This window comes from Microcaecilia unicolor, chromosome 14 (assembly GCF_901765095.1).
Source record: "Microcaecilia unicolor chromosome 14, aMicUni1.1, whole genome shotgun sequence".
Lineage (NCBI taxonomy): Eukaryota > Metazoa > Chordata > Amphibia > Gymnophiona > Siphonopidae > Microcaecilia > Microcaecilia unicolor.
In genome coordinates this window covers 24,635,181-24,707,072 of record NC_044044.1, presented here as the reverse complement: position 1 = coordinate 24,707,072, position 71,892 = coordinate 24,635,181, and the positions used below count along the sequence as shown (strand labels likewise).

Below are 71,892 nucleotides of genomic sequence, written 5' to 3'. Positions count from 1 at the left end.
ATCCCTTTCCCTAATGGGAGAACATGCTTTATCAACATGGAAAGTTTTGCTAAAATCACAGAGCACTGGGTAGTTTCTAAACAGAGAAATAAAGCTAAACCTATGTTGTGTTAATTTGATTGTCTGAGAAGTGCTTTCCATATAAAGTAAACAATGGTATCTGGACATGACTTAATGAGATGATTTCACGTGAGTCTGTAAAACAGGCATGTGTGTTGACATTTAAAACATGGTATAGGGAAAACTGGAAAGGGTGCTATGATCAATCGGTGAAATATAACGGTGATAAGACACACTGTCAGAATGAACGAGGTAAACAATCACCAAGATCTGCAGCCCTGTGTTTAGATATCGATAGAGACATTAAATTTGAACTACACCCCTTCCCGTGCACTCCGTTCCATGGACAAATCCTTCTTTTCGGTTCCCTTCTCCAGTACTGCCAACTCCAGACTTTGCTCCTTCTGTCTCGCTGCACCCTATGCCTGGAATAGACTTCCTGAGCCCCTACGCCTTGCCCCATCCTTGACCATCTTTAAATCTAGATTGAAAGCCCACCTCTTTAACATTGCTTTTGACTTGTAACCACTCGCCTCCACCTCCCTCCTCTCCTCTCCTCTTTCCTCTACACATTAATTGATTTGCATGCTTTATTTTTTTGTCTATTAGATTGTAAGCTCTTTGAGCAGGGACTGTCTTTCTTCTATGTTTGTGCAGTGCTGCGTACGCTTTGTAGCGCTATAAAATGCTAAATAGTAGTAGTAGTAGTAACTAAAGGTCACACTATGAAGTCCTTTTACTTAGCTGCAGTCAGTATCGCCAAGAGGGGGAAAGGGCAAGCAAAATTCCCTGCCTCCAAGGCAGGCCCGGCACTGGGGTCTGTCTCTCTCCTGCTCCTGTCTTGACCCTAGTGATTGCATTAATGCGATAATCCAGTCCGGGCACACACAATGAAGAAAAAAAATTACTGTCTCCATCTTAATTGCTTAACAGATGCTTCTCCAGATAGCTAACGTGGAGGGGCATAATCGAACGGGGCGCCCATCTTTAAGGGCACTCATCTCTAAGGACGTCCCGGCGAAGGGCAGGGCATCCCGTATTATCGAAACAAGATGGGTGTCCATCTTTTGTTTCGATAATATGGTCGGGGACGCCCAAATCTTGACATTTAGGTCGACCATCTTGACATTTAGGTCAACCTTAGAGATGGGTGATCTCGGTTTTTGCCAATAATGGAAACCAAGGATGCCCATCTCAACAACAACCAAATCCATGGCATTTGGTCATGGCAGGAGCCAGCATTCGTAGTGCACTGGTCCTCCCGACATGCCAGGACATCAACCGGGCACCATAGGGGGGCACTGCAGTGGACTTCAGAAATTGATCCCAGGTGCATAGCTCCCTTATCTTGGGTGCTGAGCCCCCCAAAACCCACTACCCACAACTCTAAACCACTACCATAGCCCTTAGGGATGAAGGGGGGCACCTTTTTGAGGCTAGGTCTTGAAAAAAAAGGGACGAAGTAAAGTTGGCCAAATGCTCATCAGGGACGCCCTTCTTTTTTCCATTATTGGCCGAAGCCAGCCATCTCTTAACCACGCCCCCGTCCTGCCTTCGGTACACTGCCGACACACTCCTTTGAACTTTGGTCATCCCTGCGACAGAAAGCAGTTGAGGATGCCCAAAATCGGCTTTCGATTATGCTGATTTGGGCGACTTTAGGAGAAAGACGCCCATCTCCCAATTTGTGTCTGAAGATGGGCGCCCTTCTCCTTTGAAAATAAGCAGGTTAGTAACATAGTACTGTTACTATGTACAGCTACTATGTAGCTGGCAGTTAAATTAATGGAATTCTTTAGGTTTCGAAGGGGAAGAAGTAGGATTTCTAGTTTATGGTGTTCACAATTGCTCACCTATTTTTTGCCTTGTTTGTAAGGGACACTTCCGCGAAACATGAGTCATATCGGATTTATGGTCCCCAAATTGACAATGAATCTCACACTCACTCATGTATTACTATCAAGCTAAAATAGAGTATTTGAGAGAAGAATCTATACATAAGACTTTGCAAATATATTAAATAGTGCATTAAAAAGAAAAGAAAAAAAGTCTCTTATCCACTGATTGATGAGGAGGTGGATGCGGTAAATCTTGAAGTGCAAAACATTTCACCTCAGCGAGTTACACTGCTGAGATCAGTAGATTTATTACTGTTTGAACTGTAGAAATATTGCATGTTCCAGAGTAAAGATTGCCAATTTTTGTGTGGTTTACCATTAGAGCATGGACATTAATGGGAGAAATAGAAGACTGGCTATTTTACTGCTGCCATAAAAATGGCCGTAGTGGGTGGGTAACACCCACGTAAGGGCATGCTAACTTAATGTTATATCACAGATTAGTAAAATGACCCCATGGCATTTTATGGATGTCGTAATAGAAAGGAGAAAGACTCCATCAAGGTGGGTGAACAACCATTTTAATACATATGTTTTTTACATTATACATTATTTTTCATATTATTTTATATGATTGTATATGTTTTCAGTTGATTTTATTGCATATATATTATTTCTCCTTTTATGTATACACATTTTATATACGTTTGTTTTCAGACTCCTGAGGTATGCCTGTGGCTGAAACACAGATCTGGGTGAAGTTTGCAATAAACCATTGTGAATAATAGTCTGTTGTCTTGGTTTCTTGAGTCATCCATCCACTTCCCACTCTCCTGTCACTGTCTTTATAGAAAAGCACTTAAAGCAATTACATGCAAAATTGCTACATTTATCTGTATTTGAGTGTATAAAGGGGCCAATGCCCATAAGCAGGGCTGCCGAGAGACTAGGTCAGGCTCGGGGCAAGGGCGACCAGGCCCGGGGCAAGGGCGCCCCACCTCCGCCCCCTCGCCGCTGCCGCCCCCGCCGCTGCTGCTGCCCTCTGTCGTTCTCCCCGCCGCTGCAGTCCCCGGTCTCACCTGCCTGCCTCCACGGCTCCTGGCCCCCTGCATTCAAAGCGGCAGTCGCAGATCTCCTCTCTTCTGGCCTTCCCTCCCTGTGCCCCGCTCTTGCCTGATGTAACTTCCAGTTTCCGCGAGGGTGGGACACAGGGAGGGAAGGCCAGAAGAGAGGAGATCTGCGACTGCCGCTTCGAATGCAGGGGTCCCCCTTCCTTCCTTTCGCACTACCAACTATATTTGTCTCCCTGATATAATAATGTTAACAGATCTATGTAAGCCACATTGAGCCAGCAAATACGTGGGGGAATGTGGGATACAAATGCAATTAATAATAATAATAATAACAATAGTAAAATAACCAAGAATAAACTTACATACAATAAATGAGGTAAACTTAACAGCAAATTGAAACCTAATAACAGAACTACCATGAAACAGTATCAAAAGTATGCACTTTTAACAGCACTGGAATTCAAATACCAGAGATATAATACAGTGGGGGTCTTTTACGTAGGCACACTTGCGTTTTTAGCATGCATTAAAAATAGGCATGCGCTAAATGCTAAAGATGCCAATGCATTCCTATGGGTGTCTTTAGCCTTTAGCGCGCGCCTAGTTTTTAACGTGCACTAAAAACGCCAGCGCGTCTACGAAAAAGACCCCCAATGTTAGCATAATACTAATGATATGCCTAATTAGCATGCATTAGAACATTCAACTAACATAGATTCGAAATGAGCATTACAAGGAACAGGATATCCGTTTGTAGATGTGAAGGGGCTGGTCTTCAGCTTGTGGAAGTCAATGGATTTTAAGCTACTGACTGACACTAGCAGAATAAGATTGGAGAGTCAATGCCGGGCCACCCACACAGTAAAGTGGAAACATATAGGCCTGGTTTTATGTGGTCCTATCTACCCACTTAGCCGTGTGGGAACTGGCACTGATTTGACTGTTACCCACATAATTATTATTATTATTAACATTTGTATAGCGCTACCAGATGCATTCAGCACTGAACACCTGATACAAAGAGACAGTCCATGCTCGATAGAGCTTACAATCTAAAAATACAGACAGACAAGACAATTAAGGGTGAGGAAAGTACTGGGTGAGAAGGAACAAGGATAGGGGAATTGAGTAGTGGTTAGGAGCCAAAAGCATTGGTGAAAAGTTGGGTTTTCAGCATAGATTTGAAAACAGGTAGAGATGGAGCTATTCCATTCCAGGCATAAGGCGCTGTGAGGGAAAAGGAACGAAGCCTGGAATTAGCAGTGGAGGAGAAGGGGGACGACAAGAGAGATTTGTCCAGCGAGCGGAGTTTACGGGGAGGAATGTAGGGCTCTGGCTCTGTTCATTTATTTATTTATTTATTACATTTATACCACACATTTCCCCACCTATTTGCAGGCTCAATGTGGCTTACAAGTAACCGTAAAGGCATTTGTCGTTGCGGTTGATAACCAATACAAGATTGTGTTGTGATCAGATGAGGTAGATGTGATTCAAGCGTCATTGGGTTGAGGGGAATGATGATAATAAGTTGTCCAGTACGATCCTTGATTATGTTGTGTTGCTGGGTGTGGGGAGTTATGTTGGATCGGAGGGCTAGGCTTTTTTTGAAGAGGTGAGTTTTTTCATGATTTCCTGAAGTTTAGATGGTCATGTATTGTTCTCGCAGCATGCGGGAGTCCATTCCATAGTTGTGCGCTCATGATGGAGAAGCTATGTTGCTTTGTATTTTAGCCCTTTGCAGTTGGGGTAATGTAGGTTTAGGTATGATCGCGCTGATCTGGATCTGTTTCTAGTCGGTAGATCTATGAGGTCTGTCATGTAGCCTGGGACTACGCCGTAGGTGATTTTATGGACCAAAGTGCAGATTTTGAAAAAGATACGTTCTTTGATTGGGAGCCAATGCAGCTTTTCTCGGAGGAGTTTAGCGCTTTCGAATCGTGTTTTACCATATATCAATCTGGCTGCTGTGCTCATGGACCACCTAGCACAAACAAGGCAGTGAGAGTCAATATTCAGTTCCACTGCCCAGTTAAGTGTCACTTATTGTCAGTGGCTGAGACACTAATCATAATTTAACCAAACAGTAGCCTCTCCTGTCTGGTTAAATCACACTGAAAGTTGGGCCCAAATTGTTGTCACCTTTTCCCTAGCACAAGAGTGAAGGAAGTGTGGATTTTGAAGAATTAAACCGTGTCATGTTGTGATGAAATAAATGCTGAAAATAAGCAATGCAAGAAGCACTTTGAAATTAGGGAACAATAGTAGTATAAGTTACACAGAATTCATCAAGCCTAATTTCCATATTTTAGACAGAAATTCTTAAAGTGCCATGGTGGTGCATAAGATTTACGGGTCATTTTATTAAGCTGCGTTACGCACTAATGCATGCTTAAAATAGACAACCGTGGGTCGTGCTACAACAGCACACGGTCGTTTTTGAATATACTTGCTCTGTGTGCTAAATTATTTTTTGTAGGTTTTTTTTTTGAGGGGGGAAGCAAGTCAGGAACAAAGACTGGACATTCCTAAGCTAACCAGTTAGTTTATCTACATTACTGCATGGATAACCCACAAAACAGATGTCAGTAAGTGATGCTGTGGTAATTTTTAAACATGACCCTGCACTAACGACAACTTTAGCTCACAACTATAAATGGAGACAATAGAAATAAATACATTCTCTCGGCTGCATGAAAAATGGATTTAGCACTTGGGAAAGACCCACGTAAGGGCACGCTAAAGCCAATTTTTATCACGGCCGCATTAATAGAACTGCCGCCTATTTTGTAGGCTGTAGGGCCTCCTGTTATCTGTACACTAACCAATCAGCTTGCAGAAATGTAAAAGGACCCCTTAGTGAGCTTGTCTACAAGAGTGCCTGGTGAAATTTCACTAATTGGCGAACACCTTTACGGTACTATGTAAGCCACATTGAGCCTGCAAATAGATGGGGAAATGTGGGATACAAATGTAATAAATAAATATAACTTGAATACCAATCTTGTATTAATGACCCGGCACGGGTCGTGTTTCTGCGTTTTTTAAGCAATTCTGGTAAAAAGAGATCTGAAGCACAAAGGAGACAAAACAAACAGTCCACCACCATTGAAAAGAGTCTTGGAATCATTGTGGACAGTACATTGAAATACTCAGATCAGTCTGTGTGTGTGTGTGTGTGTGTGTGTGTGGGGGGGGGGGGGGGTGATAAAAAAAAATAGGAATTACACAGAAAGGCATCCAGAATACAATGGAAAATATTATAATTCTTCTGTGTAGAACAGGGGTTCTCAATCCAGTCCTTGGGAGAATACATGCAAATATGTCTCATACACGTTCATTGTGGATATCTTGAATTTGGGTGTATCGTGAGGACTGGGTTGAGAACCCCTGGTATAGACCTTTTGGTATGATCACTTCTTGATTATTATGTGCGCCTTGAGTGGCCCCCATGTCAAAAAAACAATATATAGCACAACTAGGAAAGTTACAGAAATGAGTATCAAAATATTTAGTATATATATATGGGATGGAACATCTTTTATGAAAAAAAATAATAAATATATTAAGACTTTTCATATTACATATTATCATGTAAAATAATGAGTAAGATGTAACAGTACTATTTTACAAAATAACCATTTATTATGAACCTAAGACTGGGTACACTCCCTAAAACTCACAGTAAATATATTTCACACAAATTACAGAATGTTTTTTGAACTCAACAAAAATTCAAACTGGAAGAAAAGTCCATGTACAGTTACTAGCCAGATAGACTTAGGAAAACGTTGAGAGTGAGGATCAAGAAATCATTCTCCTTTTTGTAGTCAGCTTTGTATTTCGTAGCTATGTGGACTGGCTATTGTCAGATACAAGATGTTGGGCTAGATGAACGTTTGGAGAATCTATATGACTCATCCTATATTCTTATTAATTGAAAATATCAATAGAACTGGTATGGAACTATGTCAAATTCAAGCATGCGAGAAACTTTTTTTAAGAAATACTTTTTTCAAGGCACTTTTCACCTCCTTGTTTTTCAATGTATAGATGATAGGATTCAACATGGGTGTTACAAAACTGTACAGCATGGAAACCAACCTGTCCTTGTTAAGTGAGTAGCTTGAAATTGGACGCACATAGGTAAAGATCGCACTGCCGTAGTATAACAGCACCATAGTCAGGTGAGAACCACAGGTTGAGAATGCTTTATGTCTCCCCTTGGTAGAGCGTATTTTCAAGATGGTCGATATAATATAAATGTAGGACATAATAATACAAAGAAAAGGAGTCCAACCAATAAAGACACCTATCGTTAATAATGTAGCTTCGTTGATGGATGTATCAGCACAAGCAAGAGACAGCAGAGGAGGAATATCGCAAAAGAAATAGTTGAGTTCATTGGCTCCACAGAAAGGTAGTCTGAAGGTGAAATAAGTATGTATTGCTGAATTTGCCATACCAGCGATCCAACAACTTGCTGCTAGGTTTCCACAAACCATCTTGCTCATAATGATCGTATAACGCAATGGGTTACAGATTGCTACATAACGATCATAAGCCATCACTGCAAGCAGGACACACTCTGTCCCCACAAAGGAAACAAAAAAATATAATTGTGTAATACAACCAACATAAGAAATGGTTTTCTTCTCCATTGAGAGGTTCTCCAGCATTTTGGGAACTGTAGTGGATGTATAGCAAATGTCCAAGAAGGATAAATTCATAAGGAAAAAATACATAGGTTTGTGAAGGCAAACGTCAAGTCTAGTTACTACAATGATGCCAATATTTCCCGCCAGAGTCGTCAAATAGATCAACAAAAGGATGCCAAAGAATATTTCTTGAAACTCCATAATGTTGGAGAACCCCAGAATAATGAATTCTGAAGGTATGGTCTGGTTTTTTACGTCCATTTCATTTCTGTGTTTCACCTGTTGAGTAGGCGTAAAGGAGGTTCATGACAGGATAAAGGATAAGAGAACAATGTCATGGGAAATGGTGAAATATAGTGGTGAAAAAATATTTATATAGGTACCAGAATCCAAAGTCATTAACATTTGTCATGGGAATGGCCACAAACAGGGATGATTGTAAAAATAAGTAGAACAAATATTCACCAAATATTTTTCATCCATCTATTCATCTAAAAAAATCCCAGTTAATTTAAATATTTTGACCTGGTTTCATTAACACTTAATTTACACTATTTGTCTTAACTATTTTACAAAGTTTTGTTGTGAGTCTCCCTGGGTAACATACACTTAAAAACTATAACGATAACAGATCTAGGGATATAGATAGATAGATAGATAGATGCCTATATATGTTGATAGATGTTTATACTTCTTGATTTTTGATTTTCCGATCTGACGAAGAAGGGCAACCTTCGAAAGCTAACCAAGAAATGTATTAATTTATGACCAATAAAAAAGGTATCTTATTTTCTTTTCCATGTTTTATTTTGTTTGATTTCTATTGATACCTCTTGATAGATAGATAGATAGATAGATAGAGGTTTTGGTTATATTATAAACAAACTGTGCAATTTGATGTAAAATGGTTTAGTAGCCATATTAATACACTTTTAAAGGTCATAGATAGAAATAAAGCAAAGCAAAGAATATACGATATCTTTTTTTATTGGACTAACAATACATTTTTGATTAGCTCTAGAAGGCAATACCTTCTTCCGATCTAAGTCCAATTTAGTCCAATAAATTGTATCATTTTCTTTTCTTTATTGTATTTCTATTTATTACCATTTGAAGATATGTTTTGAATGGCAAAAATATTGCAAATTAGTTGCATTATTTTCAACTGTAGTAAGGAAACAAAGTTATAGAAAATACAACTTGAAAGATGGAGAGAGAGAGAGAGAAATCATAGAAACATTCCGTGGCATGATTCAGTATTGTTATTGAAAGAAACTTACAATTCAGTTCACATGAAGTTATGGACTGAGCATAATGGAAAGTACACAAGTATTGCCATACTGGGAAAGACCAAAGGTCCATCAAGCCCAGCATCCTGTTTCCAACAATGGCCAATCCAGGTCACAAATACCTGGCAAGATCCCAAAAAACTATAAAACATTCTATACTGCTTATCCCAGAAATAGTGGATTTTCCCAAGTCCATTTAATAACGGTTTATGGACTTTTCCTTTAGGAAGCCGTCCAAACCTTTTTTAAACTCCGCTAAGCTAACCGCCTTTACCACATTCTCTGGCAACGAATTCCAGAGTTTAATTACACGTTGAGTGAAGAAAAATGTTCTCCGATTCGTTTTAAATTTACTACATTGTAGCTTCATCGCATGCCCCTTTTAAATCACCAATCATTAAATTCTCTTACCATACTTGACTGGACACTGTTCAGTTGCTTTTAGGATCTCAAAGTCAGCTATTTTGATGGCAAAAACGATCGTATGGGAGGACTTGCTTCTATCCATGATCATCTGGACAATGTGGCACATAAATCTTGGAAACAATATACATAATGGTACCCGGGGATCTTGGGAAAATGATCAACATATCCCCAACTGCATACTTACTAAACTAATTAACAATAGCAACTGATGCCCTCCCTAGATGGAAAGTTGCACATTGCCAATGAAATGTGTCATAACTCAATGTTCAAAAGCAAAACTATATTTTAGAATATGAAGGAGTTACTATTCATCCAATAGTCAAGGAGTAGCCCAATGGTTAGTGCAATGGGCTGGGTTCAATTCCCACTGCAGCTCCTTGTGATCCTGGACTAGTCATTAAATTCTCCAACGCCTCAGGTCTAAGCGACAGAGAAAGTATCTGTATACAGTGGCGATCCTAGGTTGGCTGCCACCCGGGGCAGATCGCAGCTATGCGCCCCCCCCCCCCCCCGGTGCATTCTTGGCTGCTGGAGGGTGCAGAGAGCAGCTGCGCGCCTGTCGGATCCACTGGCTCCCTGCTCTCTCTGCCCCGGAACAGGAAGTAACATGGCCTTGGGGAAAATCCACTGCTTATTTCTAGGGTAAGCACCATAACATATCTTCTACTGTTTTGGGATTGTGCCAGGTACTTATGACCTGGGTTGGCCACTGTTGGAAACAGGATACTGGGCTTGATGGACTTTCAGTCTGTCCCAGTATGGCAAATACTTATGTTTTTATGTGCTCCAAACCAGTTAGGTGCACCTTCGCAGAATGGAGCTTAGGCTCTTATGCATGTAACTGCCAATTTTCTTGGCAGTAGCACATGTAAGTGGCATGTAACTGTGCATCCTTTATGCATGAAAAACATCACGGAAAGCTTTCAAGTCGCTCTTCCCTATAGCTGGAACAACCATATAGAACTCCCTACCCATCGCTATCAGAATGAACTGCAGCTATATTAGCTTCAGAAAAAAAGTTTAAAACTCTCCTCTTCTGAAATACCGCTCTGTGATCCTTTTCCACCACACGTCAGCAAACCATCCTTTTCTATATTCCTCTCCCTACTAGCTTCTTCTCCTCTGACATGGCAGTCTGCCATCCTGATTGTAAGGTTCTAGTTTAAGCCAATCTAATCTTTGTAAACCGCACTGAACCTTAATAAGGGGATATTAGCGGTATACAAGACCTAACTTGAATTGAATTATAAAATTCCCCACATTATAGGGAACATTCTCTATGGACATAAGTACATAAGCACCGCCATACCGGGAAAAGACCAAGGGTCCATCAAGGCCCAGCATCCTGTCTTCAACAGTGGCCAATCCAGGCTTCAAGAACCCGACAACCCCCCCCCCCCCCCCCCAAAAAAGCCACAAAATGTAATAATGTTCAATGGACTTTTCCCTCAGGAATCTGTCCGACAGTGGCGTAGCAAGGGGGGGGCGGGAGGGGCGGTCCACCCCGGGTGTCAGCTCAGGGGGGGGGTGCTCCCTGCCGGCTCCCCCCCCCCGGGTGCAGCACGATGACACCCCCCCCGACCCAGTGCCTACCCTCCTCCGTCCAACCAGCTCCCTACCTTTAAAACAATATCGGAATCCGAGGCGAGGTGCAGCGCCTCGTGCCTGCACGTAAAAGAAATGTGGACCGTCTCTCGCTCTATCTGTCCCGCCCTCCGCTGACGCAACTTCCTATTTCCGCAAGGGTGGGACAGACAGAGCGAGAGAAGGTCCACATTTCTTGATGTGCAGGCGCGAGGCGCTGCGCCTCGCCTCAGATTCTGATATTTTTTTTAAAGGTAGGGAGCTGGTTGCACGGAGGAGGGTAGGCACTGGGTCGAGAGGGGGGTATCGATGCGCAGAGGGGGGTGTCATTGTGCTGCACCCGGGGGGGGGGTGCAACGGCGAACCGCCCCGCCCTGGGTGGCAGCCCCCCTTGCTACACCACTGTTGTCCAAACCCCCTTTAAATTCCATAAGGCCAGCTGCTGTCACTACATTCTCAGGCAACGAGTTCCACACGTTGAGTAAAGAAAAATTTCTCCTATTTGTTTTAAATCTACCATATTCTAGCTTCATCTTGTGTCCCCTGGTTTTGTTGTTGTTTGAAAGTGTAAACAAACGCTTCACATCTTTCCACTCTATTCTGCTTATTATCTATGTTCATCTATGTTCAGATGGAAATTAAGGCAGTGTGTGCACATTTAAATTTGGAAGTACAAGTTGTAACATAGGGATACTACTACTACTTAGCATTTCTATAGCGCTGCCAGGGTTACCCAGCGCTGTACAAGTTTAACATGGGGAAGGATAGTCCCTACTCGAGAGAGCTTACAATCTAGAGGTTACAAACTCTGTAGTCAGTGTAGGTAACATGAATGGGGAAGGTGGTTAGGCGCCAAAAGCAAGGGAGAAGAGATGGGCCTTGAGTAAGGACTTGAAGATGGGCAGGGAGGGCGCATGGCGTATGGGCTCGGGAAGTCTGTTCCAGGCATAAGGTGATGCGAGGCAGAAGGGGCGGAGTCTGGAGTTAGCGGTGGTAGAGAAGGGTACGGATAGGAGTGATTTGTAACATGGGGATACATATAATTATGCATCTGCACAATTTTACATATAACTAATAAGTGTGCTTGTGTAAACCCTTGATTTGTATAAGGATATGACAGAGGCAAAATGGGGGCCTGTGCTGTCATCAGCATGTGTTTTTCACGTGCGCTGAGGTCCCCTTTTACCAGTGGCGTAGCTACGTGGGGCCAGGGGGGCCTGGTACCCTGTACATTTGGCCCTGGACCCCCCTGTTGACGACCCTCTCGACCCCCCCCCTCCTGCCTCCAACCCACTGTCGCCGTCGCCTTCCTTTGATGGTGGGGGACCCCAACCCCCGCCAGCCGAGGTCCTCTTTTTCTCGCAAAAGGCTTCCTTCTGTTTCTGATGTCCTGTACGTACATCTGAAAAAGTCACTATAGATCTCCGTCTGCTCTTTATAAGCCCTTGGGAATATGACGTCAACAGTGGCATTGGGATTCATTTGAGTGTCTCCGTAGGTCTTATTATAGACATACGATTGCTTCTGAATCTTTCTCATTTGTAACACACTAATGAAAATTATGGTTCCCTTGTCAATGTACATTCTATGGATTTGATGAATAAATAGAAGACCTTTCATAATCTGATACAAATGAGGGAACTGGACTCTTTCCTAGCATCAAGTGGAGATGAAATCAGTTGACTATTCAACTTCATTATTGTCTCCAGGTTATTCTTTTATTCATTGTGCTTCTTATCAAAAATGCACTCTGCAGAGTGCAATGAGAATTGGCCGTGCACGCTGTGATGAATACCTCACATGGATACACTGTCCTTTAATCATAATGTTTACAAATGTAAATGCAAGTGGAGTTATTTTGCAATGTTAATATCATAGCATGAGCATCATTTAAGAATTTGTAGATTCCCTATGAAGAAAGACTAAGGAGGCTAGGGCTTTTCAGCTTGGAGAAGAGACGGCTGAGGGGAGACATGGATAGAGGTATATAAAATAATGAGTGGAGTGGAACAGGTGGATGTGAAGCGTCTGTTCACGCTTTCCAAAAATACTAGGACTAGGGGGCAGGCGATGAAACTACAGTGTAGTAAATTTAAAACAAATCGGAGAAATGTTTTCTTCACCCAACGTGTAATTAAACTCTGGAATTTGTTGCCGGAGAACGTGGTGAAGCTTGGCACAGTTTAAAAAGGGGTTAGACGGTTTCCTAAAGGACAAGTCCATAAACCACTACTAAATGGACTTGGGAAAAATTCCAGGAATAACATGTATAGAATGTTTGTACGTTTGGGGAAGCTTGCCAGGTGCCCTTGACCTGGATTGGCCGCTGTCGTGGACAGGATGCTGGGCTTGATGGACCCTAGGTCTTTTCCCAGTGTGGCATTACTTATGTACTTATGGTTGAGGGTTGTACTTCTCACTGTTGGGAATTAAGACTAGTGCCGAGCAGATTTCTATGGTCTGTGTCTCAATCATGGCTAGACAGATATAGTTGGACTGGAGCAGGCTTCAACGGCAACTCCAGTAGTTAAAAATCAAGCTAGTGCCGGGCAGACTTCTACAGTCTGTGCTCTGAAAATGGAAAGGGCAACTCAAGGTTAAGCATGCACATGTTATCGTATACGAAGAGTTTTTCTTGTTGGGCAGACTGGATGGACCATGCAGGTCTTTGTCTGCCATTATCTACCATTAAGAATTCACAATTTCCAGGAAACACATTCTCTAAACACGAACCATAAACTAAGTAATGCAACTAACTGTCTGCTTCAAAATTATTCACTTTTCAAAGGAAGACTTTTCTGGTGAAGACCATGCTAGTAGAAGAATGTTTTTTTTTTTCTGGATTTCCATTATCTGACTCTAAGCATGTGAATCAATATTTAGATAGTATACAATACGGAAGGTAAGTCCATGAGTTAATTACATCATTCATTTTATGTTCAAAAGTTAATAATACTAGAATGCAGACATCACGGCACTACTATGGAAGCATAGTAGAGACTTTGATGTCCGCGGTATAAGGGGCAGATCCTTGATAAAGCCATGAGGCGAAACACAGCGCATGTTGGATAACACAGCCCCCTTGCTGATTCTGTTCTTCAAGAACATTTTTTAAGCTAAGTCTTTAAAACTGAACTTTTTTTGAAATTATAACTAAAATGATTGAGTAGTATTTAAATTAAAGACCCATCGATGACGAGTGAGCACGTAAAGCTTAGAGCAATGAACCTGTTGCTTAGGTCTATAAGCTAAGAATTACTATCCAGCTTATTTTCGAAAGAGATTGCCGGCCATCTTCTGACACAAATCGGGAGATGGCCGGCGATCTCCTGAACCCGGCCAAATCGGTATAATCAAAAGCCGATTTTGGCCGGCACCAACTGCTTTCCGTCGTGGAGCCGTACAAACTTCAAGGCAGGGTACAGAATGCGGGATGGGGGCGTGGTTACGAGATGGCCGGCTTCGCCCGATAATGGAAAAAAGATGGCTGGCTCTGACGAGCATTTTGTCGGCTTCACTTGGTCCATTTATTTTTTGGACCAAGTCTCAAAAAAGTGCCTCAATTGACCAGATGACCACCGGAGGGAATAGGGGAACATCTCCCCTTACTCGTCCAGTGGTCAGCAACCCTCTCCCACCCCAAAAAAATTAAAATAAAAAACATTTTTTGCCAGCTTCTATGCCAGCCTCAAATGTCATACCCAGCTCCCTGACACCAGTATGCAGGTCCCTGGAGCAGTATTTAGTGGGTGCAGTGCACTTCAAGCAGGTGGACCCAGGCCCACTCCCCCCTACCTGTTACACTTGTGGTAGTATATGTTGAGCCCTCCAAAAACCCCCAAAACCCACTGTACCCACATGTAGATGCCCCCTTCACCCCTTAGGGCTATGGTAGTTGTGTAGAGTTGTGGGGAGTGGGTTTTGGGGTGGATTTGGTGGGGGCTCAGCACCCAAGGAAAGGGAGGTATGCACCTGGGAGCAATTTTTGAAGTCCACTGCAGTGCCCCCTAGGATGCCCGGTTGGTGTCCTTGCATGTCAGGGGGGCCAGTGCACTACAAATGCTGGCTCCTCCCATGACCAAAAGGCTTGTATTTCACCGGGTTTGAGATGGCCGGGCCCGGTTTCCATTATGGCCAAAAACCGAAGCCGGCCATCTCTAAACCCAGCGATCTCAACATTTGACCTAAATGTTGAGATTTAGCCGGCGCCAACCGTATTATCGAAAGAAAAGATGTCCGGCCATCTTTTTAGATAATACAGTTGGCTCCGCCCCTTTACGGCGCCGGCCACATAGATTGCCGGCCATCTATTTGGCTGGTGCCATTCGATTATGCCCCTCTATGTATTCTATAATCTAAGAATTGCTATATATTGTATATATATTTTAAAATCCTAAATAGTGGTAAATTTAGACGCAGTCGTTTGCACCATGTTTTTCCCGGTGGAAATTATGGTAACCTAAATTTACATGGAACTCCTGCATGGAAGTGCTATTCTGTAATCCCTGTCTAACTTTAAGTGTGGCTTACAGAATAGCGCTTTTTTCAATGCCGATTATTTTTAGGTGCTTTTTTCTTTTATTTAATAATGTCCTCATTATTAATTATTGAGTAATACAGAGCTCCAAATATTATACCACAAGTGTAACAGGTAGGGGGGGGGGGGTAGGCCTGGGTCCCCCTGTCTGAAGTGCACTGCACCCACTAAAAACTGCTCCAGGGACCTGCATACTGCTGTGATGGAGCTGGGTATGACATTTGAGGCTGGCATAGAGGCTGGAAAAATGTGTGGGGGGGTTGGGTGGGAGGGGGTTGGTGACCACTGGCAGAGTAAGGGGAGGTCATCCCCGATTCCCTCTGGTGGTCATCTGGTCAGTTCAGGCACCTTTTCGAGGCTTGGCCTTGAAAAAAAGGGACCAAGTAAAGTCAGCCAAATGCTCGTCAGGGACGCCCTTCTTTTTTTCCATGATCTGCCGAGGACGCCCATCTCTGAATCACGCCCCGTCCCGCCTTCGGTACACTGCCGATACGCCCCCTTGAACTTTGGTCGTCCCTGTGACGGAAAGCAGTTGAGGACGCCCAAAATCGGCTTTCGATTGTGCCGATTTGGGTGACCTTAGGAGAAGGACGCCCATCTCCCGATTTGTATCGGGAGATGGGCTCCCTTCTCCTTTGAAAAATGAGCTGGTTAGTAAAAGGAGCCCTAAGTATCAACTCTTACCTATGAGTAGAAATTATTATGCAAAGATTTAGAAAGTATTAAAACTCAAAAGTGTTATTTAAATAAAGAAAATTCAAGGCAACAGGATATAGAAGGAATTTCTAGTTTGTAAAATTGCACTAAAGTGAATATATTGCAAATGAAAATAATATATTCAATTAATTCAATTTTTCTTCTGCCCATATGCACCAGATATAACCCATATAAGGAATTATGAATCAAAGCGTTCAGGTCGAATTTATTCTGTTGGGTTTCTCCAGCATTAGAGATCGGTGGATTATAGTCTTTTTGCTAATATTGGCTATTTACTGCTTCACAGTCATAGGGAATTTAGTTATCATTATGCTAGTGTGGACTGACCTACATCTGCACACTCCCATGTACTTCTTTCTTGGAAACTTTTCTTTCATGGAGATCTGGTACACAACAGTCATCATCCCCAAGACAATGGCCAATATTGTGACAGATATGGAGACAATCCAGTTTGCAGCCTGCATTATTCAATACTATGTTTTCTTTTCTTTGGGCACCACTGAAATTTTCTTGCTATCGTGTATGGCCTTTGATCGCTATCTAGCTATTTGCAACCCTCTAAGGTACTCGACCATCATGCGCAATGGAGTTTGCCTCCGATTGTCATTGAGCTGTTGGTTGGGAGGCTTCCTATGCTTGATGCCACCAGCTGTTCTTATCGCCCATTTGAAGTTTTGTGGACCCTACATAATCAACCATTTCTTTTGCGATGGTCCATCACTGTTGCGACTCTCCTGCATTGACACCTACTTGATTGAACTGTTCCATTTTATTTTGGCATTAATCGTAATTTTGCTACCTTTCCTCCTAATATTGATTTCGTATATTTTTATTATCTCCACCATTTTGAGAATTCCATCTGGTACAGGACGAAACAAGGCCTTCTCCACCTGCTCTTCTCATCTGATTGTGGTCCTCATATTTTATGGTTCTCTGATCTTTATGTATGTACGTCCGAAGCCCATTAATGCATCAGAGATGAACAAGGCTGTAGCTGTGTTTTACACTTTGGTTACACCCATGCTTAACCCTCTTATCTACTGCTTTCGGAACACGGAGGTGAAAAAAGCAATGAAAAATGCAGTGCACAAAGCACGTAGCTCTGAAAGAAGATGGATGCTCTGTGTTTTCAGCAGTTGAATACAATTTCTAAACACATTTCCCCATGTGGAGAAACCAGCAGGGGTTGTATTATCTTGGTCCTAGTTGCATTGTTTTTAATAACTAACTGCCATTATATATGTTACATTTGTATCCCACATTTCCCCACCTATTTGCAGGCTCAATGTGGCTTACATAGTACCGGAGAGGCATTCGCCAATCCGGTAAAAACAAATACAGGTGGTATTATGGTTAGGTAAGGAACATATGTTTCAATTACAATGGGAATCAAGGAGAGGAAAGATTATTTAGTGTCCGGTACAAGCTTTGGTTATGATGTGTTGCAGAGTGCAGGCATTTATGTTGGGTCGGCGGGGTATGCCTTTTTGAACAGGTAGGTCTTTAATGATTTCTTGAAGTTTAGGTGGTTGTAGGTTGTCTTTGCAGCTTTAGGCAGTGCGTTCCCTAATTGTGTGCTTGTATAGGAGAAGCTGGACGCATAGGTTGTTTTGTATTTATGTTTTTTGCTGTTTGGATAGTGGAGGTTTAGGTATGTTCGAGATGATCTGGTTATGTTTCTGAGTGGTAGGTCTATAAGATCTGTCATATATCCTGGGACTTGGTCATAGATAATCCTGTGGACCAGGGTGCAGATTTTGAAAGTAATATGTTCTTTGATTGGCAGCCAATGAAGTTTTCAGTGGCGTTCCCAGCCTGGATGGCACCCGGGGCGGATCGCCGATGCGCCCCCCCCCCCCCGCCTGCAAAATGACACCTTCCCCCCCGGTGCACGCCGCTGGGGGGGGTGCCATGGCGCGTGCTTGTGGGCTCTGACTTCGCTAACTTCGCTCGTTCGCTGCAGCTCCCTCTGCCCCGGAACAGGAAGTAACCTGTTCCAAGGCAGAGGGAGCTGCACCGAACGAGTGAAGTTAGCAAAGTCATAGCCCACAGGTGCGCGCTGCGGCACCCCCCAGTGGCGTGCACCTGGGGTGGACTGCCCCCCCCCCCGGTACACCACTGGCAGTTTTTCACGGAGGGGCTTGGCACTGTCGAATTGCGATTTGCCAAATATTAGTCTGGCTGCTGTATTCTGAGCGGTCTGGAGTTTCTTTGTGTCCAGAGTAAATTCCGTTGCAATAGTCTGCGTGACTTAGCACCATTGATTGTATTAGGTTACAAAATATTTCCCTCGGGAAGAAAGGTTTTAAGCGTTTAAGTTTCCACATCGAGTGGAACATTTTCTTTGTTGTAGTGCTCTCTAGAGTGAGGTTGCGGTCGATTATCACTCCAAGTATTTTCAGGTTGTTTGAAATAGGGAGGGTGTGTTCTGGGGTGATTAAGGTTGTTCGTTTGTATGTTTTGTGTTGAGATGAGAGGAAGAGACAATGTGTTTTTTCAGTATTCAGTTTCAATTGAAAGGAGTTTGCCCATGAATCCATGGTATTCAAGCCAAGTTTAATTTAGTTGTTGATTTCTGTTAGGTCATGTCTGAAGAGGGTATGTAGATCTCTCTCTCTCTCTTTACATGTATGTATATACATGTAGATAGCACCATTTCCATTTCAGAACGCATCTATTTACAAGTGGATATCCAATGCATGCAAAATATACTACAACTTAAATGTTTTAACGTTGAATTCTCTTTCATTTCTGTAAAATAGAGATTGGGCTTGCCTGCCATCTGGCTGGATGAGTTTAGTACCTCCCTCTGTTTTTCTTCCCCGCCCATCTCCTCTCTGGAACCAACCTTCTTCCCACTTCATCCCTCCCATTGTTCTATTATATGCATCTCTGTACTGGCATTACTCAACCACCAGGGCTATTCTTTCTTAGTCCTTTCTGTACATCAAGGGGTTAAAGTTCAAAGAGGTTTAACCAGGCAGGAGAGGCTCCTGTCCCATTAAATTCCACTGAACCGGTCCATCTTCAATATTCAGCAGCACTTAACTGGGCAGTGCCATTGATATTGTCTCCAAGTGGCCATTTCCTAACCGGTTAGTTCAGGGCAGTTTGGGGGGTGGAACTTGGACAGAGCCACTATTTAACCAGTTAGTGGCAATATTCAGTCTTCTCACCGACTAAGTAAGCAGATACAGTTAGGACAGCAAAAAGGTTATCCTAACTTTATCCACCATATTACCTGGGCACCAACCTGAATATCAGGCAGTATCCAGTCAACTTCCAGGTGTCCAAAGATACCCGGATAGTCAAAGCTGGAAGTCGAACATGGCCTGGCATTGACTATCAGGGGCTATTTCGGCTTGTGGCCGTGAGCAGCTTACAAGCTGCTTACCATCCTACAAACCCTACCGCCCTCAAGAGTCCCTTGTTCGGCCTATGAAAATCGCCTCGCCCTCTCTCCGGTTGATTGTTCCCACCTTCAGGTTACACATCATTCTGCCTTTTTTTTTTTTTTTGCACCACCCCTTTTCTTCTGGAAGTCCCTACCTCCTTGCCTTCACTCAGAATGCTCTCTCCCTAAATTCAAAGCTACATTAAAAACCTATTTACCTTAGCTTTTCCGAACTTTGCTGGGCTGAGGGTTCAGTAGTCCGACATCCTAGCCTCGTTTGTTATAGGTATGTAAACAAGGGTTTTTCTCTCTCTCTCTACCTCTCTCTACCTTTTCTGTCCCATATATGGAATTCCTTTCTATTTCCATTTAGACTGTACACTGATTTATTGTGAAAGGCAGTTAAGCATGTACCTAATAAACCAAACTAAAACTAAACATACCACTGCTTGTTAAATATTGACCTTCTAGTTGTCTGTAACCCACTTTGATTGTGTTTGACATTGCATGAAACAAAGCTAATCTGAACTTCTACAGAGAATGACTCAGATGTAAAAATATTCAGATCAAGATTTATTTTGCATTGCATAGCATGGGGACTGCCATATTTACATAAGCAACGTTCTTAGGAAGCATCTCTAACAAATCACTCCTAATAAAGAATGTCATACGAGACTCATTTTTATTTTATTTTCATTTCTGTTTATGGTGAGTCATTTATGAAAGCACAGCATATCAAAAAAGCGATCAAAAACATATACAACAAAGTGACATTTGAGGATTATACAAAATGTAACTTAAAGACAATAAACTCCTTAAGAGCAGCGGTCACTGCCAAGTGCAAGAGATATACTCACAATTTTCCCCTTCCCTAAACTCCCCTCCCCCCCAAAAACCTCCCACCCTAGATAAGTATGATTCACATCTTACTGTACAGGTATTAATTTACACATATGGAGTTACATATTCATAAGATGGCCTTTCCCCGCTGGAGTTAACGTTTGCCAAAAAGGTGTCCACACACGGGAAAAATGCTAATTCTGTAAACTTTACATCAGGCCTTGCCACTCTCCACTCAAACTTCATGTATTCAATCATTTTGCTCCGCCATTGTTGAGGTGTAGGGCTTTTAGGAGAGATCCATTCTTTCAAGATCAATGACTTGGCTATTATTGTCGATCTGCTCACAAATCCTTTATATCCCGCCGACGAGACTCATTTTTAATATGCAGAATTCAATCTTTGTTTGAGATGTTCCAAGTCATTTCTGTCCACCCCCCATCTCCCAGTTGGCATTTTTCTTTTGCATGTGATGTTTAAATCTAAAAAGACAAAGAGAATACCGTTTATCATGCTGATGTTTAAACACTCTCTGGCTTTTTTTGACAATTAGCTGGCAAATCTTTGGAGTTATCCTAGATGATGGCACTCTGTCTAAGAGATAAATAAAATTTAATCTGGACAAATATAAACTAATCCACAGAAGGATCACGAGTGATAACTATAGATATGCAATGCTGTAGGGATATGCCATTCTTTTTTGTATCATTGGACTTTTTCGTCCATTTTTGGACATTTCCAAGTTCATTTTACACATACATTTTAATAGCAATCTGTAACCCATGTTATAAGTGCGTAACGTCAACTAATTCATAACACATGCTAATTCGTCAGTTAACAGCATTTCAAAAGAACTTACATACATGACTCAACAAGTTCTAAATATGTCTAGATACATTTTCATTTTCATAACTTATTTGGTAAATTTGTTTTGCGGATCATCCGAGATAACAGCATAAACGTTGCAATCCAAATTTCCAAGGCAACGATTATGCAGTTCTTCATCAATCCATATTTTCTTTCAGTTTTTCTACTAGCTATTTCAATTATTCAAATAAATTCAAAAATGTTTAGAATCCATCCATATTGTGTTCAGTTCTGGTCGCCTCATCTCAAAAAAGATATAAAGGAATTGGAGAAGGTGTAGAGAAGGGCGACGAAAATGATAAAAGGGATGGGACGACTACCTTATGAGGAGAGGTTAAGAAGGTAGGACTCTTTAGCTTGGAGAAAAGGCGGCTGAGGGGTGATATGATAGAGGTCTACAAAATAATGAGTGGGGTAGAGCGGACAGATGTGAAGCGTTTGTTTACGCTTTCTAACAATAATAGAACCAGGGGACACAAGATGAAATTAGAATGTGGTAGGTTTAAAACAAATAGGAGAAAGTTTTTCTTTACTCAGCGCGTAGTTAGACTCTGGAACTCATTGCCGGAGAAGGTAGTGATGGCAACAGGCCTTGCTGAGTTTAAAGGGGGTCTGGACAGATTCCTGAAGGAAAAGTCCAATGATCATTATTAAATTTGGGGGGTTTGCCAGGTTCTTGGGGCCTGGATTGGCCGCTGTTGGACACAGAGTGCTGGGCTTGATGGACCTTTGGTCTTTTCCCAGCGTGGTAGTGCTTCTGTAGTTATGACAAATGGCCGCCATTTTTTGTCAATGTGAGAGAACATGTTAGCTGAAGAAATTTGAACCTCTTCCCTGAGGAAGATTCAAAACCTGACCATGTCGGTGGAGGTTCTCACACTATGGAAAACAGCTGCCAATTAAGTGCTACCAGTGCCATTTGTCAGTACTAAGACTGGGCTGGGCCAGAGAACCCTCTAAAACTAAAAAGTAGCATATTTTATTTATTTATTGTATTTGTTACATTTGTATCCCACATTTTCCCACCTATTTGTAGGCTCAATGTGGCTTACATAGTACCGGAGAGGCGTTTGCAAACATCGGTGAGAACAAATACAAAGTGGTGTTGTGGTAAGATAAAGTTCATGTGACATGGCCACATTAGGGAGACGTGCATCGGAAGAGTTGAGTTTTGTCCATTACATACTTTAGTTTTGTTGTGTTGTAGGGATCGAGCATTTAAGTTGGATCGGTGGGGTATGCCTTTTTGAACAGGTTAGTTTTTAGCGATTTCCGGAAGTTTAGGTGGCCGTACGTCGTCTTCAAGGCTTTTGGTAGTGCGTTCCACAGTTGTGTGCTTAAGTAGGAAAAGCTGAATGCATAAGTTGATTTGTATTTAAGTCCTTTGCAGCTTGGGTAGTGCAGATTTAGATATGATCTTGTTGATTCGGATGTGTTTCTAGTTGGTAGGTCAATCAAGTCTGTCATGTATCCCGGGGCTTCACCGTAGATAATTATGCATTTGTAAAACAAATTGGATATAGTACGTTTCTCACTCGTGGCCCCCCTAGTGCATGGAAAAAATAAGCAAGTGCTAAATGCTAGAGAAGTCCATACATTTGTATGCCTCGCTATACTCAACTTCACATAAAGTAAGTCTTTGTTATATCACGATGGTCTAAATGATCAGAAGCGCTTTAATAGGATCATCAGATCAGCGTACCAGCCTCTATATTGGCTAATGATGATTATGAGCCAAGCACATTTAGAGAGGCAGTACCGCAATCCTCATCAATCCAAATTTTAGAAAACAGCTTTTGGAGACTACCTTGAAGGAGCATTTTAGCGAATGTCGGTGACATTGGGTCTCCATCATGTATTGTCTATAGTGGCTGAAAAACTAAGTACTAATTTGGAGTTTAAACACAACAAAAAATGTGGAAAAATTAAGATAAATGATATATGTGAATATTATAATGAAAAAATAAGTAAAAAATCTAACATTTGGATTGATGAGGATTGTGGTACTGCCTCTTTAAATATGCTTGGCTCATAATAATCATTAGCTACTATAGAGGCAGGTACGCTGATCTGATGATCCTATTAAAGCTCTTCTGATCATTTAGACCGTCATGATATAACAAAGACGTGCTTTATGTGAAGTTGAGTATAGCAAGATTGATTGATTGTGGACTCCCTTCACTATCTAAATTGTGGGTGTGGCTTGGATCTCTTTCAGGGAGAGAAAACTAACAACTTATAGCAGCAGCTTCAGAGAGCATTTTCCATCTCACAGATAGGCTGCAGAGAATACCTTCTCCTGCTTTAGACTTAATCCTACCCACCCTACCCCTCTACCCACCCACCCCTAGAGTGACATGTCTTATATAACCTCCCTATCAACCCACTCATTACTTTACCTCACCCATTTCTATTCTTCTATCACCTTCTCCCACTACTCCAACCAGAGTTACACCTAATCACACTGACCACCCTTCAACATCTTCTGTCCTTCTGTGACTGTTCTCTTGTGCTTGACTGCTTAAATATTTTAAATTTAAATGCTTTACTTTTTGTCTATTAGATTGTAAGCTCTTTGAGCAGGGACTGTCTTTCTTCTGTGTTTGTACAGCGCTGCGTACACTTTGTAGCGCTCTAGAAATGTTAAATAGTAGTAGTAGTAGTAGTATGTACTGTGACACATATTTGTATGGGCATCTCTAGTGTTTAGCGTGCACTAAAAACAATAGAGCAACTTTGTAAAAGATCCCCTAAACGAGCGCACATCCATTTTGGGCCTGAGACCTTACCGCCACCCATTGACTTAGTGGTAAGGAGGAGCATAATCAAAAGGGACTCCCAAGTCTTATTGAGGACGTCCTCGCAAAACGTCCCAGCGAAGGGGCGAGGAAACCTGTATTATCGAAAACAAGATGGTGTCCATCTTTTGTTTCGATAATATGGTCGGGGACGCTCAAATCTTGACATTTAGGTCGTCCCTAGAGATGGTCGTCCCTAGACTTGGTCATTTCTGATTTTCGGTGATAATGGAAACTAAGGACACCCATCTCAGAAATGACCAAATGCAAGCCCTTTGGTCGTGGGAGGAGCCATCATTCGTAGTGCACTGGTCCACCTGACATGCCAGGACAGCAACTGGGCACCCTAGGGAGCACTGCAGTGGACTTCAGAAATTGCTCCCAGGTACACAGCTCCCTTTCCATGTGTACTGAGCCCCCCCAACTGCCCCAAAACCCACTACCCACAACTGTACACCACTACCATAGTCCTTACGGGTGAAGGAGGCACCTAGATGTGGGTACAGTGAGTTTGTGGTGGGTTTTGGAGGGCTCACATTTACCACCACAAGTGTAACAGGTAGGGAGGGATGGGCCTGGGTCCGCCTGCATGAAGTGCACTGCGCCCTCTACAACTGCTCTAGGTACCTGCATACTGCTGTGATGGACCTGAGTATGACATTTGATGCTGGCATAGAGGCTGGCAAAAAAGATTTTTAAAGATGTTTTTTGAGGGTGGGAGGGATTATTGACCACTGGAGGAGTAAGGGGAGGTGATCCCCAATTCTCTCCGGTGGTCATCTGGTCAATTCGGGCACCTTTTTGTGCCTTGGTCGTAAGAAAAACAGGACTAGGTAAAGTCATCCAAATGCTTGTCAGGATGCCCTTTTTTTTTCATTATGGATCGAGGACGCCCATGTGTTAGGCACGGCCAAGTCCCGCCTTCGCTACACCTCCGACACGCCTCCTTGAATTTTGGTCATCCCTGCGACGTAAAGCAATTGGGGACGCCCAAAATCTACTTTCAATTATGCCAATTTGGGTGACCCTGTGAGAAGGACGCCCATCTTCTGATTTGTGTCAAAAGGTGGGCATCCTTCTCTTTTGAAAATAGGCTCGAAGATCTCACACGTTAACCGGGTGGTAATCATTAGTGCGTCTACACTGCCGATTACCGCCGGGGAAGCGCCACATGGTAGAAAATTTCTACCGCATGTTTTGGATGCATGTCAAAACTGAAATTAACACCCAGGGCACGTGGTAGCTGGGCGGTAGTTCCAATCTGATGCACGTTGTACACGCAGAGGTGCCTATATGTTTTAGTAAAAGGGCCCCACAATTAGTAGACAAATAAACTTGAGAAAGCCACAGCTTATCATTGACCAGCAAGGAATCAAGGATGCTGGGCTTAAGAAACCTTTGGAGAACTAGAATGACAAGTTTTATGTTCTTATTAATTGAAAATTGTGGTAGAACCGTATACCTTCATGCAACTAAGCCAACCTCAAGCATTTCAGAACTATTTTTTTAACAAATACTTTTTTCAAAGCACTTTTCACTTCCTTGTTTTTCAAGGTATAGATGATAGGATTTAACATGGGCATTACAAAACTGTACAACATAGACACCAACCTGTCCTTATCGAATGAGTAGCTTGAGATTGGACGCATATAGCTGAAGATTGCACTGCCATAATATAATATCACCATAGTAAGGTGGGAACCACAGGTTGAGAATGCTTTATGTCTCCCCTCACTAGAGCGAATTTTCAAGATGGCCGATATAATATAAATGTAGGACACAATAATACACAGAAAAAGGGGCCAACCTATGAGGACCCCTATAGTTAACAGTACAGCTTCATTGATGGATGTATCAGCACAAGCAAGAGATAGCAAAGGAGGGATATCACAAAAGAAATAGCTGAGTTCATTAGAACCACAGAAAGGTAATGTAAAGGTGAAGTAAGTATGTATTGCTGAATTTAGCATGCCGGTGATCCAGCTACTTGCTGCCAGATTTGCACAAACCATCTTGTTCATGATGATAGTATAACGCAACGGGTTACAGATCGCTACATAGCGGTCATAAGCCATCACCGCAAGCAGGACACACTCTGTACCCATACATGACACAAAGAAATACAATTGTACAATACAATCGGAACAAGAAATTGTTTTCTTTTCCCTGGAGAGGTTCTCCAGCATTTTGGGCACAGTACTGGATATATAGCAGATGTCCAGGAAGGACAGATTGACGAGGAAAAAATACATAGGTTTATGAAGGCGAATGTCGAGTCTGGTTGCTACGATGATGCCCATGTTTCCTGCCAGTGTCGCCAAGTAGATCAGCAAAAGGGCGGCAAAGAATAGATCTTGAAAGTCCATAATTTTGGAGAACCCCAGAAAAATGAATTCTGACGGTATGGTCTGATTTCTTCTTTCCATTTCATTTCTGTGTTTCACCTGTTGGGTAAGCATAAATGCAGCTCATGAGAGGCAAAAGATAGAACATTGCAATGGAGAAACCGAGTGAAAGATTGTGGTGACAAAAAAGTGACCCACTGAGCAAAAAGGTACCGAAAATGGGGTTGTGACTGAATGATCAACTTGTGAAAAAATTGAATAGTCCCATTATACTGATCATATAGTACACAGAAGTACACAAGTATTGCCATAGTGGGACAGACCAATGGTCCATTAAGCTCTGAATCCTGTTTCCAAGAGTGGACAATCCAAATCACAAGTACCTGGCAAGATCTCCCCAAAACATACAAAACATTTTATGCTGCTTATCCTAGAAATATAACAAAATGTTTAAACACACATGAATACAAGTGTATTGCTTCTTCAGCTTATTGAGAGTGGAGTAGTCTCATATGTAACACACGATAAAGATTATTTGATTTTTCACCCAATGACTGGGTGTATTATCTGTGTGTATTGTCTAATCATTGACTGAACCTCCACCACCCTTTGCTAATCTTATATATAAAGATATATTTCTGTTTGTCAATATGCTAACATCTAATTTTATGTAGCACTTAGCTTGAACAAGTTGGTGCTCTTAAAACCCCGACAGGTCCCCGTTTCGTGGTTACTTTCTCAAGGGGGAGTCACCAGTTCTAAAACCAAAAACAAGATGCAGCACAAAGTTACTTACAAAATAGTTCTAAAGGCATATTAGTTGTATAATTACTTGTATTCTAAATAAAATTGCTGTTAGCTTACCAAGTAACAGTCCACTCTCAATAAGCTGAAGAAGCAATACACTTGTATTCATGTGTGTTTAAACATTTTGTTATATTTTGATGCTCGACAGAGCACAGGCACAATTGTTTGTTTTATCCTAGAAATAAGCAGCGGATTTTCCCCAAGTCCATTTTAATAATGGTCTACGGACTTTTCCTTTAGGAAGCCATCCAAACCTTTTTTAAACCCAGCTAAGCTAACTGCTTCTACTACATTCTCTGGCAACGAATTTCAGAGTTTAATTACACGTTGAATGAAGAAACATTTTCTCTGATTCATTTTAAATTTACTATTTTGTAACTTTATTGCATGCCCCCTAGTCCTAGTATTTTTGGAAAGAGTAAAGAAGCGAGTCACGTCTACCCGTTCCACTCTATTCATTATTTTCTAGGCCTCTAGCATTTAAAAAATGAAGGTTTCCCAAATTTACCCCTCCAAACCTTTATAGATTTTATCTCTCTTATTTGTAACCCTACCTTTGGTACCTTAAAAGAGATATGGGAAGAAGGCATGAGAGAGAGAGAAAATTGTCGTATTGATCTTACATAACGAGAAACCACAGTATGCTTCAGTAAAAGAATCATTTAATATGTCCAGTCAGAAATGAATTAACGAATCATGTAAATTATTTATAATTAGTATAGAGATACTGAATAATTGAGCCATGTAAGGGCATTGTAGCCGAGAGCAGCTCACATTTGATTAGTAAAAATATTTATGCCAATACACACTATTTTCATGTAAATACATTCTTGAAATGTTCTTACCATACTTCCGGATACTGTTCAATTGCTTATATGAGCTCAAACTCAGCTATTTTAATGGCAGAATAGAGTTTATGTGTGCTATGGAAGGTATATTTTGTTCAGGTAACTAAAATAAAAGCCCAGGCTACTTTTCTGTGATTATCTGGACAATGTGGTTCATGAATCTTGGAAGGAATACTTATAATACTTCCAGGGATTTGGGGAATACAACTAATCAATTCATTCCCAGTGGTATATTCAGTGAAGAAAAGAAATGAATGTCATATAGCAACTTATGTCTTCTATAGAGAGAAGGATGAATATTACCAATAATTAAGGTCTGGAATTTGTTGCCAGAGAATGTGATAAAGGTGGTTAGCTTAATGGGGTTTAAAAAAAGGGTTTGGACGTCTTCCTAAAGGAAAAGTCCCTAGACTATTATTATAATGGTCTTGGGGAAAACCCACTGCTTATTTCTATTTTGGGGATCTTGCCAGGTGCTTGTGACCTAGATTGGCCACTGTTGGAAACAGGATGCTGGGCTTGATGGAGCTTCGGTCTGTCCCAGTATGGCAATACGTATGTACTTCTGTAAAATGTTTCATAAGTCAATGGCCACAAACAAAATTCCATTTTAAAAAGTTACATAAGTACATAAGTAATGCCACACTGGGAAAAGACCAAGGGTCCATCGAGCCCAGCATCCTGTCCACGACAGTAGCCAATCCAGGCTAAGGGCACCTGGCGAGCTTCCCAAACCTACAAACATTCTATACATGTTATTCCTGGAATTGTGGATTTTTCCCAAGTCCATTTAGTAGCGGTTTATGGACTTGTCCTTTAGGAAACCGTCTAACCCCCTTTTAAACTCTGCCAAGCTAACCGCCTTCACTACGTTCTCCGGCAACGAATTCCAGAGTTTAATTACGCGTTGGGTGAAGAAAACATTTCTCTGATTTGTTTTAAATTTACTACACACTAGTTTCATCGCATGGCCCCTAGTCCTAGTATTTTTGGAAAGCGTGAACAGACGCTTCACATCTACCTGTTCCACTCCACTCATTATTTTATATATCTCTATAATGTCTCCCCTCAGCCGTCTCTTTTCCAAGCTGAAAAGCCCTAGCCTCCTTAGTCTTTCTTCATAGGGAAGTCGTCCCATCCCCGCTATCATTTTGGTCGCCCTTCGCTGCACCTTTTCCAATTCCACTATATCTTTCTTCAGATGTGGCGACCAGTATTGAACACAATACTCAAGGTGCGGTCGCACCATGGAGCGATATAACGGCATTATGACATCCTCACACCTATTTTCCATTCCTTTACTAATAATACCCAACATTCTATTCACTTTCCGAGCCGCAGCAGCACACTGAGCAGAAGGTTTCAGTGTATTATCGACGGCGACACCCAGATCCCTTTCTTGGTCCGTAACTCCTAACGTGGAACCTTGTATGACGTAGCTATAATTCGGGTTCTTTTTTCCCCACATGCATCACCTTGCACATTAATACCAATGTTCCCTCTAATGTGTGCAGGACTTGAACCTCTGTGTTCCTACCTTGGAAGAGGAAGGGATGTAGCAATATTACAATTTCAATTGCACTAGGTGGGTAGGTCTCCTGAGAGTTCTGCAGAACTTGCCTGCTCCACATGATTGAAACTGTGTCCCATACCCGACAAAAGTAATATAGATAGTGGACACCTGTGCAGCTTTAGACAGAGCAATGATTAATTGGAAAGAGTATTTAATATAGACAAGACCACAAGGACTTCAGCCTCAGCAAAATGATGCTGTTTAAAAAATATTCTGCCTCAAACATGTTTTAAAAAAAGCAAAAATTAGGGGCCCTTTTAGTAAGCCACACAGAGGGGCATAATCAAACGGGGACGACCATCTCTAAGGGTGCCCATCTCTAAGGACGTCCTCGGGAAGTGGCATCCCTATTTTGTTTCGATAATACGGTCGGGGATGACCAAATTCCAACATTTAGGTCGATCTTAGAGATGGTGGGCGGTAGAATTAGAGGATATGAAATGAGATTGAAGGGGGGCAGACTCAAGAAAAATGTCAGGAAGTATTTTTTCACGGAGAGAGTGGTGGATACTTGGAATGCCCTCCAATGGGAGGTGGTGGAGATGAAAACGGTAACGGAATTCAAACATGCGTGGGATAAACATAAAGGAATCCTGTTCAGAAGGAATGGATCCTCAGAAGCTTAGCAGAGATTGGGTGGCAGAGCCGATGTGGGAGGTGGGGCTAGTGGTTGGGAGGTGGGGCTAGTGCTGGGCAGACTTCTACGGTCTGTGCCTTGAAAATGGCAGATACAAATCAAGGTCAGGTATGCACAAAAAGTAGCACATATGAGTTTATCTTGTTGGGCAGACTGGATGGACCGTGCAGGTCTTTCTCTGCCATCATCTACTATTTTACTCGCGTTACTATGTCGTCCTTAGGTCGTCCTTAGAGATGGTCGTCCCCGGTTTTCAGCGATAATGGAAACCGAGGACGCCCATCTCAGAAACGACCAAATCCAAGCCGTTTGGTCTTGGGAGGAGCCAGCATTCGTAGTGCACTGGTCCCCCTCACATGCCAGGACACCAACTGGGCAGTCATGTCCCTTAATATGCTTAATTGAAAAAGAACATGAGTGCTTTGAAGCCTGAGGGGTTTAAGAAATGAGATCATCTTTGTGCATCATTGTCATGGGTTTGAGGGTTGTTTGGATGGGATTTTGGCGTGAACGCATCCCTGCCAGATCAGTGGCCATTCATTTAGGGGTCCTTGTACTAAGGTGCGCTGAAAAATGGCATGCGGTAGTGTAGGCCCGGGTTTGGGTGCGCACCAATCCATTTTTCAGCGTGCCTTTTTTTTACATTTTTGCCCAAAATGGACGTGTGGCAAAATCAAAATTTTTGCTCGTCCATTTTGGGCCTGTGACCTTACCGCCAGCCATTGACCTAGCGGTAAAGTCTCATGCGGTAACCGGGCAGTAGTCACCTACGTGCATCAAATGCCACTTGGCACACGTCCGATATGCGTGCCCAAAAATCGGCCGCGCTCCAAAAATGAAATTACTGCAACAGCCACGCGGTAACTGGGCGGTAACTCCATTTTGGCACCCGTTGGGCGCGTGTAGGCGCTTACGCAGCTTAATAAAAGGGCCTCTTCGTCTTCCACATCATAATTAGAGCAAAACCATCAAATCGGGATGTTCCCTTGAGGAATGTGGATATATTTATATCAGATTGTAATCTATTCAGGAAGAATAAGGAATAGAAAACAAGGAAAACCCTTATTACAATTTTAGCTCCGATCATTATCCTGTTCATAAGAACAGAGATAAACTTATAGAGCTCTACTGGGGATGCTTGAGCTGTACGCCATCAAAGAAGAAGAAAATACAGGCAAAAAAAGAAAATCAAACAGCTCTAAATGCAATAAAGAAAAGAGTTTGCTTTGCTTTGAATATACATGAGATGTAGCCCTTATACTGCTAAAACTAATTATACATAATTATGAAATACAATAAAGTAGTCATAAAACCATTCCTTAAAACAAGAAATCAAACAAAATAAAACATGGAAAAGAAAATAAGATGATACCTTTTTTATTGGACATAACTTAATACATTTCTTGATTAGCTTTCAAAGGTTGCCCTTCTTCATCAGGAACGTAGGACCTTTGAAGTCAGAATGATTGAATATTTTGACACCCAACAGACAGGATTTAACAAGGATCTGGGTTTTCTAGCCCATTATAAACCATAAGGTTGTATTTCTCTGTTTATCACCCTCCTTTCACCTACCCACCACACCCATCCTGTTAGAATATCAATGATATGCTTTAATGTCCCCATGCATACCTCCTACCCACCCCCATCCTCCCACCCTGTCAGACTGTCATAGTAATGCTTGAATGTTTTCACTTATATACACTGTCAGCTAGCACATTTGCTTATTTCCGATCTGACGAAGAAGGGCAACCTTCGAAAGCTAATCAAGAAATGTATTAAGTTATGTCCAATAAAAAAGGTATCATCTTATTTTCTTTTCCATGTTTTATTTTGTTTGATTTCTATAGATTCTACATGGAATGTTGCTACTATTGGAGATTCTACGTGGAATGTTGCTACTATTGGAGATTCTACATGGAATGTTGCTATTCCACTAGCAACATTCCATGTAGAAGTCGGCCCTTGTAGATCACCAATGTGGCCGCGCAGGCTTCTGCTTCTGTGAGTCTGACGTCCTGCACGTACGTGCAGGACGTCAGACTCACAGAAACAGAAGCCTGCGCAGCCTTCTACATGGAATGTTGCTAGTGGAATAGCAACATTCCATGTAGAATCTCCAATAGTAGCAACATTCCATGTAGAATCTCCAATGGTATCTATTTTACTGTCATAGTAATGCTTGAATGTTTTCACTTATATACACTGCCAGCTAGCACATTTGCTTATTTCCGATCTGACGAAGAAGGGCAACCTTCGAAAGCTAATCAAGAAATGTATTAAGTTATGTCCAATAAAAAAGGTATCATCTTATTTTCTTTTCCATGTTTTATTTTGTTTGATTTCTATTGATAACTTTTAAGAGTGGACTAACACGACTACCACACCTCTCTACTTAAAACAAGAAAAAAGTTAAAAAAATAATATGATTGTCATTATTTTATTATTAATTTTATTGATTACATCCATTGAACAGTACAATAAAGCAAGGAGAAAAGAAAGCAAATATCAATGTTCTCTTACTGCCCCTATTCACCCACCAGCTAAGACAACCAGAGGATGACGTGGTACCCCTTTTACAAAGAGTCCGTCACCTACAGTTGTGCCATTGGGTGGAGCATATCCACCTAGTCTTTATCATATGCTTCCTAAGCTTTCACACAGTCTCTTTTTTACTCATACGCCAACAAACTTCACAGGTTATTTTTTTTTCCTTTCCTTCTCCACCCCAGTCTTGACTCAAGTTTTACCCCCCCCCCCTCTCTCTCTGTCAAATCCACATGCTTCCCACACCCGTCTTTACCCAGTCTCTTGCTTTCTTCTGCACTTCTCTCTTGTCCTTACTTTTAATCTTCACCTAGTCTCTCTCTTATATATACCCTGTACCCATTCCATTCACCTTCCTTTTTCACGTATCACCCTGTCCAAATAACCATATACCTAGGCAAAAAAATGTCCTTAAAAAAACAATATGCACCAAGAAAATCAATTCTCTGTAAGATTGAAGCTTCGTTGGAAGGGGGAAGATATTGATGCAGGAAATTAAAGTGGGAACTCTAACTTAGAAAAAGACCAATAATTCAGGGGAGACTGTAACAGAATGCTAATATCTTTGGATGTGGCAGAAAAACAAAAATCCCAGGAACCAGGGTTCAATATCTAGGTGTGATAACCATCTGGTGCCTGGGATTTATCAGTTCCCGGTTTATTACACATTTGGAAAAGAAACAAAACTAGGACATCTATCTTTCAGAATGATATGCTCTGCTTATTGCTTTCTTCAGTGCCACTTTTACTTCTTTGTTCCGAAAGCTGTAGATGAGAGGATTGAGCATGGGCGTAACAAAAGTGTAGAACACAGCCACAACTTTATTCAGTTCTAATTCATTGGTGGCTTTTGGAGGTGCATACATGGATGTCGCGGTGCCATAGAAGAGAAGAACAACAGTCAGGTGAGAAAAGCAGGTAGAGAAGGCCTTGTGTCGTCCTGTAGTGGATGGAATTCTCAAGATGGTGGAGACAATGAAAATATATGATATCAATGTTAGAGCAAAAGAAACCATAATTATGTTCAGAGCCAGGATAAAATTGATCAATTCAATCAAGTAGGTGTCAGTACAGGAGAGTTTCATCAGTGTTGGACTGTCGCAAAAGAAATGGTTGATTATGTAGGGGCCACAAAACTGCAAGAGGGCAGCAAGCATGATAGATGGTATCATGCCTAGGAAGCCACCTAACCAACAGCTCAAAGACAACTGGAGACAAACTCTATTGGACATGATGGTTGAGTACCTTAGGGGTTTGCAGATGGCTAAATAACGATCAAAGGCCATAACTGCAAGCAAGAGAAGTTCAGTGGTACCCAAAGAAAAGAAGAAATAGCATTGAGTAAGGCAGGCTGCAAGGGAGATTGTCTTCATGTCCAATGCCATGTTGGCCATCATCTCGGGAGTGGTAACAGTTACGTACCAGATCTCCATAAAAGAAAAGTTCCCAAGGAAGAAATACATGGGGGTGTGCAAATGTAGGTCACTCCACACTAGCATAATTATAATAAGATTCCCCATGATTGTGAAAAGATAAATACATAATAGTAATAAAAAAAATAAAATCCACCATTCTTTAATGCTCGGAAAACCAAGTAGAATAAATTCTACTGGAACACTTTGATTCATAATTCATCCTATGGGGGAGGAGGGGGTTAATCTGCAAAATACAGACAGAAGAAAAAGGAAATACATTGAAAAAATTACATAGCTCACCTTCAACTGCAATATGTATATCTTAGTACAATTTTTATAAATCAGGTGTAGCTATACCTTGAACATTTCTATAAAACTGGAAGTGTTTATTGAGAAAAAAAAAATGAAACGTTATACCTTGAACATTTAATTTTTTTTCTCAATAGCCATTTCGAATTTTCATGTATTTTCCTGTGTTCCACCTTATAAACACCATGATTCAAGTACATGTGATAGAGGAATGGAGCCAGGAAAGTTTCATTTCATATCATTTCTGGGACTGTTCATTTTTCTTTTACTTTTTCATTCTGTCACAGGAGAAACGTTGTTAAGAGTGCATAATCTTGCAGACAGAATGCAGACTCTTTCGAACGAGTGCATTCTATTCGTGAAGAGCGCATCATATGTAGGAAGGGGACACGCTGTTTTCTTTCCTAAAAAAAGGGACGTTCTTCATGAATGATGCATGCTCTTTAAAAAAGAGTGTACTCTCTTTTCAAAAAAAGCACACACGAAAACACCAAATGCCCTATTGTTGCTGTTTTTCATTTGTCAATGATATGGGACATTTTGTTGACAATTCCTATGTCATTTTCAATGAATGCACATCCCCAATATACAGCCCTGTTTAATAAGGTATGCTAGCATTTTAAAAAATTATCCTGCGCTATCCTTGTAGTCACCCACAGGAATTGCGTGGACGCCAACACAGTTAACGTGTACTAAAAATACTACATAAGTATTGCCATACTGGGAAGGACCAAAGGTCCATCGAGCCCAGCATCCTGTTTCCAACAGTGGCCAATCCAGGTCACAAATAGCCGGCAAGATCCCCAAAATGTACAAAAACATTTTATACTGCTTATCCCAGAAATAGTGGATTTTCCCCCCAAGTCCATTTAATAACAGTCTATGGACTTTTCCAAACCTTTTTTAAACTCCGCTGAGCTAACCGCCTTTACCACATTCTCTGGCAACGAATATCAGCATGCCTCTAGCGTGGCAAAGTAAATAGGTCATAGTAATCATAATATATTATTAGTTTGGACTGGATTTGGTTTTAATTTTTTTAATTTCTCACGTTTTCTAAATCTAAAAATTCTAGGCAACTTGTAACCAGATTCATATGTCATTCCCCTGTCCAAACAGACCTACGAACATAGTCCCCCCCCCTTTTTTTTTTTTTTACAAAAGTCACGCTAGTGGCTGCCACGCGGCAGTGCCGACACAGCCCATTCAGATCATTTATAAGTATGTTAAATAACTCCGGACCCATTTCAGATCCCTGCAGCACTCCGCTGCCTATTCACCCTCCTACAGTGAGAAAAATGCCCGTTTAAGCTTACCCTCTGTTTTCTGTTGAATAACAATAATTCACAGCAAACGTCACCCTCTTCTGTAAAGTTTTTTCATCGGCCAAAATACAATGAGTAAAGAAACGTACATGGAGGCAACGGATTCATTACTGAATACTTAACTGATTTCAGTTTTGGTTTTTTTTTGCAGCTGGAAAATAGCTGAGAATTCCACACCCTTGACTGATTTTATAATGCAAAGCACCCAGTGCAATGTAAGAGGCCTTTTATTTGTTTATAGATAGCTTCAGAGTCCACATCCACAAAGGAGTTATGGGGCTCACTGGGGAATGTGAACTTCTGCTGCAGTTTCAAAGCAATATATATCATTCGGAGATGGTATCTGCAGAGCTGCCAAGTGATTTAGTTCCAGGAGGGAGGCGCTTGGGCCATTTCTGGGCTTTTTGAAATTATATCCCAAAGCAGCACGGTATTTATAATCCCTGGGTCTGCCAACTGGAAACGCTGCTGCAGGTCCCATAAGGAATCCGGATGGGATTGTTAGAAATCCAGGACTGGTTTACAATCTCCCTCTTGGAAGTAAAATCACTTGGCAGTTCTGTATCCTTGAGCCTCAGTGACGCTACTGAAAAAAGAGTTCTCGAGGAAGGTTTGTAAACAGCAGTTAGAAACATATAGAGACACTTTTCCAGAGATACAAATACAACAGTAATGTGTATACATAAATGGATGGATGTATTTTCTTAAAGGATAATTTGATTACTCAGAATATGTGGACAATATAGATATATGTTTATTTTTATTATTATGAAAACATTATTAGGGACCCGTTTACCAGCACACGCCAAAATGAAACTACCGCCGGGCCAGCGCTCCCGCCTGGCGGTAATTCCAGATTTGGCGCATTTTGTATTAATGCGGCTTACATTAAGTCAAGAGTATACAATTCAATAAAGAGATGGCACAGAAACAGAATGGGACAGGAGGGGGAGGTACACGGGATGACACGGGCAAAGGACAGGGGTGAAGAGCCGACAAGTGGCAGAGGTTAAACAGAGGAGTAGCCAAGGGGATAAGCCTTGGCGAATAAGAAGGTCTTTAAGGACTTCTTGAACTGCTGATGGTCGACGAGCTCCTTAAGCTGTCGTGGCAGGACATTCCAGGATTTTGTGCTGATGTAGGGGAAGGACGAAGCATAAAGAGTCTTGTGTTTTACATGCCTACGGGTGGGGTAATGAAGATGGAGGTGAGTCCTTGCAGAGCTCTGGGCATCCCTAGAGGGCAGATCGATTAGTGTAGTGCATTCCCATATCACCTGGATGGATTATTTATTTATTTATTCCTACGCATGCCGGTTCCAGCGGTAATAATTGGCACTTGGCGCACGTAAACTGGTCACCGCGAATATAGTGCGCAAGCCTCTACCACTAGATCAATGGGTGGAATTAAGGGCTCAGGCCGGGTTTGGGCACACACTGATTTCATTTTTACCGCAGACCCTTTTCCCGTCCCATTAAAAAAACACACACACACATTTGTTTTGTAGATGCGGTAAAAACTGGCCCGGTGCGTGCCCAATACACGAACCTACACTACCGCAGGCCACTTTTTTACCCTGGCTTAGTAAAAAGATCCCTTAGGGGGTTGTTTACTAAAGCTTAGCTCGAGGTATGTACAGCAGGGCACATAGGATTAAAATGGGCCCTGCTGCTGCTAAGTTGAGCTAAGCTTTAGTAAAGAGGGGGATTAGTTTGTAAATTAGAGGATTTTTATTTTATAGACGTGCACAAAGATGGTAAACAAATGTTTGTGTTATTTTCACAGTAATGTAGAATTTGGCGAACAGCTCACGAACACTTATAAAACAAACCTCTACTAAATTGCAACAGGTTTTTTAACCTCGTCGTTCATCCCCTACAGAAATCGATGGGCTCAATATTCAAAGGATTTATGATCCTAACTTTGACAGTTATGCTGATAAACTGGCCTCTTTGAAAATTTAATAGGGATAAGGCCCCTTTTTACGAAGCCTTGCTAGCAGCTGCCATGCGACAACGCCAACATTTTGCTAATGCAGCTTTGTAAAAATGGGTGCATACCTTTATTCTCAAAAGAGCCAATATTTGGCCCAAAGTGGTGAGTGGCTTGTAGACTGGCTATGACCCTGGTTCAGCCCATGACTATGATCAGACTTTGGCGGGAGAGGGGTCCAGAGCCCGAGGTGAGGGGGCACATTTTACCCCCCCCCCCGCACCACCGACCCCCCCCCCCCGCCATTGCCGACCCTCCCCCCGCCACCAACACCAACAACTTTGACCCCCCCTGCCGATGACCCTCTCGACCCCCCTCCCGCCGCCAACCCTCCCCCGCCATCGTCTACCTTTGCTAGCGGGGAACCCCAACCCCCGCCAGCCGAGGAAGAAGAGGACCTCGGCTGACGGGGATTGAGGTCCCCCGCCAGCAAAGGTAGGTGACGGCGGGTTGACGGCGGGTTGGCAGCGGGAGGGGGGGTCAAGAGGGTCATCGGCAGGGAGGTCCAGGGCCAAATCTACGGGGGCCCAGGCCCCTGTGGCCCCATGTAGCTAAGCCCCTGGGCTGAACTAACCCTGGATATTCAAACCTGGGGCATGTGCGGTTCCTGGCGTTCAATATTGGGGCATGTACACTGACCAAGAACTTAACTGGGCACTGGCTGGTATTCAGACTGGTGCCCAGATAACTCATGGTCCGATGATCAGAAGCAAACAACATGGGGCTATAACGCCCCTATGATCAGAACTAATAGCATGCAAATTTAAGCACACTATTAGTTTTGAACATGGGGGGGGGGGGGGGGGGGTAAAGTGTCAGAGTATTGTGCCTGAGCATGCATTCAGGTACAATCCTCCCACACTTGTTTGAAAGGTCCAGGCTGAACCTGTCAAACACAGGAGCTGGAGGTCCATGGCACGTCCATTTTGGGTCTGAGACCTTACCGCCACTCATTCACTTAGCGGTAAGGTTTCACTCGTTAACCGGGCGGTAACCGTCAATGCGCGTACACTGCCGGTTACCACCCGGTTAGCGCCGCATGTTTGAAAATAATATTCCATTTGAATTTGTTTAAAACTAAATCCTAGTTTGTTTCTAACAAATTGAATCACTTTAATTCCAAACTAAGGATGTATTTATAATCCCCAGGTTACATGGATACCCTTATCAGTCTACCATCTAGGAATTCTTGCAGATCATCCCGTTCATATGTAAACCTCCATCATCCTACCTGCAATGGTCTCAAGTATAAATCCACTTATGCTTCCACCTTTTCCTTTATTAGCACTGAACTATGGAATGCATTACCTAAATCTGTGAAAACTATTCATGATCATCTGAACTTCAGAAAATCTAAGACCATCTTATTTGGAAAGGCTTACCCTAATGGACCCGTCTTAAATCCATAATTCCTGGAATACAACTAGTCTATGGACCTCATGAACCCTATTACCCTTCCCCTCTTTTCCCTCGCCCCTTGAAATTACTATCCTTCCCATTCACCTTATTATACTTCGTTTGTTTTGTTTACCGGATTGGCGATTGCCTTTACGGTCTGATGTTAGCCACATTGAGCCTGCCAGTGGGTGGGAAAATGTGGGGTATAAGTGTTAAAGTAGCAAAAATCAATGGGAAAGAGAGCTCCGCTCACTTTAATAATTTTCCCAACAAACTTTAGCGGATCAAATTAAACAAATTGCAAGAAATGAATTGATCGTAAACGGAGGACAGGACCTCAGACTGGTGACATCTTAATCTTGATCTCACTTAATACAATTACATATAATGCCACCATATTTTAATCATAGGTCCATACCAACCTCCTTCCATGGTGTTCACACAAATGTATATACACAAATATAATGTGATACAAAAAAAGCAGCCAAACGTATAGAGCAAGGCAACTTAGCTTTGTTGCAGCTTATACTGAGGGCCTCCCCAACGGTCCCGTTTCGCTGGGTCAAGCTTCATCAGGGAGAGAACGCCCAACTGCACGCCTCTGCTCAATTAAATGATGGCTCAATCTCAATATGTCAACAATTCAACGCGTAGGTGCTGACCGCGTAGAAATGTTATAAATAAATAAATAAATAAATTAAACATGCATTTGAAAGGCTACAGAGGAAATTGGAGGGTCATGGGATAGGAGGAAATGTCCTATTGTGGATTAAAAACTGGTTGAAGGATAGGAAACAGAGAGTGGGGTTAAATGGGCAGTATTCACAATGGAGAAGGGTAGTTAGTGGGGTTCCTCAGGGGTCCGTGCTAGGACCGCTGCTTTTTAATATATTTATAAATGATTTAGAGATGGGAGTAACTAGCGAGGTAATTAAATTTGCTGATGACACAAAGTTATTCAAAGTCGTTAAATCGCGACAGGATTGTGAAAACTTACAAGAGGACCTTACGAGACTGGGAGACTGGGCGGCTAAATGGCAGATGATGTTTAATGTGAGCAAGTGCAAGGTGATGCATGTGGGAAAAAAGAACCCGAATTATAGCTACGTCATGCAAGGTTCCACGTTAGGAGTTACGGACCAAGAAAGGGATCTGGATGTCGTCGTCGATAACACACTGAAACCTTCTGCTCAGTGTGCTGCTGCGGCTAAGAAAGCGAATAGAATGTTGGGTATTATCAGGAAAGGTATGGAAAACAGGTGTGAGGATGTTATAATGCCGTTGTATCGCTCCATGGTGCGACCGCACCTTGAGTATTGTGTTCAATTCTGGTCGCTGCATCTCAAGAAAGATATAGTAGAATTGGAAAAGGTGCAGCGAAGGGCGACTAAAATGATAGCGGGGATGGGACGACTTCCCTATGAAGAAAGACTAAGGAGGCTAGGGCTATACAGCTTGGAGAAGAGACGGCTGAGGGGAGACATGATAGAGGTATATAAAATAATGAGTGGAGTGGAACAGGTGGATGTGAAGCATCTGTTCACGCTTTCCAAAAATACTAGGACTAGGGGGCATGCGATGAAACTACAGTGTAGTAAATTTAAAACAAATCGGAGAAAAGTTTTCTTCACCCAACGTGTAATTAAACTCTGGAATTCGTTGCCGGAGAAAGTGGTGAAGGCGGTTAGCTTAGCAGAGTTTAAAAAGGGGTTGGACGGTTTCCTAAAGGACAAGTCCATAAACCGCTACTAAACGGACTTGGAAAAATCCAAAATTCCAGGAATAACATGTATAGAATGTTTGTACGTTTGGGAAGCTTTCCAGGTGCCCTTGGCCTGGATTGGCCGCTGTCGTGGACAGGATGCTGGGCTCGATGGACCCTTGGTCTTTTCCCAGTATGGCATTACTTATGTACTTATGTACACAGTTAAGTTTATTCTGAATAATCAAACTACCCTTTAAGAAAACGTATGCACAGGTTTAAGTCAGAAGCGGAGCCAGGTTGACGGCGTGGGGGGAGCGAGAGCGGCGCAAGAGCGGACTTCCGCCGGTGCAAGAGCACATTTTCAATGCGACACGTTGAAAAAAAAATAGGCGCCGGCACCAGCAGAACTCCGTTTGGGGGAGCGGCCGCTCCCCTGGCACCCCCCCTGGCTACGCCACTGGTAAGTGTGTGAGTTTTCTCAGAGGGCTGTAATATTTGTATCTCTGGAAAAAGAGTCCTCTATGTTTCTCACTACTGTTTAACTCCCACCCCCCAGTGGCACTGAGGATCAAAGATACAGAGCGTTCCAAGTATAAACCAGTTCAGGATTTCTAACCACTCCATCCAGACGCATTATAGGACTTGCAGCAATGCCTTTATTGGGTTCACGCTTCTTTGGGATAGAACTTCAAAACCAGGAATAGCCAAAACATCCTCCCTCCTAGAACTAGACAATTTGGCATCTCTGCAGGTACCCTTCATGGATCATATATTGTTTTGAAATTGTGTGTGTGTGTGTGTGGGGGGGGGGGGGGTCTTTCATTAAAGATGAGCTGCAGTTATCTGCTGCAGGACCCATTTTATTCCTACGGGCCCTGTTTCAGATAATTCCAATTAATCTTTAGTAAAAAAAGACCCCCCTGTGAGGGCAGTTAACATGTTTTCAACCTGTAATACCCTAGTGAGATCCCTGAATCCTTTGAGGATGTAGACTCAGACGCATTTATAAACAAATAAAAGGCCTTTTATAGTGCAGTGGGTGCATTCTAGAGAGCGGGATTCCCATTTATTTTCTAGCTGCAACAAAAACTGGAATCAGTTAAATATTTGTCAGTGAGCTCACTGCCTCCGTGTTCATTTCTCTCCACCTTGTATTTCTTCTGAAGAAAAGTTGACAAAAGACGGTGACGTTTGCTGTGCATCCTTAATACGTTGATCAGGGCCTGGCCTACAATTCCCTTCGAGTTCAAGTGGCAGGCGTTGGCCTGCTTCCGGGGGAAAGTCTCCAGCTTGTCCCTTGCTGCTCCTCCGGATAGTGTCCGATTTCTCAGAGGGGCGCTTCGTCTTCGTCCTCCTTTGCGGTCGCCCTGTCCGGCTTGGAACCTGGGGCTTGTGTTGAAGGCGCTCCAGCGATCTGACTGGATCGAGCCTAGAACTTGGATTTGGAAAAGGTGAGTAATTAAAAATTAAAAACCAAATCCACCTGCTTCTATTTATAAAACACTAGCCTAACCAGGGATATATATGTGGGAATGACATTTCGTATATGCCCTTAATGCCATAAGCACTGATGGCTAACAACCAGACCTGCACAAGTAACTTACAACATTCTACACGTCTTCTGCCCATGTTCTGCTCAGATTCCATCCTTGTGTACGCCTACATGTGAAATACATGCTATGTAAGATATCCACCTATTTACAGAATAGCACTTCAGCACCTTAAATACATAAAAAATGGTATTCTAAACATTTAGGTGCATAACTGGTGCACCTACGTTCTATAATTTTCCTTGCAAATGAGAGAATGGTATCTAGGTGATTATATCTGATCACCTGAGGGTGTGAAAACAGGAAAACAAGGCGACGGAGAGAAGTGAAAAAAAAAATGCTTGAGTGCACAGAATGGCTCATTGCTTGAATTAAAATATCCGGTATAGTTAGTCATGAGAGATTATCTAGAGAATTGTGTACAGAGCTGAAAGCACAAATCAACAGTTTGTATACGGATTGGGGACAGTCCAGATAAGATTTATCAAAATTCTGACATAAGGACATAACATAGTCAGACCAGTGGGCCATCTAGCCCGGCTTCCTGTTTTCCAAACAGTGGCCAAGCCAGGCCACAAGTACCTGGCAGAAACCCAACTCGTGGCAACATTCCATAACTCCATACTACATCTCAAGTCCCTTTAAATGAGACCCAACACCCTAAATATATAGCAGTGAAGAAAGGAAAAGAGATATGATAAAAACATGTAAATACCTCATGGACCCTTTTACTAAGGCATGCTCAAAATTGGCCTGTGCTGGTGTAGGCGTCTGTTTTGTTTGTGCGCTAGTCTATTTCCTGAGTGTGCCTGGAAAAAAGGGGATTTTTTTTAATGTGCCAGAAAATGGACATGCAGCAAAATGAAAACCAGTGCACGTCCGTTTTTGGCCTGAGACCTTAATGCCACCCATTGACTTAATTTGTTACATTTATATCCCACATTTTCCCACCTATTTGTAGGCTCAATGTGGCTTACATAGTACCGGAGAGGCCTTTGCAGACTCCGGTGTAAACAAATACATTGTGGTAAGATCAAGTTCATGTGGCACAGCCACACTAGGGAATCGTACAACGGAAGAGTTGTGTTATGTCCATTACGTGCTTTAGTTTGGTTGTGATGCAGAGATTAGGCATTTAAATTGGATCGGTAGGGTATGCCTTTTTAAACAGGTTAGTTTTTAGTTTTTTTCCGGACGTTTAGGTGGTCGTACGTAGTTTTCAAGGCTTTTGGTAATGCGTTCCACAGTTGTGTGCTTATGTAGGAAAAACTAGATGCGTAAGTTGTTTTGTATTTAAGTCCTTTGCAGCTTGGGTAGTGCAGATTTAGGTACGTTCGTGTTAATTAGGATGTGTTTCTAGTTGGTAGCTCAATCAGATCTGTCATGTATCCCGGGGCTTCACTGTTGATTATTTTGTGAATCAGAGTGCAGATTTTGAAAGCAATGCGTTCTTTGATTGGGAGCCAGTGTAGCTTTTCGCGAAGAGGTTTTGCACTTTCAAATTGCGTTTTTCCAAAGATAAGTCTAGCTGCCATGTTTTGAGCGGTCTGAAGTTTCTTTAATGTTTGTTCTTTGCATCCCGCATAAATTCCATTGCAGTAGCCTATGTGGCTTAGTACCATTGATTGTACCAGGTTGCAAAATGTTTCCCTCGGGAAGAATTGTTTCATGTGTTTGACTTAATGGTAAGGTCTCACACGCTAACCGGGCAGCAGTGGCGTTCCTAGGGGGGCCGACACCCGGGGCGGATCGCCGATGCGCCCCACCCCCCGGGTGCAGCACCCCTCCCCCCCGGTGAAAGAACCCCCGATCCCCCGGCGAAAGAACCCTCCCCCCGGGTGCACGCCGCTGGGGGGGGTGCCGCGCCTGCCGGCTCTTCGTTTTCATGCTCCCTCTGCCCCGGAACAGGAAGTAACCTGTTCCGGGGCAAAGGGAGCATGAAAACGAAGAGCCGACAGGCGCACGGCACCCCCCCCCAGCGGCGTGCACCCGGGGCGGACCACCCCCACCGCCCCCCTTGGTACGCCACTGCCGGGCAGTAAGCGTGCAGCGCGTGCCAACTGCCGTTTGCCACCGGGTAAGGGCCCCGTGGTAGAAAATAGAAAGTACAGTGATACCTTGGTTTTCGTCGATAACCCGTCCGAAACCAATCGGCGAAATCCGAAACCGACAAAAACCAAGGCAGTTATTTCCATATGGAATTGTTTGGCTAGATGCGCGGGGTGATGCTCACACAATGAGTAACAATGCCACACTGAGCAGGAGAACGCTTGGGTCACCCTTTGTTTTCGCAAAATTAGCAGCGAGGTCACATGGGCACGCCGACGAAATCCGAGACAAATTTTTCACGGAAAAAATTGCCGAAAACCGAAACCCATGATAACTGAAGTCAACGAAAACCGAGGTATTACTGCATTTTTGACCACGTATTCTGGGGTGAGCGCCAAAACTAGAATTACCCAAAGTTGCTACCCTATAAACTACTACTACTACTTGACATTTCTAAAGCGCTACTAGGGTTACGCAGCGCTGTACAATTTAACATAGAAGGACAGTCCCTGCTCAAGGAGCTTACAATCTAAAGGACAAATGTACAGTCAGTCAGATAGGGGCTTAATGCTAAACGATTTCTTAGCGTGGATCTTAACAGCGTGTAACTATAGGTGCCATTTACTGAATCTGGCAGTATATGTATATTTTCCTGCATCCTTGTATGCATTGTGCAAAAGTTTCCATGCTCAGCAAAACCTTTGTAAAATACTGAGGTCATCTTTTACCAAGCTGCAGCAAAAAGGGGCCTGCGTTGGCGTCAGTGTGTATTTTTGATGCACGCTGCGGCGCCCTTTTACTGCAGCAGCCTGTAAAAGGTAGGTCTTTCTTATTTTAAAGAAATAGCCCTGCAGCAAGTGAAGCACTGCCCGATTATTGCCAGGTACACACATGCGCTACAAAAATAAATATATTTTTGTAGCGCTAGATATGATGGCATGCTGGGGATAGGAAGTACCGCCGGAGTGCTACAGTAGCCCGGTAGTACTTCCTTTTTAGCAAGCGGTAATCTAGGGGTTTCTTCCATCAGGATGCTTGCACATGGCTTGATGTTACGGCACTTGGAAGAAACCCCTAGAATTCGGGACCCTGATGCAGCAGAGAAGGATGTGCCTTATGCAAAATGCTGGCCGTCGTTGGTCTTGGGAATTTGAGAATCCTGCTGAGATGCATTATTAAGTTAAGTGTGTCTACTATGATGATAAGTCTGTGCACTATATTTGAATTATGGACTTTGTTAGTATGAGAGAGGGGAGGTTTTTGTCGATGATGAAGAGTTGACCACTCTATGATCAGTGTAGCTCTGTAACTTGAACATTTTTTTGAGTTATATTATTATTTTGTTACCACATCCCTTTTGGATATAAGTATAAGATGTCCAAGAAAAACCCAGATATTCAATGCTGGTCACCAAAAACGGCCCAGCATTGAATATCCGGGGACAGCGCCACTTGTAGCACTTAACGTGGGTTGCCTCTCGCGGTCCCCATATCGGGTCCCTTAATATTTCTTTCTGCTTGTTTTTAGTTGACACTCAGTGATGTGGGATAGAGCAAAGGGTTCAATATAAAATCCTTTGTCTGGCTTTTATGATTTTAAAACAGCAAGTCTCAGAGAGATTGATTCAGCTGATAAATGTGTACTCTAGCTGCCAATCATTGAGATCAAGAATGAAAAATGTACTAGATATTTCATCCCATCATATGATTTGGTCCGATGAATAAAGACATGAGAATTTTTTTACATTTCAGGTCCAGTTTACGGAAATAGACTACCTTTAAGACATAGAAACATCACAGATTTTAAAGAATTTAAAAAGGAACTCAAAACTCTGCTGGGGGAATGAGTAAGGGTCTGGTCCATATTGGTTTAATGCCAGGTTGATTTTATTTGTAATGGTGTTATGCTTTGTGTATGCCTGTTCTGTTTTATATTATGAATGCAACTTTGTGATCCGCTAAGAGCTATGGATTAAACAGAATATAAGTTTTGTAATAAATAAATAAATGATGAATGATGAACCAAAGTGCTCCAGTAGAGTTTATTCTACTGGGTTTTCCGAGCGTTAAAGAATGGTGGATTTTATTCTTTTTTATAATACTATGCATATACCTCTTGACAATCATGGGGAATCTTATTATAATTATGCTAGTGTGGACTGACTTACATTTGCATACCCCTATGTATTTCTTCCTTGGAAACTTTTCTTTCATGGAGATCTGGTATACAACTGTTACCATTCCCAAGATGATGGCCAACGTTGCAATGGGTATGAAGTCAATTCAGTTTGCAGCTTGCATTACTCAATACTATTTCTTCTTTTCTTTGGCTGCCACTGAACTTCTCTTGCTTGCAGTTATGGCCTTTGATCGCTATCTAGCCATCTGCAACCCCCTAAGATACTCAAGCATCATGTCCAATAGAGTTTGTTTCCAGTTATCCCTGAGCTGTTGGTTGGGAGGCTTCCTATGCATCCTGCCTTCTGTTGTTCCTATTGCTCTGTTGCAGTTCTGTGGCCCCTACATAATCAACCATTTCTTTTGTGATGGACCACCACTGCTGAAACTCTCTTGCATTGACACCTACTTGATTGAATTGATCAATTTTATATTGGCCTTGAGTACAATTATGATCTCGTTCCTCCTAACATTGATATCATATATTTTCATTGTTTCCGCCATCTTGAGAATTCCATCCACTACAGGACGGCACAAGGCCTTCTCTACCTGCTCTTCTCACCTGACTGTTGTTCTTATATTCTATGGCACTCTGATTTTCATGTATGTACGTCCAAAAGCCATGAATGCCTTAGAAATGAATAAAGCTGTGGCTGTGTTCTACACATTCGTAACTCCCATGCTCAATCCTCTCATCTACAGCTTTCGGAACAAAGAAGTAAAAGTGGCATTGAAGAAAGCAATAAGCAAAACATATTATTCAAAAGGAAGATGGACATTCTAGGTTTTTTTCAACTTTTTAATAAATATTCAGGTGCCATAACTATCTGGTTCCAGGGAATTGTCAACTCCTGGTTATGGCACCTGAATATTGAATCCTGATGCTGGAAAAATATAGGCGAATAAAACTGGTGAGGCCCAAGCCATAGCAAGCTTCATTTGTGCTACTGTTCTCAAAGGGTTATGGTCACAGAGCTGACAGCAGGCTTCAAGATGTGAAACTGATTGCTTCTATAAGTGATGTGCAGTCGTGCTCTGAGGACTGATTTACTAAACTACTTTTCTCCACAGAACAGAATGGAAACATAACATTTATAAATCAGTTCCTGATATAGCTGCTTCAGACCTTGGAGGGGATTACTTCATTCCCATTACTAAAATAAATTGGGGACAATGTCAGAATAAGTGGGTGGAAGGAAGGGAGCAACGAGAGAGACCTTAGATGGTTGTCCCTAAGTGGTTCGGTTAGCTCCGACATTCAAAGAAAATTTGTGAAAGCATGGTTGTATCGAATGTCTCCTGTTAGAAAAACTACCATGGGTTGCATTAATTTGACTTGTCACATTACTAAATTGTACTTGCCAAAAATAATAAATTACCACTGGATCACTTTATCTGTTTCTATTAAATACTAGTTCAAAGAGAAGTCAACGTTGTCTTGTACCGTGCATGGATACAATCCAGTATGGGAGATGGCTTATTTCTTTCGGAAATACTGTAGCTCCCCCAGGCAAATGACTCTAATGCAAATTTGGACTTGGTCTGAGCTCTTGCCACAATGAATGATTTTTTTTTTTAGGTGTCTGGAGATTCAATGGTTTAATTAGAGTACATACATGTAGAACATGTAAGTGAAATAGAGCAAATCAACTGCATCTTTCTTCCACTTACGGAGAACTCTGACTCAAAGATCTCAGGATTCACCTGAAGGATAAGTGGTAGAATTCTCTAGAACTGTTAAGCCATTCGCAAATACCATTCCGATCCATACACCAATGTCATTAGGAGTGTGCACTCTTTCAAAAAAAAAAAATGCTCACTCTTTGAAAATAAATGTGTACTGTTCCAGAATGACTGCACCTCTTTGTAAATAGAATACACTCAGCAAAGTGTGCATTATTATTGTCAAACAAAAAAAAACCCAGATGAAATGTTTTTCAGTTTATTTTTGTTTGTTAACAACATGCGATGAAATTAGAAATATCAACGAAATTTCTCATGTAGTTGCTAACCACAATGCATCCCCCTATCTGCAGGATCATTGAGGGGTCCTTTTACTAAGGTGCGTCAAAAAGTGTCCTCACCAGTGTAGACGCGTGTATTAGATGCGCGCAGGTTCATCTTTTGGCCGAAAATGGACGTGCGGCTAAATGAAAATTGGCACGCGTCCATTGTCCATTTTGGGCCTGAGACCTTACTGCCACCCATTGACTTAGCGGTAAGGTCTCACACTTTAACCAGGTGATAATCGTCAGTGAACACACAATGCTGATTACTGCCTGGTTAGCATCCCGGTGCGCCTACTGGACATGCGTACAAAATGAAATTACCACCTGGGCCACGTGGTAGCCTGATGGTACTTCCAAATTAGAATGCATTGGGCACATGTAGGTGCCTACAAGGCTTAGTAAAAGGGCCCCTGAAAGATATGTCCATAATGCCTTGCTATTGTCCATTTGTGTCCATCCTGAAGGTCTAGCTAGGTTTTCTCAAATGTGACTTTGACATTCTCAAGTTGTCTTAGTCAGTGGGTTAGTAGAGAGTAGCAGGAAAGAGACCATATTTATTTTGTTTTCTTAATTTTCTGTTGTACTAATAAATTGATGTAATCTGCAAAATTAATAATAAAAAAAATGAAGACCTTTATTGTTTTTTCACTTCACTGCAAGGATATATCCTAACTTCCAGGAATAGAGCATGACCCCTTTAAGATCTTACTCACTGTGAAAAAAAAATATTTTTTCTTCCTTCTAATTTTTATATTGTATTCCTTCGATGATGATTGTACAATTATACCAAGCATTTCTCTCTCCCCAAGTAAAATGACAAAAAAAAAAAAAAACATTATAAAATTATTAAGAGTTACACATCTTTGGCTACTTTTTATTGAGTATTTCAATAACTTTACATACAGTATGTTGAGGAAATCAAAAGAAAATCTCATCAAGTACATCTAAAGGGATAGCTAACACTCTTTGAAGCCCATATTTCCGACGAAGAAGAGTTCAGACTTCATACTGGAGCAGCAGGTTTTTTTAAAGGACATACAGGTACATGTCATCATTGAGACTTCTAGATTTGGGTATCTCAAGTTTTGCTAGTATTTTAGAATGTGATATGCCAAAGTAGAGCTTGTTCTAAAATAAAATACTCAAATCAGGGGTGTAGGCAGACAACAGATTTTGGGTGGGCCTAGACAAGAATTGCATGGGCACCAAGTGTTTCCCCCCCCCCCCCCCCCCACCACCAAAACAAAATCTCAGCTGGTGGGAAAACGCTTCTTTCCACCTTGGCAGTCTGCAGCAGGCATACGCTGAAAACTGAGCATGCGCAGGTGCCAATATTGTAGAGAGTAATGTTTTTGTTACCATCAGGGGGAAGTCTTCTGCTAAACGTCTGCTACTGTTGGGTGGGCCTGAGCCCTAAGTGGGTAGGCCCCGGCCCACCCAGGCCCACCTGTGGCTACGCCACTGACTCAAATGAAGGTTCCAAAGAAGTAAAGGAGTAGCTTAATGGTTAGAACAGCAAGCTGAGAACCAGTGAGGCCTAGTTAAAATACCACTGTGGCTCCTTTTTGTTTTGGGCAAGTCACTTACATGTCCTTTATTTTTATAAGCTGCAGTTAAATTTGGCCTTACACAGGTTTTTCCTGCATGCAAAGGACATTTTTACCACAGTCGGGAAATGGCTGATTTTTAATTTTTTTTTTCTATTAATAACCATGTGCTAATTTTGCCATTAATGTGCAGCCATTAATAAAAAGTTACTGGGGGAACATTTCCGACACCTATTTATAGGCAGTGAGGGCTCACACAGTAATCCTTTGCTAATCAATGCATAGTAATGTGAATGTGCCAGGGCCGCCAAGAGAGTAGGCCGGGCCTGCCCCCTGCTACTGCCGCCCCCCCCCCCCACTGTCGATCCCCCCACCGCTGCAGTCTGTGGTCTCACCTGCCTGCCTCCTTGGCTCCGGGCCCCCCTCATTCAAAGCGGCAGTCGCAGATCATGCCTCTTCTGGCCTTCCCTCCCTGTGTCCCACCCTCGTCTGATGTAACTTCTGGTTTCCACAAGGGCGGGGCACAGGGAGCGAAGGCCAAAAGAGACACGATCTGCGACTGCCGCTTTGAATGAGGGGGGCCCGGAGGCAAGCAGGTGAGACCACGGACAGCGGCGGCCCTGGAATGTGCTAACTGATTACTGATTAGTGCAAGAATGCCCACTTTCTGCCCCTTGAAATACCTCCTCCAACATTTTTTTTTAATTAGCATGCGGTAGAGTGTGCTGAATAAGAACTTAGGGGCCCTTTCATGGAGCGGCGGTAAGCCCAATGTGGATGTGGGCCCCAGTGGTAGTTCCAGGCCCAGTGTTTTCCATTTGCCATAGTACGGAAAACAGCTAGGTATTTTCCAGCGCCCTACCCTATCAGCTTGCAAAGCAGATATTTGAGGTTCAGCTTTGCAAAATTTGTCTTCAAGCAGACTGGATCCTCTCCCACCTGGTTAACAAGTACTGAATAGTGATCCCTAAAATAACCATAGGCATCTTTTGTCTGTATATCTCATAGACCATCCTAAGATTTCACCCATCTGAGCATTTCTCAACTAAGGAGAGAAGTTATCGACATAGGTTACTATTAAGACAGGTTATTTCGCCACCAGCCATTTAAGACCCTGTGCTAAAACAGCATGATTTATAGTAAAATAAGCCATCTGAACGGTAGCCCATGTTGATAACGTTCCCCCTTAATGTTGATACTTTGCTAATGATTGCACTCTACATCAAGGGCAAAGTCTTAAGGCTCCTTTTACTAAGCAACGGTAAGCCCAACACAGGCTTACCGCTCGCTTTACAGGCGCCTGGAGGTACGTCCCACCTCTAGTGCGCCATCATTTCTGGCGCTACAAAAATGTATTTATTTTTGTAGCGCCGGAGTGTACCTGGCGGTAATCTGGCAGTTCCATGCTCTGCCCGGTTACCACCGAGTTAACACGGGAGCCCTTCCCGCCACCTCAATGAGTGGTGGTAAGGGTTCTCCCTCCGAAATGGCCGCATGGCAAGTGCTTTACTTGCCGCGTGGCCATTTCCCGCAGGAACGCAAGACTTCTCTTTCACCAGCTGCAGTAAAAGGTGCACGTGCACGTGCAAAACACGCGCTGATGCCAGCACCAGCCCCCTTTGGCCGAAGCTTGGTAAAAGGGGCCCTCTAGTGTCTCCGCAAAATGATTTTTTTTCTTATGACGTTCATGATGGCTCCTTTAAGCTCCTTGTTCCTGAGGCTATAAATGTAAGGGTTGAGCATTGGCGCAATCACAGAATAAAGCAAGGCCCCAATCTTCTCTTGATCCAGAGAGTGGGTGGATGCCGGCCGAAAGTACACACAGCTGCCAGTGATATAAAATAAACCAACAGTGGTCAGGTGGGAAACGCAAGTTGAGAATGTCTTACTTCTGCCTTTTGCTGACGATATTTTTAAGATGGCTCTGATGATATTAACATACGAGATCAGTATAAGTACAAAACAGCCTAGCATTAGCAACCCCCCTACCAAAAACACAAGGATTACATTGATAGTGGTATCTGAGCAGGAGAGCTTTAGAAGAGGTGGGATATCACAGAAGTAATGGTTAATAATGTTGGATCCACAGAAATTTAACCTGAACGTGTTACTGGTGTGTATGACAGAATAAATGACCCCAACGAGCCATGAAGCGGTGGCTAGAAGGATACACACTGTCCTATTCATAACAATTGGGTACATCAAAGGATTGCAGATGGCCACGTAACGATCATACGCCATGGTGGCCAACAGGGCAGACTCCGTCGCCGCCATGGAAAGGAAGAAAGACAATTGCACCACACAGGCGGAGAAGGAGATTTTCTTCGTCTGCGACAAGAAATCCGCAAGCATTCTAGGAACTGTGATGGATATGTAAAATGTGTCCAAGACTGACAAGTTGCTGACGAAAAAGTACATGGGGGTATGGAGTTGGGACTCTGACCTTATGACGGTAAATATCAAAAGATTTCCCGTCAGTGCAATTATGTAGATCATTAGAAAGACCACAAAGTAGATAATCTGTAGCTCAGCAGAATCAGAAAATCCCTGGAAAATGAATTCTGTCACTTTGGTTTGGTTCCTTCTTTCCATTGTTTAGGCTGGTCAGTTAACTTCATCTGTAGGGAGAGGCAAGATGCTCCGTTAAATGACTTTTCAATGTAATAATGCTAATTGTTGTTATGTCTTATCTGGTATTTTCAGGACATGTAACAAATTTAGGAGTCCTTTTACTAAACTGCGGCAAAAGGAGTCCTGTGGTGCCCAAATTTGCTGAATGTCAAGGCCCCTTTTGCCACAGCAGGTAAAAAGGAAGAAAAATGAAATGGTTGTGTGATAAGTATGCATTTGCCTTGTGGCCATTTTGGGGGGAACCCTTATGACTACCCATTGAGGTGGTGGTAAGGGCTCCCGAACCAATCCAGCAGTAACCAGGCAGCAGTGACGCTGCCTGATTACCGCCGAGTAACCCCCTGCGGTAAAAAAAAAAAAAAAAATTTCCAGAAGCACCAGAAATGGCAAGTGCTGGGGTAGAACTAGAACCGGTGACTGAATTAGGCCAACGATAGTTCAGATTTGCCACGCTGCGATGTGCCGCACGGCAAGCCCATCACTGCGCAGGAGCCCTTTGATAAAGGGGCCTCTAAATGCTTACAAATCCCCTACAACAAAGCTCTTAAAATCAAAGTTGGTGCATAAAATGATCAGACGATGCCAAGAATGAGTGAGAGTAAAGGAAGATCTTCAAGATGGATTCAAAACTCTACCACACCGTTTCATGTAGTTACAGTAACATGAAAAAATTATTAATTAAAAAGAATCCTGAAGTTACATCCAATGCTCCCTCTAAGCTGCATGGAAGTCCTCTACCTATGTTTCTACTGTTGGGTATGCTGCATCAACTAGTATTTTCAACTGTAGGGGGCAGGGGCATTCTGCAGGACTCCCAGTGGACTTCCCTGCTCCTCACAATTGAAAATATGATATTGATACCCTATTTCATAGGTAAGGATGTACTCAGAGAGCTTCCCAGAATTTTAGAGGGAATGTTGGTTTTACATACACATGCTTATAGTGATGACATTTTGCAGTTAAGGAACGGAGAGGGCGCATATTGAAAAACACTTACGATGTGGTCTGTTTCTAGTGCTGGCTGAATCGGTACATTAACTACACTTTCCCAGAGTCAAACAGATTCACTGTGGATAAATATATTATTATATGGACAAATTTGATCTCTTTATATGTAGGCATGAATAGTAGTGTTCTAGTATGAGACCTAAATGTATGGATAACAATGATATTCAAACCTTTTCTGAATGTATCTGCCTTTAGGCTACTACAGAATAAACATTTAAATGGATACATTTAGACCCACATAGTCAAGTTCTATGTCAGAGGCAGGAATTATGGTCATTCCGAACCAAACAGCAAAGAAATCAGAGGAGTAACCGTGGATACTATGATTCACAGGATTATATATGGAGAATCTCCCAATTACATCAACAACCTTATCGACCTCCCAGCCAAAAATAGAACATCGCCGTCTCGTACCCATCTTAACTTACACCTCCCCAATTGCAGAGGTATTAAATATAAGACTTTCTATGCATCCAGTTTCCCCTTCTTGGGTAGCCAGCTTTGGAATGCTTTGCCAAGATCCATCCAAACAATCAATGACCATCTACCCTTCAGGAAAATGCTGAAGACCCATCTCTTCAAGACAGCTTACCCGCCTGACCCTACTTAACTTCAAACTCTTCCTCCTAATTTCGGTCCTGATGATCATTACACCTCAGACTATATTTCCTAATCTCCTTATCTTTTCCTATCCATCCTTTGCCCTTTATCTTTTCCTCTCCTCACCCCTCCCTATCCCTTTTCCTTTTGCTTATCCTACCTTTGTTTGCCCCGACATGCTCAACTCACTTATTCCTCAAAACCCCACTCTCACTACGTTTACTACAGCTTATAATATTCTCCTTAAAGACTTTGCAATTGTAATTGCAATTATTTACTATGTAAGCCGCATTGAGCCTGCAATGTGTGGGAAAGCGCGGGGTACAAATGTAATAATAATAATAATAATAGCACGGTGGACTGTGAACCAAAGAATCCAAGTTCAAATACATCATCAACTGTTAGGTTCTTTTTTAAAAATAATTCTTAGCCTCCCAGAAATAGAAAAATATCTACTGCTCCTACATATATTAGACACCTGCAAGCCTGAAGGCTATGGAAGTGGCCTACATTCAGGTACGGTAGGTATTTTCAGGTCCTGGAGGGATCACATTTATACAAAAAGCGTTACGGGGTTGATCTTGTGTCCCTTGGGTTATGGTCTACTGCACTAACCAGAAGGCTACCCCTCTGTTCTGCAGAAAAGTCTGTTTGGCCATATTTTTAAAAAATGACGCCAGACAAACGTTCATGCTCCTAGCTTTTTCTTGCTCAAAAGTTGGACGTTTCACTTTAGAAAATGGCCATTCATTTTGGATGTTTTCAGGGCAAAAACACCCATCTCACGGTTATTAAATCAAATCGAATCAATTCTTATATATTGCTAATATCCCTTTTCCAGGGTTCAGTGCGGTTTACATTCTAGGCGAGACAAAAGTAGATAATGTTAGCGTGAGGTATGAGAACAATTAAAAACCATTGGCATAATGCATGACACCAAAAACATTATAGGAAAGGAAATCAAACTGGAAATCTAGCTATTTTATCTGTTTGATTGTGAATGTGAGGTAGACACTTTGAACAGGACTTTGTTTTGGGGGGGGGGGGGAGGGACTTAGATGTTTTTTTTAATGCCCCTCCTCAACTTCTAGAATAAAAGATAGATTATATCATATTTTTTTGTACGTTAGCATTAAAAAGTGTAGTTATACAAGCATAACAGCTTTTTGTATAAAATTATCGACAGAACACACAAACATGGACGTTTCTTTTCGCCTTGCAAAATTTGGGGGTAAGTCTCAATCTACAGGTTATCTCTTTAAATATCATTTTGATCCACTGAAATCAACTAGAGAAAATATGAATATTTTCCAGAGGCTGTATCATTGAAATATATCCTTCCCAGAAGGTTATATAATAGAATATTGTTTATTTTGGCCTAGAAAACGTTTCTTTTCTGCAAAATTAAAAACACCCTTTAAATAAGAACTTTTCTATCTAAATATATAACTGATACCCAGCGTTCCTAGGGGTTGTTTACTAAAGCTTAGCTCGAGTTATCTGCAGCAGGGCCCATAGGCAGTGGCGTAGCTACGTGGGGCCTGAGGGGGCCTGGCCCCCCCGTAGATTTCAGTCGGGACCCCCCCTCCCGGCGAACCCGCCCCCGCCTACCTTCGGTTGTGCTGGCGGGGGACCCCAATCCCCGCCAGCCGACGTCCTCTCCAACCGTTCTGCTGCAGTCAGACTCAGAAAAGTCTTCTTCCTTCAACAGTTGCATGTTGACATCCTGCACGTTGGGCTGTGCTGCAGATAACTTGAGCTAAGCTTTAGTAAACAGGGGTAAATCTTTCTATATATTTGTTATTTTCTTTTAAATCAGAGAATGTATGCATATTTAAAAGTGCTGCAAAACACTCTTTGCCAACTGTAGCAAAACATCAAGATTGCCCTAGCTGTCCGGTAGTATCAAAAAAAAGCTTACTCTTAGGTGATCAAGTTGAAGTTTACCTGTTTTCAGATATGCTTTCTGGAGAAACGTAAGTGGAAAATTTACATTTTCTGTTATCACTCAACTGCAACAATATGAAAGAGCAACAAAGCCAAACTGAGCTCAGTTTTAGAGGATCATGAGATCACTGTACCATAATGTTGTAAATAGGGGGGCGGTTTCATCTACGTATTTAAGCTGATCACAGTATATGGAGTTGGGAAGGATTTGGTTATTTTTTAAAATCATGGTTTGTTTTTTACTTATCCTGTAAGGCAGGGAGAAGAATCCACAATTCCAGGAATAACATGTATAGAACGTTTGTACGTTTGGGAAGCTTGCCAGGTGCCCTTGGCCTGGATTGGCCGCTGTCGTGGACAGGATGCTGGGCTCGATGGACCCTTGGTCTTTTCCCAGTGTGGCATTACTTATGTACTTATGTCCTCTACTTGGCTCACTTTTATTACATAGAGCAGTGATTTAACCTATTGTGATGTCATAGTGGCTCATTCCACCAATAAGAGCCAACCTCATTAGTGATGTCACAATGGCTTGATTGTATAGAATGTTTGTACGTTTGGGAAGCTCACCAGGTGCCCTTGGCCTGGATTGGCCGCTGTCGTGGACAGGATGCTGGGCTTGATGGACCCTTGGTCTTTTCCCAGTATGGCATTACTTATGTACTTATGTAAGAAGGCTGGTTTCCATGGACTTCTGATCTTTCAACTTGTTAACTGCATGCGTTTAGATGATCATTTTTAAATAAATTTAATCACAGATTTAGAATGGGTGAAACAGTGGACCAACTTGGCTTCTTCACTCTTTGATGGATTTATGTGTGGTGTATGCAGCTTGCTGAAATTCTGGTTTTCCGCAGTTTTAACTATCTAACCAATAATCACCAGCACCGACGCCAGCACTGCCATTGAAATCAATAAGCGAACACAAGATCATTAATATCCACACTAGCAGCCTAACCCAGAGATCACTGTTAAACAATTAAGAAAATACAGCTTGGCTACCTTTATGAAGACATTTATTTAATGGGAAAATGATTAGGACGAAATCCCTTAGGTCATACATAATCACCTGAGGCAGCCACAAACATCTTACACAAAAACATGATTAGAGAAATATCAATAACAGAAGACCCATGGTATAAGTGGAAACATTTATGATGATAATCTATGGTATGTGCAAAAAATAGTGAACAAAAACCTTATGACCATAGAGATCTCACAAATTTAGTGAGGGTCGAAGGAGTTGTGCATTTAAGAACATTGGTGGAAATCATCCCGTTTGAAATAATGCATCCGAAAACTGGGATAGTCTTATTCTAACCATTCTCATTGTACTCTGCCTTTTTATTCTTGCTACATGTAACATGTCCCTTATTTTATTTGACTGGTCCATTCTTCAAGCCATATGCTACATCTTTACTCTAGTTACGCTTCCGTTTCCAAAATCCTTCTTCCAGTAAAGTACAAAAACATAATCCTTCTAGTTTTCTGCTATCAGCTACAACGTTATTATTCTTAGGTACATTTTAATGACATAAATTTGGTACCTCAATAAGACAGATCGTCAATAGATAGCTACAGTGCCCTGATGCAAGTAATTATCAATCTTCTTATGCTCTCTGGAATTAATGTTATTCAATGAAGACCTTAGCAATGCATTCTCCTTAACAATAAACTCATGTGACTTTCCTTGGAAAACTTGAGTGAGTGATTGGTTCTTCAGATCTATCAGAGCTTCGCAACATATGCCTTGAATTGCTAATATTTATGTCCCTTTAGAAAAGATATTCTGAAAGGAGGAAGGACAGACTAGAAATCTCAGGAGAAGTCCAGAGTTCAATAGAATTCGCAAAGAAAACCCTTCCAGCCTCATTCTCCCTTGCATTCTGTGTGACCATGGGAAAATAACTTTTTTTTTCCTGTAGGATGCTCTGGAGCACAAGCATATATAGTATGTTCATCTAGAGGCTGAAATGTAGGCAGCCCAGTACCACATGGTGAAAGCCTGTTTATAACAGCATCTGTTTTACAATGCTAGTGTAACCCAACACCAGAGCACCTTTCATTTGCTTATCCACACCAGCCATAGACCTGGAGTTACTACAGTTGTGTAAATGCAGCAAAGGCATTTAAAACTGGACACAGGATAAGAAGTCATACTGGGTCAGACCAATGGTCCATCTGGAACCCCCATAACATACTTATGCGGGCTCACAAAAGGGGAAGCAGGAGGTATCACTCCCTGACTCATTTTCCCTCCCCTATGAAGACAAGAAGAACCCCCAGATATACCCCACCCTTCTGCCCCCCTGTAGTTCCCTCCTGGACCTCCCATTAACAGTCCTGGTGGTCCAGGAGGTCCCAAGAGCAACAGCAATGCTCACACACTCCTGCCTGTTGTGGCTTCAGCCTCAAAATGGCCACTGCGACCTCTAGTGGCAGCATTGCAGTCAGTGCATTTATTCTAGCAAAAAAGGTGCTGGTACTCAAATGCCAGGCCACTCTTCAGGGGTGGGGTGATCACTGAGAGACCCACCGCACAATAGCCAGGTCCCCTGCAACCAGTTACAGAATCTATGACAAGGCAGAATTGGTGTGTAGAGCCTGAGCGCTTTCATTAAAATTTGGGGACCATGGGTCAATTTTAGCAGGCAATGGAAAAGATGCCGGAACTCAGTACCCCCAAGTACCTCCTAAAAAAAAAAAGCACCCTGATTGCAGGACTACCGAATATTGTGAGATTGCTGAGGGAAGTTGTGGTGGCCACTTTGAGTTCAAAGTCATGATGGGCAGGAACATCACTCTTGCCATTAGGACCCCCTAGACCACCAGAACCAGGCATGGGGGGCATATGGCAAAGAGTTGGAGGGTCTGAATGAGGGAAAAGGAAGGGGGATTGGGATCAGAGGAGGGAGGGGCACTACAAATCCGTCAAGCCACTGCTTGGAAGTTATCTGAGCACCACTCAATATTAAGTGTTGTTGCCTTGATAGCTAACTGGGAAAAGATAAGATTGATTTTTATATGGTCCTCTTTGCTGGATTAGCTATGGGCCATGACACTGAATATCACCAGCATCCACATAACTGCTGGCTCCTTGTGAGGATGGGGCTAAGCAGGACAAGATGGAATGGGAGGCCAAACTACATGTCCCAGAAGGCATTGGGAGAAGGAAGCAAGAGGGTGGGTTAAAAAAACTGTCAGGGATTCCACATGGGGGAGGGAGAGGATAGGACTGGAAGGAACAGCTGCTATGGCGATCAAGGTCCAGGAGAGGGGGCAGTGAGGAAAAAAACTCAATTCCTTTGGGTAAGAAATCAGTACAAGATACCATCCACCTGGGAGGGAGGCGAGAGATCTAACCCACAAACTGTGAAGGAGAAAGAGCTAATGGAGTGATTGGAGGAAGGAGAGGAGAGGAGAGGGGGGTCAGAATTGTCAGGTATGGAGGAGCAGATGGATATGGCCTGTAATTATACAGGGGTACAAGGTTGCAGGGGATGAAGGCAGTGTGGGGTCACATTAGTTAAATGTCTGTGTAGAGGGAGGGGAACTGCTATCCTAGGAGAAAAGACTTAAAAGAACCTGAAACCAAGAGGGGTTTTTTGGGGGACTGAGTTTCAATGAAGAATTGTTTGTTTGCTGGGTTTTTTTTTCCGTTTTGGGAACTGCATGGTTCTACAAGCTGTATTGCCTTAAGAGACTTGGTTTGTTTAAATGCTGAGTGAAGGAATAAACAGGCTTGGACTAAAAACTGTGTGAGGGAGAGACTTAATTTGTTTAACTGCTGGATGGAGGAGCTGGATTGAGGCCCCCAGGGAAGAGTGAATCAGAGGGGTCACTTGCCAGAGAGTCTGTCTCCCCCCCCCCCCCCCCAAGGCTATTACAGTGACTGCCCCCTCTCCTAGACCTTGATCACCATAGCAGCTGTTCCCTCCAGTCCTTTCCTCTCCCTCCCCCATGTGGAATCCCTGACAGGTTTTTTAACCCACCTTTTGCTTCCTTCTCCCAATGCCTTCTGGAACATGTAGTTTGGTCTCCCATTCCATCTTGTCCTGCTTAGCCCCTCCAGCCTCATCACATCCTCCACAACTCTGCCCCATAACACCCATAAAGGAGGAGTAGCCTAGTGGTTAGTGCAGTGGACTTTGATGCTGGGGAACTGGTTTCAATTCCCACTGCAGCTCCTTGTGACTCTGGGCAAGTCACTTAACCCTCCATTGCCCCAGGTGCAAAATAAGTACCTGAATATATGTAAACCGTTTTGAATGTAGTTGCAAAATACCACAGAAAGGTGGTATATTAAGCAGGGGCATAGCTACAGGTGGGCCTGCATGATCCCAGGCCCATCCAATCTTGGCTCGGGCCCACCCAGTCTTTCGCGACTCTCCAATCGGTGCTGGTCTGGCTGCAGATGCTTCTAGTCCAGCAACAGCAAACAACCGCCACTCATGAGAGCTCGCCTAGGACCCAACCCAGTGTCTGCTTCTTTCTCCCTCCCTCCCTCCCCTTTCATCCCCCCCCCCCCCCCCCCACCATGCAGCACGATCCCTCCTGTTGTACCTCGCCGGGTACACGCTAATAAACAACCAAAGCAGAGGCGCGGGACCATGGTTCTCTGCCTGCTGCTACTTCCTTTGCCAGCCCGGAAGTTTACCTCAGAACAGAAGAGGCAGGACCGGTACAGGAAACAGTAGCAGCAGGCAGAGAGCTGTGGTCCCACACCTCTGCCTTGGTTGTTTATTAGTGCGGACCCGACGAGGTGCAACGGGAGGGATATCGTGCTGCATGGTGGGTGGATGAAAGGGGAGAGAGAAACAGGGCAGGGATGGGAGGGGCAGTGGGTCTGGGGAAGGATGCAATTGGGACAGGGGAGGCTTTTATTCAGGGCCGGACTCTTGATGGACTCGGCTAATCTGGGATTGGGCACTGCCTCACCACTGATCAGCCTTCAGCCCAAAGCCTTTCAGCAGGTTAAACAAATATGTGTCATTGTTGGGCTTTTGGGTGAGGGTGGGCTCTTTACTGCAGTGCCAGGTGTGTGTGTGTGTGTGTGGGGGGGGGGGGGGGGGTAAGGTATGTTGGTTGGTCTCTGGGCAGGGATTGGCCCAGTGCCCAGGTTAAAATAATAATTTTAAAAAAGGTGTTTCATGTTGGTTTTTGGGTGGGGGGTCTTCTCTGCAGTGCCCAAGCATGAAAAATTAAAATGTTTTATATTTAATGCTGATTGCTGATGTGCTTAAGGGTCGAAGGAGGGGGAGATTGGGAAGAGTAGGGGAGATGCTAGACTATGGGGGGACAGGTAGACGGTAGAACAAGGCTGATGATGGGCTACAGGGAGGGGTGGGGGAAACTAGGGTAGAGCTGATGCCTAGCCGCGGGATAGATGATGGGGATGGGACAGATAGGGCTGATGCTGGGCTACAGGACGGTTTGTAATTTTTGGTCCTCTGTTCTATAATTCATGAGGGTTGGTTTGTATTCTGCATGTGACCAAGGTGAGAGATTCTGCACGCATGTGGTTTGTGTGGTGTTATGAGTCTGACGTATGAATTTTCCAATGGAATGCATATTCCTGCTATGTATATTCACCGCTTTCTTTATAAAAGTACTGTTGTTGGTATTCGTGTTCAGAACTGGTGTTAAGAAGCTTCTTTGCAGGCTTTAGTGTTACTTCAGAAAGCACCTGGCAGTGAAGTAATTTTGTAATGCTATTATTGAGGTGCCACCAGAATTTGAATATATTTTTCCTATGTATTTATATTGCAGGATCCTGCCATGTGTGCTGAGAGGTTTGCCGTTGTAGTAGACTTATGTATGGTCAATTTTAAGATATGGGATAATGTACTTATATTTAAAACCATCAATTTTTCCATTAAATATGTATGTGGTTATGTTGATGCAGGGCAGCTGTTGGGCAGACTACTTACAAATCCATCATTGAGTGCATTCTAAGGCATTATTTTGTAGGATCCCAAGAGACACTACTCATACCTATATACACAGTGCCCACCCAAAATCTCAGGTCTGGCTACGCCACTGATATCAAGTCCCATTTCCTTTCCCTTCCCCTCACCTGCTCAGTTTCAGTTTGGCTGTTTACTGCCAATGTGCAGCAACAGTGCCCAGTTAAGTGCCACTGAATATCAGTGGCTGCTGGCCGGATGAGCCCAAGTTAAGCATCTTCTGCCCGCTTAAATCACTTTCAGTATTGATCTCCATCTGGCCAATATTCAGCCGGTGATGGTCAACATTTTTTTTCAAATGCTGACTATTGCCAGCAAAATTTGCCCTGGATATTCAGTGCCGGGCAACATGTGGGCACCGGCACTAAAAATTGAAGGCTAATTTTTTTTGTGGGCTGTCCGAGAGAGCTTATGCAGTAAGTGCAAACATGACCTCAGTTTAGTAGAAGGGGCTGAATTTGAGTTCAGTCCTATACTTAAGGATATATTTCTGAAAGAAACAGTCCTGTGTCTTATTTTATTATTGTTTTTACATTTTTTTAGTTTAAATTTATTTGTACAGAATAGAACATACATAAGTAAAACAACAATATACGCTCATAAAATACAACAAAATCAAAAGGAAAGCTAAACAGACAGGTCTTATCTTTCATATGAAAATACATTTGACTCTTATGCAACCATGAGTAACAAATTCCACACTCATGGTCTAGAAACCGAAAAAAGGGTGATTACAAAATAGAAGTTAAATGATGTTTTAACAGACTGAATGATTAGCAGGCTTGTGCCATAAGCATGCAGACTTACAAATCAATCCATGATATCACTTGTGCACAGTGCATATTTTCTAGTGAAAAAGGTGCCGGTACTCAAATGGCAGGCCACCCTGCAGGGTGGGAGTGATCACTGAGGGACCCACCCCACAATAGCCAGGCCCCCTGCAACCAGTAACAGAACCTATGATAAGGCAGAATTATGCACAGTGCATATTTTCTAGTGAAAAAGGTGCCGGTACTCAAATGGCAGGCCACCCTGCAGGGGTGGGAGTGATCACTGAGGGACCCACCCCACAATAGCCTGGCCCCCTGCAACCAGTAACAGAACCTATGATAAGGCAGAATTGTTGTGTAGAGCCTGAGCTCTTTCATTAAAACTTGGAGACCATGGGTCAATTTTAGCAGACAATGGGAAAGGTGCCGGTACTCAGTACCCCCTCAAAAAAAGGCCTGCTTGTGCATACAAAAAATGTAACAGTTCCCCTCAAAACCTTGGAGCTTGATTTGCAAGCCTGTAGGAAGCCAGTGCAGTGCTTTTAAGGGGTCTTCAAAAATGATTTAAACACAACATCACAAGCCCATATAAACCGTGAACGTGCTTTTAAGTGAGGCATCATCCCATATAATAAAATGCATCTCCAACGTTCTGAAGCTGACTGCGCGGACATAAGCCTTGAGGCATTCGTGCTTCTGTATCCATCTCCTGAAATGATGACGTCTCCCACTTCCGGGTGCGTCAGCAGCGACAGTGCCCAATCACAACATAGCAGCTTGAGCCAACTGCGTCACGTACCTGTGCTGATGGGGGACCCCGACAGCCGAAGTCCTCTTCTCGGCTGCCACGGCGTTGCTTGCTGAATGGTCTGATCAAGTTTCTGTGCGTGCGTCCCAGAAACTTGATCAGACCATTCAGCAAGCAACGCTGGCGCAGACAAGAAGAGGACTTCGGCTGTCGGGGGTTGGGGTCCCCCGTCAGCACAGGTACGCGACGATGGCGGGGGAGGGTTTTTGGTGGAAAGGGGGGTCGAGAGGGTTGTGGCAGGGGGGTCCAGCGGTCAGTAATACAGAGGGGGGTGTTGAAATCGGAGGGAGGGGGCAGTCTGTAACTTGGTGGGAGGGAGGGGGTCTCGAACTCGGAAGGAAGGGAGGGAGGGAGGCTTGGGTCTCAGAGGGGACAGAGCGAGACAGCGAGGGAGGGTGGGGGATTACCTTGCTAGCGCCCGTTTCATTGCCTACCGAAACGGGCCTTTTTTTACTAGTAAAACCATATGCGTTGCAAATCAATACATAATCTAGCAGCAGAATTCTGAGTAATGTCCATCGCATACAGCAGATATAATGGGTGTCTCTATCGTTCGTGTACGCTAATTTTTAGTGCAAGCTAAAAGTTTGCACGCCTACAGCGCGGCTTCTTAAACAGGGCCCATAGGGAGGAAATGATCAAAATAGGATCCCGTTATACCTAAATCTTCACTACCCAAGCAGCAAAGGACGCAAATACAAATCAACGCGTGCATCCAGCTTTTCCTATTTAAGCGCACAACTATGGAACGCGGTGCCAAAAATAGTAAAAACAACGTACGGCCACCTAAATTTCCGGAAAGAGCTAAAAACACACCTGTTCAGAAAGGCATATCCCATCGACCCAACATAAAAGCCTGAGCACCTGCAACACAACAAAACCACACACCCCCAACTTCCCTCCTCCTCCCTAAGTTCCCTAATATACCTACCTTACATGAGTGGAGTAGTGGCCTTGGTGGACTTTGGTCCTGGGAACTGAGGAACTGAGTTCGATTCCCGCCACAGGCAGCTCCTTGTGACTCTGGGCAAGTCACTTAACCCTCCATTGCCTGCCGCAAGGAGCCTGCCATGAGTGGGAAAGCGCGGGGTACAAATGTAATAAAAAAAATACATGAACCTATTCTACTACAATAACACCTGTATTTGCTCATTCCGGAACTGGCGAACGCCTCTCCAGTACTATGTAAGCCACATTGAGCCTGCAAATAGGTGGGAAAATTTGGGATACAAATAAATGTTTTTCTATTTTACTGTTAAACCCAGTTATTAGTAACTAGTTTTCATTAGATACAATTTGATGTTTGCTAAAATAGTATGATTTAGAAATAACTAACATACTCATTTTTGGTGAGACTGGCCCTGGACTCATTGCCATTGGTGATGGACACCTATATGTAGGTTTTTGCTGGGCTTTGAAGGGCTCACGTTCCATCACAAGTGTACCAGTTAGCGTTGGATATGGACACGGGTCCAATTCTCTATAGTCCACTGCACTGACCAGTAGGCTGCTCTAGGGACCTGCTTGCTGCTCTAAGAGGAATGGCCATTATAGCTGAAGCTGTAATAGAGCCTGGTATGTACTGGGAGGGGGGGGGGGGGGTCATTGATCACTGGGGAAGTAAGGGGGGGTTATGCCTAAATCCCACAAGTGGTCATTTAGTCTTTTAGGGCAACTTTTGTTCACATAATCATGATTGAAACAGGTCTAGCTAAGAACATCTTTATTTTGACCTCAGGCATTTTCATTTTGTTCCATTATTGCAGAAACATGTCTATAATTTGGTGCTGTCAATGTGCCACCCAAAACATGCCCCCACATGTCTCCATGAAATTTGGATGAACTGTGGAGCAAAACATCTAAAACTGGGGCGTCAAAAATCACAACTTGAACGTTTTTGAGAGAAAAAAACATCCTTCTGCCACCTTTTGATGTTTTTTGGACATTTTTTTTTTTGGGGGGGGGGGGGGTTGAAAATGAACCCCTAGGCACCAGTGCCGTAGCGAGGGCTAATGGCACCCGGGGCGGGTCACCGCTGCGCAGCCCCCCCTGGACCGCATTCTTACCTGCAGGAGGGCCGCACATCACTTGGAGCTGCGTCGGCCCCGCTGGTTCCCTGCTCTCTCTGCCCCGGATGTGCAGAAGGAGCAGGGAACCAGCGGGACCGGCACCCCCCGAGCGCGTGCACCTGGGGCGGACCGCCACTCGCGCCCCCCCCCTTCCTACGCCACTGCTAGGCACTTAAGGCCCCTTTTACAAATTACCAGTACCCATAAAACTGCCACACACAGTGCGTTTTCTCTAGCAAAAAAGGTGCCGGTACTCAAATGCCAGGCCACACTTCAGGGGCGGGGTGATCACTGAGAGACCCACCCCACAATAGCCAGGCCCCCTGCAACCAGTCACAGAATCTACGACAAGGCAGAATTGGTGTGTAGAGCCTTAGCTCTTTCATTAAAACTTGGGGACCGTGGGTCAAGTTTAGCAGACAATGGAAAAGGTGCCGGTACTCAGTACCCCCAAGTATCCCCTCAAAAAAAGCCCTGGCCACACACCAATCTGGCAGTACCACAGGGCTACAGCTAGCAGGGGCGTATCTGGACTCTGGCGGTAGGGGGGGGCCAGAGCCAGAGGGAGGGGGCACATTTTAGCCCCCCCCCCGGCGCCACCGATCCCCCCCCGCCATTTCCGGACTCCCCCCGCCACTGCTAGACCCCCCCCCCGCCACCAATGACACTCTCCACCCCCTCCCGCCGCCGCCAACCCTCCCCCGCTGCTGTCACTTACCTTTGCTGGCGGGGGACCCCAACCCCCCGCCAGCCGAGGTCTTCTCTTCCATGCAGGCTGCGCCGCTGCAAGTTGCAATGCTTCCTGTTCTTCTGAGTCTGACGTCCTGCATGTTGTACGTGCAGGATGTCAGACTCAGAAGAACAGGAAGCGTTGCAACTTGCATCCTGCACGGAAGAGAGGACTTCGGCTGGCGGGGGCTTGGGGTCGCCCGCCAGCAAAGATCGGCGACGGGTTGGTGGCGGGCGGGAGGGAGGGGGAGGTGGAGAGGGTCTGTGGTAGGGGGATCCAGGGCGAAATCTGCGGGGGCCCAGGCCCCTGTGGCCCCACGCAGATACGCCCCTGACAGCTAGAGACCATCAGTAGTGCCCTGCCCCCACTGTGCACCATTTCCGACACTGAAAAACTACTTTTATTTATTTTATTTTTTTAGCATGGGGGGGGGGGGGCTTACCTGGCGGTAAACGGGCAGCCCCATGTGCTGCCTGTTTACTGCCAGCATATTGTGGGAGCCCTTACCACCTCCTAAATACGTGGCGTAAGGGCTCCCTTGGAAAATGTTGGTGCAATAAGTGTTCACCTTACAACACAAACTAAATGAATGAAAATAGGGGTGAGTTCCCTAGATCAGTCGGTTGAAAGTCAAGAATTATTTAGGTACTCAAAACGTTATATTACTTCAAGCAAGTACTCTTTATCTTAAAGAGGAAAAGGCCTCGAGAAACCCCTTGACAGCTGAAAAAAGTCAAACAGGGGTTGGACTTCCTCATCATCAGCAGCCCAAAACCCTCTATAAACTGACTTTAAATTGGCTAAAGAGTATTTAAACAAAACTTAGCTCAAGGGTAAGCCAGTCTCTGTGCTCCCTTGTTGATTAAGACCGTGATCAACGGCGTCCAGCGTTTCGAATTAGCGGTTTCTTCTTCAGGATCACTGAACAAATTTCCGCTCGATTTTTTTTTATCAGCTGTCAGGGGGGTTTCTCGAGGCCTTTTCCTCTTTAAGATATTGAGTACTTGCTTGAAGTAATATAACGTTTTGAGTACCTAAATAATTCTCACCTTACAACACAGCCATTTCCATTAAAAAAACACTTTTACTTGGCGGCAGTAAAGGAGGGCATTGGCGTGCAGGTTTGCCACACACCAACGCCACCAAAGGACCCCTTTTACCGCTGATTGGTAATAGGAACCCATAAAAATCTTTTGAATATCAGGCTCACAGACTTCATTGGAAGATCTTTGAGCCTTTACATACATATCTTTCTGTTAAAAGCTTTTCTGACGGAGGTTTTTACATCTTTGTTTTTCAAGCTGTAAATGACAGGATTAAACATAGGAATTAAAGTGTTATGCAACATAGTAATAACTTTGTTTTGATCCATTGATTGGCTGGATGATGGTCTCATATACAAACAAAATACAAGTAAATAGAACAGGCATACAACCGTGAGATGGGAGGAGCAGGTGGAGAAGGCTTTACGTCTTCCCTCTGTGGAACGGATCCTCAGGATGTTGGATATGATGTAGACATAGGATGTGAGGGTTGTGATAAAGCAGGGAAAGCCTATAAACATCCCAATGATGTAAAGGACACATTGAATAGCTGAGGTGCTGGTACAAGAAAGCTTTAGCAGTGCTGAGATATCGCATACAAAATGATTAATCTCATTGGAGCCACAAAACGAGAACTGAGAGAGAAAAATAACATAAGATACAGGTATCAGAAACCCCAAAATCCATGTCCCTGTGATCATCTGGATGCAAACTTTCTGATTTATAATCAAGTGGTAAGAGAGCGGCAAACACACCGCAACATAGCGGTCATAAGCCATGACCGAAAGTATAAAAAATTCCATGGCGACCAACGATAGAAATAAATACATTTGTGTGAAACACCAATTCACAGAAATACGATGACTGTTTCTTAGAAGGATATCCAGCAGCTTGGGGAGAGTGACTGTGGAATAAGAAATATCGAAGAAAGACAAGTTACTGAGGAAAAAGTACATGGGGGTGTGCAGGTGAGGGTCCAGGCACACAATGATGATAATAGTGAGATTCCCCATTAGGATGATCAGGTAAATCAATAAAAGCAGGAAGAAGAGAGGAATCTGCAGCTCTGGAAATTCAGGAAACCCCAAGATGACGAATTCTGACACTGTTGTAAAATTTGCCTTTTCCATTGGATTCTAAGATGTAAACACAAATACGTATTTGATATTCATCCAGTGTCAAGAGCAATGACACTTGATTGAAAGACACCCGATTTTACAGAGGGTTAATGAGTTTTGGGTTAACTGCATGGAATTCAGAAAATCCCTGCAGAAATTCTTTCACCTCAAAATTTTACTGCAATATATAATTTTTGTATTTATTTTCTGAATTTTTTCAACTTGTGCATACTTTACCCTGTTTTAATTTTATGTATTTTATTTTATTTATCACACGGTTTCTAGATTGCACTATCCCAACTTCTAGGCGGTTTACAATATAACAGAAAAAAAAAAACAGGAGACAGTCTACTGCGGAAGCAGAACAGACAACGGAACTGCAGCAGCATTCCAAAGAAGGACAAACACAGCAAGAGTTTATCCAAATGTCAACTTTAATGAAACCAGTACCCAACCTAGACAAATTTTGGAAAAACCTTTGTGAGGGATCACATAGGTTTCCAGAATACATTCACAGATTCCTATGCATATATCCCAGCATAGGGAAGGGAAATGGGACTTGATATACCACCTTTCTGAGGCTTTTGCAACTACATTCAAAGCGGTTTACATATACTCAGGTACTTATTTGGTACCAGGGGCAATGGAGGGTTAAGTGACTTGCCCAGAGTCACAAGGAGCTGCAGTGGGAATTGAACTCAGTTCCCCAGTATCAAAGTCCACTGCACTAACCACTAGGCTACTCCTCCACTGGAGCTGATACTGTGATGTCATAATGCCTCATTCCACCAATGCCTGAGCCAACCTCATAAGTGATGTCACAATGGCTTGATTGCCCGATACTTGGCTCACTTCTGATATTGTGATGTCATAAGGGAAAGGGAACTGGGACTTGATATACCACCTCTGTGAGGTTTTTGCAACTACATTCAAAGCGGTTTACATATATTCAGGGACTTATTTTGTACCAGGGGCAATGGAGGGTTAAGTGACTTGCCCAGAGTCACAAGGAGCTGCAGTGGGACTCGAACCCAGTTCTCCAGGATCAAAGTCCACTGCACTAACCACTAGGCTACTCCTTCACTCTGGTCCAGTTCTAAAAGACTTGTGTGGATACTGACTTTTGGAACTGGACACGAGCTTTTTCTTACTGTGTTTGTCCTTCCTTGAATCGCTGCTGCTGTGGGTTGTCTGGTTTACAATGTAAAACATTCATCAAAATAAAGAACAATCAATACAAGGACAATATAGAAATCTACACTAACATATATCCAGCAGTAAAAGTTGTAGCCCACTCCGCTTGTTTATTAAGAAGGTCTTTCACAAAGGCACGCTAGTGTTTTTAGCAGACGCTAAAAAGAAGCATGTGCTAAATGCTAGAAATGCCCTTATAGTTCTATCTTATTTCTTTGTTATTTTCTCTCTTTCTTTTTCTTAAGAGTACCCTCAGCAAAAACCACTGTTTTCAGGCAATTACTTTTCTATTGCCTAGTGGCATAGCACTTCTTTCATCGGGCTACTCTTTTTTTCCTTTAGTGTACGTGCTATTACATATCAAAGAGGGCTACAATGCAAAATATAAGCAAATAAAAATCAGGGGAAGGCAGTCGGAGACTCAATAGTGGTCGTGGTACCTTGAGAGAGTGAAGCAAGGACTCAGTGAGAATGCTGATAAAACGTTAAAAGATAAGTTTACGTTTTTTTTGTTTTTTTTTATTTGCTTATATGTTGCATTGTAACACTATATACTACTAGTACAAATCATTTCTATAGCGCTACCAGTCGTACGCAGCGCTTCACAATTGAACACGAAGAAAAGGCAGTCCCTGCTCAAAAGAGCTTACAATCTAAATCAGGACAGACAGACAGGACAAACAAGGGATAAGGGTAGGACAGACAGATAGGACACATAGGGAAAAGGGACTATTGAAGGGACGAAGACAAGATAAAGGTTACGAACAAGTGACAAGTTAGGAGTCAAAAGCAGCATCAAACAGATAGGCCTTTAGCCCGGATTTGAAGGCGGCCAGGGATGGAGCTTGACGTAACGGCTCAGGGAGTCTATTCCAGGCATAAGGTGCGGCGTGACAAAAGGAACGGAGTCTGGAGTTAGCGATGGAGGAGAAGGGTGCAGTTAGGAGAGATTTGCCTAGTGAACGGAGATATGTAATAGCACGTACACTAAATGAAAAAAAGAGAGTAGCCCGATGAAAGAAGTGCTATGCCACTGGGCAATAGAAATGTAATTGCCTGAAAACAGTGGTTTTTGCTGAGGGTACTCTTAAGAAAAAGAAAGAGAAATAATTTGTGGTTAAATTATCGTTCGCTATTTTATTGTAGCAGTAGTAGTCTTGGTTCTAGTTTAACACATTTGATTTTCTTACCAAAGATTGTGGGATTTTTTATGTGCATATATTTCTGTCAGCATCTATAGCATTTAGTGCGTGCTAATACGAAAAACAAAGGTAATTTTTCATCAAGTGGAATTCCTCTGGCAAACCATTCTACAAACGAGAACCTTCAATATAAAAAAAAAATTGACCTGATATCCTCAAGAGCAACTTGCTTATACGTAGGCACAGACAACAACGCCTTCCTTGCGGACCTCAATGATCAAGATGGGACATAAAGTCTTAAGTGCAGTAGAAAGAGGAATCGGGACCTCACCATTGATAGCCCTCAAAATCAAGCTAAGTACTTTAAACAGGATTCTATACCGAACAGGCAACCAATGTAGGTTTTTTTTCAGCACTGTAGAAATGTGTTCGAATCTAGAGATCCTAGCAATGTCTAGCAGCTATGTTCTGGGCCACTCGCGCTGATTTCAATGCATAAGCTCCTCACGCCAGCTTTCCGAAACTCCTCAAGACTTACCTGTTCAAAACATT

General features: G+C 43.0%; 6 protein-coding genes across 6 annotated transcripts in view; 2 read left to right on the top strand and 4 right to left on the bottom strand.

Annotated features, from left to right (window-relative positions):
* Positions 1–7,890, bottom strand: part of LOC115457122 (olfactory receptor 2M2-like) — a 13,823-nt gene extending 5,933 nt beyond the window's left edge. The window contains exons 1-2 of the mRNA XM_030186547.1: positions 6,980–7,890; positions 3,559–3,583 (exon numbers count right to left, since the gene is read on the bottom strand). Coding sequence (XP_030042407.1) covers positions 3,559–3,583; positions 6,980–7,890 — 936 coding nt within the window. The remainder of the gene's footprint in view (positions 1–3,558; positions 3,584–6,979) is intronic.
* An 8,472-nt stretch (positions 7,891–16,362) lies between these two features.
* LOC115457121 (olfactory receptor 6F1-like) lies at positions 16,363–17,322 on the top strand. The gene has a single exon (XM_030186545.1). It carries the CDS (start codon positions 16,363–16,365, stop codon positions 17,320–17,322), a length of 960 nt encoding a protein of 319 aa, XP_030042405.1.
* Positions 17,323–20,797: 3,475 nt separating this feature from the next.
* LOC115457120 (olfactory receptor 5V1-like) lies at positions 20,798–26,507 on the bottom strand. The gene is made up of 3 exons (XM_030186544.1): positions 25,599–26,507; positions 22,011–22,077; positions 20,798–20,898 (listed from the first exon to the last, which is right to left on the bottom strand). Exons 1-3 carry the CDS (start codon positions 26,505–26,507, stop codon positions 20,798–20,800), a joined length of 1,077 nt encoding a protein of 358 aa, XP_030042404.1.
* Positions 26,508–33,533: 7,026 nt separating this feature from the next.
* LOC115457119 (olfactory receptor 6N1-like) lies at positions 33,534–34,466 on the bottom strand. The gene has a single exon (XM_030186543.1). The coding sequence runs from the start codon at positions 34,464–34,466 to the stop codon at positions 33,534–33,536; it is 933 nt and encodes a 310-aa protein (XP_030042403.1).
* A 12,128-nt stretch (positions 34,467–46,594) lies between these two features.
* Positions 46,595–47,542, top strand: LOC115457118 (olfactory receptor 6F1-like). The gene has a single exon (XM_030186542.1). The coding sequence runs from the start codon at positions 46,595–46,597 to the stop codon at positions 47,540–47,542; it is 948 nt and encodes a 315-aa protein (XP_030042402.1).
* A 4,419-nt stretch (positions 47,543–51,961) lies between these two features.
* On the bottom strand, positions 51,962–52,906 carry LOC115457117 (olfactory receptor 1019-like). Its single transcript, XM_030186541.1, has one exon. It carries the CDS (start codon positions 52,904–52,906, stop codon positions 51,962–51,964), a length of 945 nt encoding a protein of 314 aa, XP_030042401.1.
* Between the last annotated feature and the right edge of the window lie 18,986 nt (positions 52,907–71,892).

Excerpts from the sequence above, each read along its gene's own strand:
- LOC115457121 (XM_030186545.1), top strand. The coding sequence starts at position 16,363 with ATGAATCAAAGCGTTCAGGTCGAATTTATTCTGTTGGGTTTCTCCAGC.
- LOC115457118 (XM_030186542.1), top strand. The coding sequence starts at position 46,595 with ATGATGAACCAAAGTGCTCCAGTAGAGTTTATTCTACTGGGTTTTCCG.
- LOC115457119 (XM_030186543.1), bottom strand. The coding sequence starts at position 34,466 with ATGAATCAAAGTGTTCCAGTAGAATTTATTCTACTTGGTTTTCCGAGC.
- LOC115457117 (XM_030186541.1), bottom strand. The coding sequence starts at position 52,906 with ATGGAAAGAAGGAACCAAACCAAAGTGACAGAATTCATTTTCCAGGGA.
- LOC115457120 (XM_030186544.1), bottom strand. The coding sequence starts at position 26,507 with ATGGAAAGAAGAAATCAGACCATACCGTCAGAATTCATTTTTCTGGGG. Across the intron at positions 22,078-25,598 it reads TGAAAAGTGCTTTGAAAAAA|ATTGACAAAAAATGGCGGCC; the intron begins GTATTTGTTAAA and ends ATGTTCTCTCAC. Across the intron at positions 20,899-22,010 it reads ACGCTGGGAAAAGACCAAAG|ATTTAAACATCACATGCAAA; the intron begins GTCCATCAAGCC and ends TTGTCTTTTTAG.